The sequence below is a fragment of the Pteropus medius genome, unplaced genomic scaffold, assembly GCF_902729225.1.
Source record: "Pteropus medius unplaced genomic scaffold, Ma_sr-lr_union100, whole genome shotgun sequence".
NCBI classification, from domain to species: Eukaryota; Metazoa; Chordata; class Mammalia; order Chiroptera; family Pteropodidae; genus Pteropus; species Pteropus medius.
In genome coordinates, this window is record NW_024352784.1 from 2,199,996 (window position 1) to 2,272,084 (window position 72,089).

The 72,089-nt window shown below is 39.1% G+C and overlaps 6 protein-coding genes and 2 pseudogenes across 6 annotated transcripts; 3 read left to right on the forward strand and 5 right to left on the reverse strand.

Moving 5' to 3' along the window:
* The first annotated feature begins 472 nt into the window (after window positions 1-472).
* LOC120590200 (putative olfactory receptor 52P1) lies at window positions 473-1,420 on the forward strand. Its single transcript, XM_039847827.1, has one exon. The coding sequence runs from the start codon at window positions 473-475 to the stop codon at window positions 1,418-1,420; it is 948 nt and encodes a 315-aa protein (XP_039703761.1).
* Window positions 1,421-13,928: 12,508 nt separating this feature from the next.
* LOC120590515 (olfactory receptor 51G2) lies at window positions 13,929-14,882 on the reverse strand. Its single transcript, XM_039848316.1, has one exon. The coding sequence runs from the start codon at window positions 14,880-14,882 to the stop codon at window positions 13,929-13,931; it is 954 nt and encodes a 317-aa protein (XP_039704250.1).
* A 10,258-nt stretch (window positions 14,883-25,140) lies between these two features.
* Window positions 25,141-33,240, forward strand: TRIM21 (tripartite motif containing 21). Its single transcript, XM_039847908.1, has 7 exons — window positions 25,141-25,263; window positions 26,241-26,696; window positions 27,184-27,279; window positions 28,654-28,884; window positions 30,673-30,695; window positions 31,301-31,401; window positions 31,688-33,240. The coding sequence occupies exons 2-7, from the start codon at window positions 26,289-26,291 to the stop codon at window positions 32,236-32,238; spliced, it is 1,410 nt and encodes a 469-aa protein (XP_039703842.1). The 5' UTR covers window positions 25,141-25,263; window positions 26,241-26,288; the 3' UTR covers window positions 32,239-33,240.
* A 6,383-nt stretch (window positions 33,241-39,623) lies between these two features.
* Window positions 39,624-40,704, reverse strand: LOC120590180 (olfactory receptor 52B4-like). The gene has a single exon (XM_039847809.1). The coding sequence runs from the start codon at window positions 40,566-40,568 to the stop codon at window positions 39,624-39,626; it is 945 nt and encodes a 314-aa protein (XP_039703743.1). The 5' UTR covers window positions 40,569-40,704.
* A 12,610-nt stretch (window positions 40,705-53,314) lies between these two features.
* On the reverse strand, window positions 53,315-54,233 carry LOC120590516 (olfactory receptor 52B4-like; annotated as a pseudogene).
* A 1,520-nt stretch (window positions 54,234-55,753) lies between these two features.
* Window positions 55,754-56,691, forward strand: LOC120590207 (olfactory receptor 52B4-like; annotated as a pseudogene).
* Window positions 56,692-59,742: 3,051 nt separating this feature from the next.
* On the reverse strand, window positions 59,743-60,327 carry LOC120590196 (RNA polymerase II subunit A C-terminal domain phosphatase SSU72-like). Its single transcript, XM_039847823.1, has one exon. The coding sequence runs from the start codon at window positions 60,325-60,327 to the stop codon at window positions 59,743-59,745; it is 585 nt and encodes a 194-aa protein (XP_039703757.1).
* A 5,555-nt stretch (window positions 60,328-65,882) lies between these two features.
* LOC120590181 (olfactory receptor 52B4-like) lies at window positions 65,883-66,970 on the reverse strand. The gene has a single exon (XM_039847810.1). The coding sequence runs from the start codon at window positions 66,867-66,869 to the stop codon at window positions 65,901-65,903; it is 969 nt and encodes a 322-aa protein (XP_039703744.1). The 5' UTR covers window positions 66,870-66,970; the 3' UTR covers window positions 65,883-65,900.
* Window positions 66,971-72,089: the final 5,119 nt, after the last annotated feature.

Consider the following 72,089-nt stretch of genomic DNA (forward strand, 5'->3'; position numbering starts at 1 on the left):
TCTCATCTTGAAAAGCAACTACTTTTGAGTCTTCCCTCCAATCTACCTGAGCTTCAATCACTATGTTACCCTTATAATGTTACATAAACAGATAATTCAGAAGAAAATAAGAGCAGAGTATAAGCAAAAGAGGATTCACAGGCGGAGAGAAGATAGCCATTAAGAGTCTATAGTCACTCACCTGCACCATAGAGAAGATTCTACAGCCGTGACATCATTGAATCAGACACAAATGAAAAAAACTTCCTTGAAACCTGGTTCTGTAACTTCACCTCCTGCCTTGCATCATTTCCCAGTGTTCTTCAATAGTCTCATCCTGGATGTTTTTCATGAGGTCTAACTCATTTCCTTCAGCCATTTCAGTTTCGGCCACAGCATGAGAATGAATCCCAATGGCTTCACCTCTCATGGCTTCCTAGAGCTCAGGGCAAGGCAGTGAGGTCTTTTCTACCCACCTGACCTTGACCTAGCCATGCAATTCACAAACCACAGCCATCAGAACCCAAACTCCTTTCTGCTCATGGGAATTCCTGGCCTGGAGGCATCTCATTTTTGGATTGCATTTCCCTTCTGCTCCATGTATGCCCTGGCAGTTCTTGGCAACATGGTGGTGCTGCTGGTAGTGCATTCAGAGCCTGCACTGCACCAGCCTATGTACCTGTTCCTGTGCATGCTGTCCATCATTGACCTGGTGCTCTGTACTTCTACTGTGCCCAAGCTCCTTGCACTCTTTTGGGCAAATGCTGCTGAGATTGCCTTTGAAGCCTGTGCTGCCCAGATGTTCTTTATCCATGGCTTCTCAGCTGTAGAATCCGGTATCCTGTTAGCAATGGCCTTTGACCGCTACTTGGCTATCTGCCGGCCACTGCACTATGGGTCATTGCTTCCCCCAGAGGCTGTGGGCAAGCTGGGGGCTGCTGCTGTGCTTCGTGGCTTAGGGCTCATGACTCCACTCACCTGCCTACTGGCAAGGCTGAGCTACTGTAGCCGAGTCGTGGCCCACTCCTACTGTGAGCACATGGCTGTGGTGAAGCTAGCTTGTGGGAGCACGCGGCCAAACAATATCTATGGCATCACTGCTGCCACACTGGTGGTGGGAACTGATTCTATCTGCATTGCTGTCTCCTATGCACTCATCCTCCGGGCTGTATTAGGCCTCTCCTCTAAGGAAGCAAGGGCTAAAACCTTTGGCACTTGTGGTTCCCACCTCGGTGTCATCCTTCTCTTCTACACACCAGGACTTTTCTCATTCTATACACAGCGTTTTGGCCAGCATGTGCCCCGGCACATCCACATCCTCCTGGCTGACCTCTACCTCATTGTGCCACCCATGCTAAACCCCATCATCTATGGCATGAAAACCAAGCAGATCCGGGATGGGGCCCTCCAATTGCTGAAGCGGGGAACTGCTCAGTCATGAAGTTTTCAACCCCAATCTAGAACCCAATCTTGTCCCTTATGCTTAAGAGGTCAGTGGCACTCAGCATGGTGGGGAGAAAGAAACCCACACTCAATGGTATCCTTACTTTGCTAAGGAGATGTAGCACAAATCTGATGGGGGAAGAACTATCAGGTATTTCCCATTTGTGATGTAGATATTGTTACAAAGCTCAGAGAGCTCCGGTCTAATGGGAAACATGGTCACCAAGATGATGATGACCTCCTAGGGAATGCCACTCTGCTGTTCTGACATGACAATTGGAGGTTCCTCACTTCCTCCCCTGTCCTTAGAACACTCTGCCTACTGTTCCCATATTGGGAGCTATTCCAAGGACATACTCTCTCAAAACTAAGGCATTGAGACCATTTGGATGGAATATGTGACTGAACCCAGTTAAAGTCTCTATAAGAACTTTTAAGATTCTGATGGATAAGTATGGAGATCTACTCAGCTTGCAGCTGCCCAAGAAAAGCCCCATATGTGAGTTTTCTTATTAAAACTGCCACCTACCAATCTGGAGTGGTCTACCTCTTACTTAAGTCTCTACCCATCCTTCATATACAGGGGCCAGTTTGTAAACTAACAGAGGTGGAGTCAGAGCATTTAGCAATGGGCCATAGGGACAACAACAAATAAAGAATGATGGGCAAACTGTGTCTGTTGTATAGAGGTATAATCCATCAAGGAAAGTTCTCTGGAAGATGAGAGTTTTCAACTTTTCACTGAATATGGACTATGGGCCAAATATATTGCTAAAATTTAAGGGTATTGAGTTGATTAGGTTAAAAGTCCTCCTCATTGTGACTGCTCACTGTTATTCAGAGGAGACCTACATATAAGGAGACAGCAGACAAATCACATTAAACTAATATGATTGGGTAAGCACAGGGACCATGAGTACTGAATAAGGACACCTAACTTGCACAGGGAAAATGAGGTTCCAAAGCCTACCTCATCTCACTCCACCTATATATAGGTAGGAAAGGCCACTGTCTCAGAAGCCTTTAACCATGCATGAGTGTAAGATGTGGGAACAAAGTCTCAGGCTAGATAGTATCAAGTCTGACATACTTAGTCTTTTCTTCTATTTCCTGGGAGTGGCCACATGGAGCTGCCAGCAAGCCTCAAATATCCAGAAAAGAGACCAGGCCCCTCCTTTGGAGACAAAAGAGAAATTTGACCTCCTGAGCAGGTTTATAAAAATGAAAGTGGTGGCTGTGACTAGAAAGCCCGTTAGATTCCGGAGTTCTCAGGGATCTCTTGTTCTGACATCCCTGCTCAGAATCTGCAGGCAGATTGATAGGTATTTGATAGATATTTGGCTCCTGGATAAAGCATTTTAATAAGCTAAAAAAGAGCTTACATCGGAGAAGGCTTCTAGCAGGCTCAGGATGACCTAAGTCACCAGAATTTTATCCAATGGCAGCAAAGGGTTGATTAGCTTTTAACACTGCAGTGCACCAAGAGGTGCATTGTCTTACTGTACTCTCAGAACCATCTGATGAAGAGCATATAAACTACCCCCAATTTACAAAGTTAGAGACAGAAGATTAGGAAGGTAATAACTTGTCTAAGAAAGCAAATAAATGTCAGAGCCATTCAAACTCAGATCTTTCTCATTCTAAATTCTATGCTTTTCACTCTTTACCAGCTGAGTTTCTATAAATCTAGGCCCAAAAATCTAATTGGTTTTAACCTTGGTATAAGGGAATAATTCTTTTCCTAACATCACTGACATTTCTGAGAACATGCAACATGAAAACACTATTCTAGGGGCTGGAAATATAATGGCGATTCAGGAAGATAAATGCCTGGTCATAACTCAAATGAGACTTCAGCAAAATCCCCCCATATACCCTCAGAGACTCTCCGTGTTCCCGTAATACTTCCTTCACTCCAGAGCTCAGCACACATGAAATTAGTAGCCTTAATTTGCCTACAGACAAACCAGGTTGCCAAGCAATCAGACACCTCAGATTGGCCGATAAATACTAATCCCCAGAATATTTAAATTCAAATTATAAGGGAAGTCAAGAGAAAAAGCTACATCCTATTTAGGACTACATTGGTTATGGCTGGATTTATTTTTCCCAAACCATTTTTTAATGGTGTGTAATTTACCTAAAATAAAATTCATATATTAAGCATACAGTTTGATCACTGACTAATGTAAACATCAGTATAACCACCACCTTAATGAAGATACAGATTTTCATAATCCCAGAAAGTTCCTTTTAGCTCCTTCCAGGCAATATCCTTGCTCCCCACTTTTTTCTTTCCTATATATCCAAACCTCTATGTAGTATTTCTCTTTAGTATTTTTATAGTACGGGCTTGTTAATAAGAAATTATCTCAGCTTTTTCATAAAAGTCTTTCCTTAAATATGACTTTTGATAAAAATTTTTTGCTAGCTATAGAACTTTAGATTGACAGGTTTATTTTTCCTTTAAGCATTTAAAATAGGTTGTTCCTGTTTTTTAACCTCGGTTTTTCTTATGAAAGTCAATCATTCTTATCCTTTTTCCCATATATGTTTTTTTTTTTTTTACTGACTTGTTACATTTTTTCTCTTTATCTTTGGTTTTCATCAGTTTGACTTTGTGTCAATGTAATTTTACTTGTATTCATTTGTTTGGGGCTTACTGAATTTCCTGGGTCAATGAATTAATTTTGTAATCAAATTTGGAGAATGTTTTCAATTAGTTCACAAGGTATTTTTATGTTCTATTCTCTTTCCTCTCCTTCAGGAACTTCAATCACATATGTCAGATTACCTGATAAAGACCCACATGTTACTCTATCCATTTACGTTACCTCTTTTCTCTCTTCTATTAACTTGGTCTTCAGATTCACCGATTCTTTTGTATTATCCAATCTGGTATTATTCTCAACTCTAATTGTTTTTACTTCAGATGTATTTGCAGATTTGGAATTTTTATTTGATTCTTTTATGCAGTTTATAAATTTCTGTTTAAATCCACAAATCATTGCCCATTTATTCTTTTCCCGTAGAATCTTTAAACTGTTTTTATAGTTATGTTAACATGTTTGTCACTATTTCTATAATGTGGGTTATCAAAAGTCTCTTTCTGTTGACCTTTTTGTCTTGATGATGCTTTTTTAATATGTATAGTAATTTTTCAGTGTATACTGGACACTGTAAATGATACATTGAAAAAATCTATGGATTTTGTTATCTTTTTTGAGGTGTTTTTAGTTTTTGTCTAGCAGATCCTATGAGATTTAACTTCGGGTTTTATTATTTCATTTTTATTCTTCTTCCAAGATCATATCCCTTAGAACTTGGATGTATATATACTATTAAGGCACAGCCTTTCTGAAGTTTTAATCAAAGGCTGAGATATTACCTATTCCTCCCAAGTTAGTGAAACTTAAACGTCAAACTCTGTCTTCCTAACACAAGGAAATTGCTGATATCAGGGATACTACTCTAAGTAAAGCTATTATTCAGTGAATGTCTTAGTTGCAGTCTCAATGACTTTGTAATACAGGAAGAATTACACCTAGTGACCAAGATTGCACTCTCTCCTCCTTTCATTCTGGTCAGCTGATCCATTGTAATATGTAATGCTCTATTGGCTCATCTTCTCCTGTTCTTCTCACTTAAGGGTTAGTTTTAGGTCCCTTCGATTTTTTGGTCCTTTCTAATACCTACTGTTTATTCTCCCAGACAAATTAGAGGTCTAAGCCTTTCTCAGGATACCACTTTTCTCTATTTTGTAACTCAAATAGGCCTGGGGTCAATCCTGTATCCTATTCAGATGAGTGATTAGATGAGCTTAAAGTTACTGCTACTAATAATGCTTTGAAGCAATAAGTAGCATGAGTAGCAATGAATAAGTTGACTGCACTGGCCATCTCAAAAGTCAGAAAACAGATATTAGATGTCTTGGTGGCTAGAATCAGAAGAATGTCCTTATGAAGTAGATTAAGACAACCTCCATTCAGTTTTTCCAAGAAAAGGAAACAGTTGCCAAAATCATAAGATTAATATAAAGAGCCTGAGCCACCTCAGGATACAAGGTCAGAAGAGGAAAAGACAACAAAGAAGGGAAGAGAGTGGTGAAGTAAGAATCTTATAGGAATCTTACTATGTTGATATGTTTCTCAAAAGGGGTTCACAGACTTCTGGGTTTCTTTAGCGGTGGCGGGGAGGGGATAAGAAGTACACCATGGTTATACATTCTGCAATTGCTTTTGCAGGTAAGTTATTTTCTCTAGAAGCAGGTACTGTATTTCTCCAGTTAATCTGTTCTTATATGTAACCTGGCTTGGAAGCAATGAAGAGTGATGAAGAATGATGAAGTGGATCTTGAAGAGAATGAGAAAGTCCCTGCAAAGCATCTACTTTACATGAAGTCATATGATTTCCAGGCAAAGAGACACTGTATCTTCTGGCAAGGGAAGGAAGGTGCTTCTGCCAGCCTGGAAAGTTCAGAAAATATTGAAGATCCAGTAGTTTTAGGCTTATTCACTGAAACACCTCATTTTTAGCCCTGAAGGTCCCACACTTTTTCTATCAGGGAATTTACTTTGATGTAGATGACCTATTGAGACTATACATTTAGTCATCTTTCTATTTCTTCCATCCTTAAAATCATATCCTGGGCTTATTTTCAGTAGCCTCTCCTCTTGCTAGAGGAAATTAGAGTCTCCTTTAAAGCTACCATGGAGGACTTCTGACTTTTATATCACTTTTTAAGTTAAAGTTAGTTGGATGGCACAAACCTATTTTCTTTTTGCAAGGTTCCCAGTGCCATCAAAAATCAGTCAACCCACAACACAATCCTTAACATTACCATGTCCTCATGCCAATCAAGCATTCCAGCCTCTCTCTATTCAAGCATTTTCTTTCATCTTTACCTCATTCCAACTAACAATGGGAAATCTTTAGTAATCATATATCACAATTACTGTGTGACGTGTGTTATCACCACCCTATTTGTCATCAGCAATGTGGTTTCTGTCGTTTTCAGACTGGTATGCAATCAAAAGACAAAATATCACCCTGAGAATTTACTTCCAAGGGCCATTTCTTATATCAACTGTCTTAGCTCAGAAGCAAAACTACACTGCAAACACTATATTGGAGAGTGTAATATCTTGCCAGGAGTGAAGGTGGGGAACGGAGAGTGAGGCAGAGGAGTGCATTACTGAGCTGCCACCAACCTCGCCACAAGCTGATTGCTCAGTATCCCAAATATCTTTCAAAGGACTCTATTGAGCTAATTCATCTCAATACAGATCACAATTGGGGGGTTGTGAGGGAGAAAGATAATTTATCTGATGACTCTTTATCTTCCATTGGTTAAAGTCACACCTCTGGTGAATTAATTTCCTTATACTTCCAGGTTGCAAATGTGTAATTATCTAAGCAGGTGCCATATATTTCATTCCTCAGAAGTAACAGAGAAGCCTCAGAGCCAGAGCTGAATGGTGTGCAACAACACCAGTGAAGGCATGAGGTGCAGTGATGTCAGGATGTGTCAGGAACAATATAAAAGACTAAGAACAGTCTCTGCAGCAGGCCCTGCAACCTGGGGCAAACAGGGTAGCAGCAACAGAAGCAACTTGGTTCTGCAATCTCAAGAATATCACAAGCAACTCCTAGGGATCTCTGGCTGGCTGGTCAGATAGCCATTAAGGCAAATGCATGAATCCAGGTTGACACAAACTAAATTTGACACAGTGAGGAAATATCTATGGAGTCTGAGAAGAAAAGACCAAGGGAGATAATGAAGAAAAGCAAGAGAGTATGATATCTTGGAGGAAAAATGAAGAAAATATTACTAGGTGAAGAGAGTGACCATCTGTGACAAATGTTGCCAATAAGGCAATGGATAGAATATCAACAGATGGAGTTGGTAATGTAGAGTCAGTTCTTTGGAACTTTGATAAAAGCCATATCATTGGAGTTATGGAGGACAAAACCTAATTGGTATAAACATTCAGGAAAAGAATTAGTGGTAAATATAGGAAAAAACTTTTTTGAGATTTTTTGAAGGTGAGCAGAAAAATTGGATAGCAGCAGGAGAAGGATGAAGTCTGAAAGACCAGTTGGAGGTTCTGACTCTGAGGGGTTGTGTGCACCATACTTTCTCCCTTACGGGCCGAAGATGAAGCTGGTGCCAACCATAGACTACAGTCATGTCTGAATGCAAGGAAGTGGACTGGTTGTTGTCATTTGTTTCCTATTACATTTGACCTTTTAAGATGTTAGTATCTTCATTCTTATGTGGCTGGTTGTATAATCCAACCAGTAATGTATATGAATCTGCTATTTCCTAATCTTAACCACAATAAATCAAGCCATTTAGAGGTACGATTGTGTGTTACAGTACACAGAGGGGCAAAGACGACTAAAGCCCTCCATCTGTGTAAAGGCCAAAGGCTAAAGTGGGCATTGCTGCAAATCTACTTATTTTCCTGTGATAAAAGTGCTATAGAAGTGATAGCAGTGCTATAACCATAATTTCAAATATTTGATTGCAGTTGGATTGATAGGGTGCACATCCTCCCAAAAATATCAAGTAAATAATACCAACAAAATAAGGGATCTGAGAAACCCACCACCACAATTTCTGCCAATAAATATATTCATCATCTCCAAAAGTTTCCTCCTGCCTTTTTTTTTTATTCTGTGTGTAATAAGGACACTGAACATAAGAGCTACCCTCTTAGAAAAAATTCAAGTATATAAAAGTATATAAAATTTAAGTATATAAAAGTATATAATTGTAAATTTAAGTATAAAATTTAAGTATAGTATTGTTAACTACAGGCACCATGCTGTAAGGTAGATCTCTAAACTCGTCAAGTTGTGTACATTAAATATGTATAGCTTTCTGTTTGTCAACCATACCTCAATAAAGTAGTTTCTTCTAAAAATCAATAAAAAAAAAACCTACCCTGAGGAAGGAAGGAGAAAAAAGCAATGAAGACCTGAAAGACAGAAGCTGTTAATGCTACAGAACTTCTTTTCATTGTCTCATTGCAATGAAAATGGCTCACCAGCCATGCAGGTATTAAGTACTGACATCAGAATAAATACATGACTACTAATATTTATCTTTACAAATCATACCTGACAGGGCTGGCAGTTTTAGAGAGATGAAAACTTAACCTAGCCTGGGTGAGATACTTTATTAAAAGACAAACTCATGGAATCTAGCACTAAATGTGGACTTTTCCCTTAAGTAGCCCCAAATGCAGACTCGACGTGATATAACCATAATTTCAAATATTCGATTGCAAGAAAATATAAATTGCTAGTGCTCTATCCATAACAGAAACATTATTAATTAATTCATTTAACAACTTTTTAAGTCTTTATACATTGAAAGTATTTAAAATAAAGTTAAAAAACTAAGATGTCTCTCAACTAAAAATTCTAGTCTATGAAGAAACAGTATATTGTAATAAATGCTTTATAAATGCCTACATGAGGACATATAGACATATGAATGAGGGAATATGAACACTGCTTTTCATGGGAAGTCCCATACAAAGCTTGAAAAATAAATAGAAGCCTATTATAGATAGAAGCCTTTCAGGAAGAGTGTGTATAGCAGCATGAGAGGCAAGCCTACCTAAATCTGGGACACAATCATTAGAGTTTCTTCCTCTGTAATGACACAATAGCTATAGCAGCCCTTTAAGGCATGCAATGATTAAATGTCAGTTTTGTAAAGCACTTAGGAATGTAGATAGGTAGTCAAATTGTGAAGTTGTGTTTGTTTAGAGCTGGGATGCTAGGGAATAAGATAACTCTCAAACCGGTACTTGAAGCTAGAGAGAGGTCTCCTGGGGTTCTTAGACCTTTAATGAGGGGTTATTAAATTAGTGTCTGGTCTAGGAGTATTGGCAGAGAACTATACAAGGTGACTGTCCCGGATGTTTGGGGCCTAAGGGACACCTAACTGTTTATATTAATAATTGAACCTACTTTGCATTTTGCTTATAGTAATAGTTAGACGGTCTATACATTATTACATTTTCTTGTATTTCTTGATGTTGTATATATATTGTCCCATTTAATCCTCACAACAATTTTATGCAACAAGGCCCGTTATCTCAATGATAGAGATATGGAAACTGAGCTTAAAGAGAAATGAAGTAATTGCCCAAGGTGAGAGAAGTAGTTGGAGTCAAAACTGGAGTTTGAAAATCAGACTATATTTCATATGCCTGAAAATTGCTGGTATCTGTTTCTTGGCATAGTTCTAAAAACAAAACAGAAATTAGCAGCTTTTCTTAATATCAGGATAAGAGCAAGACTTCCAGCAGGGCCCATCATATGGTAATGAGATCAAGAATGCAGTCAACACTCTTCTCTGTGTGTCCTTTCTCCCTTCCATGCTCTTTCTTTTGCATGTTTTTTATGCAGTTGACCTCAATTTCTCTCTTATCTCCCTCAAATTATCTTCTTACACTGGTCCATGGGAGGAGGTAGAAGGAATTCAGAAGGATATCACTCCAAGGGCCGTTTTCCTTTTATTGTTCTAATTCACAAAGCATTACAATATAGATAATTTTGCTTTAATCATAATTTCACTCCACTCTGAATGAATTTATAGCAATTTTTCATTAGGTCAATCTCTGTAGATGTTCTTTTTGTCCTCTGTAAAAGGCAAAAGCAACTCTTTGCCTTAAAGAAGGCTATTAGGAAATCACTTTCCCATGACCAAGCCATGAACAATGTAGATTAATTTGAGTGGAAAGACTTGGCTTTGCAGAACTTGAGACATGCATTTTGGTTTCAATAAGCCTTCTCCTCCACCTCTTGTCTGGGACCATCCCAATTCTTTGAATGCTAGAAGTCAGGCCTAGCATAAGTGTGTATAAACTTTTTACTTGACCTAAAACTGTATAAGATTCATCAACCATTCATTGGACAGTTGCTAAAGACCCCATCCAGCTCTAGAGTGTCACATATTTAGAGCATATTCTCCAGTTAATTCAGAACAAGCCTTGGAGCCTGGCATTATATGTCAGATATTTTAAACCAGATTTAGATCACTCCTTTGGAACCTAGAGTCCTATAGAGGCTTAGTTCCAAATTAATAAACCCAGGGATTCTATGGAGCAGTGTGACCTTGCACAAAAATTCTATATTTACAACAAACTATCATTTGCCATTTCCTTCCCAAAATCAAGGCTACTTGATATTAATATCTGATGCAAAGCTACCTAATACATAATGATAATAATAAATACTCTCATCTATCGAGCTCAATAAAAATTACGTAATTAATTGCATTTACTATTTGCCAGAAATTTAGTCTTTCATTTATTCATTCATTTATTTTGTATATAAAAGGGCTTACAATATTCTGGGCCATGTGCAAAGTGCTAGGGTTAAACAAGTCAGGAAGAACAATGCCTTTATGGTGCCTGCAGTGAATAAGAAAGACAGGCATTGATCAAATAATCATACAAAGACACCTAAAACTGGTTCTGTGCTGCTGGATTTAGTGTTATGTACATTATATACTTGAATCTTTACAACATCTCTGTGAAGTAGGTATCACACTCACTTTATAATGAGGAAATAGAGGTTCAGAGGGGTGAAATAACTAATTTAAGGTCACACAGCTGGTATAGGCCAGAGGTGAGATTTTACTTAATTTTCCGCATAGGTGGATGGCAGTCGGATCAGCCTAAAGGTTAAGAGCAGGCACTTTAAATTTATGTACACAGACTTTGTTAAAACTATCAGGAAATGACATACAGAGGCTTTTAGATTTTTTTGTATTATTTTTTTTTAATTATCTAAGTGACATTGGTTAATAAAATCAAATAGGTTTTAAGTGTACAATTCAATAATACATCATATATATATTGCATTGCGTGTTCACCACCCATAGTTAAATTTCCTTCCATCACCAAATATTTGACCTCCTTTACCTCTGCCTACCTCCCCACTCTCCCATTTCCCTTTGGTAACCATTAATCTAAGCATTATAAGTCAGACAGAAAAAGTTGTGACCCATATAATTTCACTCATATGTGGGATATAAAACTGAAAGCAACAAACAAAGATGACAAACAGAGATTCGTGGACATGGGCAGTGGATTGCTGATAACCTTTTAATTGGCAGCAAAGCTTTTTAGAGACCATCTCAGGACTCTCCCTTATGTCAGCCTCAGGTACTAGTTATTGGGTCTATGGAGCAGGGGAAGGCATTATGGGACATGCTGAGGTGTCTGTACCCCAAAGGTAAAATTGTAGAGGCAGAGACCCCAGATCTCTTCCATTGGATGACTAGCAATTAGGTGACAGGGATTATGGGAGGGAGAAAGCTCCAAGCTCAGAGCAGCTGTTGAGAAAAGGCAAAAACGACAAAGCCAAAGGATGCCCACAATCCTAGATTTAAGTCCAAGTTTAATTCTATTAACCCTCTGAAGAGAGATTTCCAGCTCCAAGGCCTGTATACAATGTTTTTTGTTTTGCTTTAACTGCTCAAGGCTGTTCGTGGTCCTGAGTACCATCACATCAACTCAGGGTTTCTGATAGAGACAGGTGGGAACCTCTGCAAGAGAGATGTGCTGACTTCTTGATCAGAACCTTCTTGTTGTTGGGGTGAAGGGTGAGGTGGACGGAGTGGTCTGGATAACACAGTTTCTTGTTCAGTCCATGATTAGTGGTCCTGATGAAGAACTTTGTCATGGAGCACATGCTGTACATTCAAATGACCTCCTCTTTCAAAGCAGCCAGTCAAACTGGATTTACTAAAAACTTCAGTTGACTACTATTAGACATGATATTCTAAAATGGTAACTCTGAACTCGTGATTTGTTATCTTTACTTTTTGGACTCAATGGACAGGATCTGTAACTTTCAGGCACACAGTTTTGGCAATGACCCCCTTCTTACTGATAGACACAGGGTTCTGATAGACACAGGGTTCTGAGATCCTCAGAATTTATGCTAAGTGGCCAATGTAAATACATCTAATAGGGGAAACAAGCTTTCCAACTAGAGCTGCATGTACAGGATTCCCAGCTCCCTACCCTGCCTTCTTACCTCTGAGTCCTTCATTCTCTCTTGTCTCAGTTTATGGAAATGACAGACAGCAATGACTACGACCATTAAATTCCCAATTGTCTTGATGGCCATAGATATAGGCAAGACACTTTCTAAAAGTTCTATCTTGGCTTTTTCTATTAAATCTGAGTGTTTCCCACCAAGAATACCCTATTTCAATTCTTCAAGGATTGTATAGATGTTTTAAGACTGAGCAGGCCAAGGGCAAGGCTAGTGATAGAGTGACACATCCTTCAATTTCTGGGTAAAATTCCTCCTAGAAGTTTGGAAGTAGCTTTAGAAAAAGCTCTACAAAAAAACTTAGCTCCCCTCTGAGCTGCACCCTGAGAAACAGCCTTCTTGTCCACATAGGATGGAGAGAATCACACCTTATTCCCAAGGTCTCTGACATCCACCCTCACCTCATTCCATTGCAGCTTATCAACTACTTGTTATCCCACAGGCCTCAGACATTCAGATACCCCAGTCCTCTCCCTTCCTAGGAGTCAGCTGTAAGAATCTTTTGCCTCTTTGTCTTCTTGACTCATTTATTTAACAATATATGTTGAGTACCTACTATATGGTAGATGCTATATGTTCTTGGAGCTGGAGATACATCAGTGAACAGAACAGTCCCTGAATCTCAGGCCTCATGGAGCTTATATCCTAGCAGATCACCTGCATTGGAAGTGAGCGGCAGGCTATTCCACCTTTACAATTGATGCTTGAGAAACCAGCACTAGAAATTATACTGAACAGCTCTCCTGGGTTTGGCAATGCCAAATTTTCTCTCTAGCTCAAAGCAAAGACACACATGAAGAGAACCAAGAGAAAATTATCACTCCGTGAGCTGCAAATAAGTGCTAGATAAATTCAGCACACAGTGTCGTCCTATGAGTTTCCCACCACCCATTCCCCTTTCTACTTCTTGGTATATGAGCTGGTTAATATTAAATTTGAGAGAGGAGGGCCAGTGTTAAGGTGAATATAGTTTATTTATACATAATATTTTTACTTATAATAAGAATATAGTTTTTCTTTAGGTTTAGAAATGAAATGGGGGCAGGGGGGGGCGGGGGGAGAGAATCCAGTGGAGAAAAAAAGAGAGGTAACTGATAAATGGATATATACATGCATCCTCTCAGTTAGTGTGGTTAAGTCCCTAGGTAAGGAGATGTCACAGTATATATGAGTATGAAATAGTTTGACTCTAATCAGGTAGAGTAATTGAGGGGATTATCAAGGTGATACTTTGATATGCTTTCCAATATTCTCAGTCCCAAAAACTTTAATTATAGAAGCTGATAGTGCCCCTCAAAGGGGTCATCAGTTAGAGCTGAATCATTTTTAAAAAATTAATTCTTCACCACTAATCCTTTTCAACCCTAAGCTCCAAGCTGACTCACAGGGGTCATGTGCCTCTGGGTCCTTCTGCTGGTCTAGGGAACATCAATCCTTTTCTGCTGGAAGCGCTTTAGGAGGCCCTGACGGATCTGCTTAGACTTGATGCAGTAAACGATGGGGTTCATGAAGGGCGGGACCAAGAAGTGCAAGTTGGCCATGAGCACTGCCAGAGCAGGGTAGCTGTGCTTCTCTACTCGGTGCAACACAGACAGCCCCAGTTTGGGCAAATAAAAAATGAGAACAATGCAGAGGTGTGAAACACAGGTGTTGAGTGCTTTGAGCCGTTCCGCAGGTGATGCAATGCCCAGCACAGTCCGTAAGATCAGGGCATATGAGAGCATGATGAGAGAGGAGTCAAGGCCCAGTGAGAGGAGGATGGAGATCAGGCCAACCAAGCTGTTGATCTGGGTGTCTGAGCAGGCCAGTCCCACAAGGTCACAGTGCAGGCAGTAGCAGTGAGAAAGTACACTTATCGGGGGAAAAAGCAGACGCCTCAGGAGGATGGGTCCTGGGAGGTTGAGCAGGACAGCCCTCACCAGGATGGCGACCCCTACTTTGGCCATGGTTGAGTGGGTGAGAATTGTGGCATAGTGTAGAGGGTCCCGGATGGCAATAAAGCGATCAAAGGCCATGGCCAGCAGCACACCAGATTCCACATAGGTGAAGGCATGAATGAAGAACATCTGTGCTGCACAGAGATCAAAGGGTAGCTCACGAGCACCCAGCCAGAAGAGCCGCACCATAGTTGGGAAGGTGGAGGCACAGAGTCCCAGATCAGAGGCTGCCAACATGGACAGGAAGAGGTACATGGGTTCATGTAAGGCTGTATCTGTGCGGATCAAGAAGAGTATGATACTGTTTCCCAGGATGGAAACCACACAGATGAGGTTGACGGGGATGGAAACCCAATGATGAGCAGCTTCCAGGCCTGGAAAGCCAGTGAGAAGGAAAACAGAATGACCAGAAGTGCTGGTGTTGCAGGAGAACATGATTCCAGGATGTAGCTGTCTACCCTGAGAGTAAGAGTTATTTGTTCATTTGATCATCACCTATGAAGTCCCCACTAAGTGTGGGCTGAAAAGGAAGAACTGCCCCATAACCCTTTCTTGGGCCATAAAAGAAATCTCATTCTTCTTAGGAGTTCCATTCCCCTCTACATCCTGGCTAATTTAAACTTCTCTTTTAATAAGTAGTATTAAATAAATTTTATAAGTTGATCTCTGCTTATTGCTTTAGCCACTCAGTATCTATCTTCTCTTTAGCCTAAACAACCTCCTTTTTTCACTTAACCTATATCCAAAAGCCTATCTTCAGAATGTCTTTTCAGATGAAATAATGAAAAAAGGAGAATAATTTTCTGTCAAACTCAGGATGATGTTAAGAACAAGCAGTATAGACTCCATTTCTATTTATTCTTAGAGGCAGATTTTCCACAGTCTGACATACCTGTTGACAAATAAAACAGAAAGGACATGTTAAAACAAATGTATTTTCAAAACTATCCTCTGACAAGGCTGGTTGGTTTTTCCTCTGCTATTATTGTGCAGCCAACATTTTCTTTACTTTCTGGAAATGCCTTTGAGGCCCAAAACAGGTTCTTTTGAACATGTTCAATGGTACCAATTTCTCTCCTGGGAATATTAATTGGCTTAGAAGAAGTATTCAAGAGTTTTTCAAAGCCAAGTCTGGTAAACAAGATGGGAACTCAGATGCATTCATTTTTGTTAAACTCCACTTCCACTTCACTGTCTGCTTGAAATTTGCACATTTTCTTCTGACTTGGCCTTGGAGAGAGTCTTGTGGACATAGACTCAGTTTGAAGGCACTTTCCTCTTAATTATCTCTTTTTTGTCCCTCTTACTGTAAAAGCTATTACGACAGCCCTGGGTACTTTGAGGTTCTCCTCAGTTATGGGCGGAGGGTAAGGGTGACAGGTCTTGAGGGACACCACCAGAAGAGAAGCATAAGCTTCCAGAACCCCAGGGTTAATAATGCTAAGCAAGGAGCCCAGAGTGTAGTATGTAAGCTCTTCTATTCATACAACTTTACATACATATTTATGGTCATACATAGTCTCCTAACTTCTCTCTTCAGCAACAGGATTGCATCTTCATTTGTCTACTAAGTATCTTCACACTGGTTTGCATTATAAATTGAACATCCTGGAGAATCACAAATTATAATTTCTCTACTTTCCCCCTTAAGCTAACCCTGCATTTCCTGCCAGGCCTTTCTCCCTTTCCTAGTATCCACGAAATCTCTGGGGTGTGGTGGGAGGGCGGGTACCATGAAAACCTAGTATCTCTTTTCACTCTGTAACATATTCCTCAAATAAAATCATCTATATTTGAAATATCCTCTCCTCTCAGAGCCCAGTGAAACTAATCCAGACAAAATCACCATCATTTGCCGAGATATTGTAACAGTCTCCTAACTATCCAGCTTCCTCACTCTTTCTGTATTCTGATTTATCGTCCAAATTTCCATTAGACTCATGATCAGAATACTTAAGAAAAGGCAAGCATGCACATTTAAGTGAGTACTTGCATAGGGAGTAAACACAGTGATCAGATTTATTTTAGGATGATGTCTCCTATCATAACTTTGTTTAGTGATGCTCACTAGTTCCTGGTGCTGCAAAATCAGGTCTAAGCAAGGTCTTCACACTGTGTCCAGAAGGGAAGGACCTTGTCCATTCACCATCTGTAGCCAATTCAGTCATCTCTCCCATAAACATCACAAACACTACTCATTAGATATCTTTCTACTCACCAAATTTACCATATTTAATAATTCTTAAAATATCTTTATTGTTGAAATTTAAAATACACAGAGAAAAGCCTACGTATTCTAGTTGTAAAGCTCGATGAATTTCCTCAAAGTGAACACATTCATGTAACAAGCACCTAGATCAAGAAACAGAATAGTGTCAGCCTCCTAGGAACCCTCGTGACCCCTTCTAGTCACCCTCTCAATAACCGTCCTGTCTCAATAAACTACCATCCTGTCTTCTAATACCACAGATTAATTTTGCCTGTTAGAATCAGGCAGTATATATTCTTTTCTATCTGCCTTCCTTTTTTTTTTCTATCTACCTTTCTTGATTCAACTTTGTGTCTGTTTGTTGAAGGAATGAATGAATGGTTTGATTTGTCCACAAGCATTAGCTTACTAAACTGACTTTCTGTTATGTGTTAAGCGCTGTGCTAGGAAATTACATATAGCAAAAAAAAAACCTCACAAAAGGCAGGAATGCCCTAAAGGAATGTGCTTATTTGTTCCAATATGAATGTATACAATTCCACCAATCAGCTTCTGATAATTATTATTAATGATAAGAATAGTTGCTATCATTTATTGACCATGTGCCAGACACTGAGAAAGAATGTTTCCTAAACTCCTCACAATAAGGAGCCGAGTCTCAGGTTGAATAATTTGCTACGAGCCAAACATCTGGTAGGTAAAGGATCCCAATCTCAGCTCAGCCCTGATTCTCAAGGCCACGTGCTAGCAGACAGTTTGTGAAACCTTTCCAAACTGTTAGGCAAGACGTGTATTATCTGATAGACCAGGGCCCAAATGAAAAGGGTTTTTCTCTAGATATGACTTAGTCCAAACACAAAATAGCAGCTTGGTCCCCACCTCTGAGCAATGTTTTCACTAACTGTCATTCCACATAGCGTCATATTGTTTTGTACAAAGCTTCTCTGAAATGACAGCAAAGTGAAACGACAACCACGTGCCACAATCCCACCTTTCTCTGTGGTTCCTGGAGATCCCTTCATCACTGTGCTGGGGTTAAATCTGCCTTGACATACTCCATTTTTTCCCATTTTTTGCCATGTCCCTTGTTTTTTGACACTTCAGAGTCTTGAGTTTATTTTCTTATAAAATAATAATGAAAGTCGGAAATTAACATGTTTGTCTTTTATAAATGCTCTCTACACATATTGCTTATTCAATCTTCTAACCCTGTGGGATACTTTTTCATTTTCTGATGAGGAAGTTGGGGCTCAGGGAGGCCAAGTAACTTTCATAAGGTCATGAAGCTAGATGGTAGATCTGGGATTGACATCCGAGGTGGCCTAAAGACATTGCTTCATGTAAGAACAAGCGATTCTGGCACTTCGTGCCTATTAGATACTTGGTCATCAAGATAATTTGAAGCCCAGTTTTTCTGTCCCCTCCCTCTAACCTCATCTCCCTCTAAAGAAGATGCAGTGAGGTCACCCACTAAAAGTAGTAGTCTTCAAATCAATCCAGCCAGGCCTCTGCTTCCATCACTCCCAGTTTTTCCAACATTTCCACACAGGTTGTGGCTCATCCTCCAGATGTGCAATGGACAAGTTACCTGTATCCCTGCACCCAAGACTCAAGAATGCTGCAGTGTCTGATACAAGAGAGGCTGCATCCTCTTCCTCCTGTTCTAATGCTGCAGGGTGACAGGAAGTTCACCAAAATGTTGTGTCCTTGTCTTGTAAAAAAAAATAAACAAATACTATAATACTAACCTCACAGAGTGGTGTGAACGTGGGAAAGACTGTAAACCATTGAGCATATAGTAGGCATTTATGAAAATGTAATAGTAAGCAGACATACCCTAGGATTTCCATCCATTATCTCATGAATTCTCCCTCCTTACAAAGCCTGTGAGTGGCATCATTCTCTTTCTATAGATGAGGAAATAGAGCCTGAGAGGTGAGGAAAACTGTCAATGACCACAATAAGAGTAAGCAGAAGATGCTGACTTCAAGCACAGTTCATTTGACTCCAAAGCTCATGCATCTGTTCATTTCTCATTCTCATCTCTAAACTATTAAGATAATATTTGTCTCTTGTGATCATTATAAAGATTAAATGAGAATACATGCAAAGCACTTAGGACAGTGCCTGGCACATAATAAGTACTTAACAAATATCAGCTATTTTTTGAGTATTTACAGCTTTATGAGGAGGGTATCATTATCATTTCCATTGCATATAGGAAAACTGAGGTACCAAGTTGTTGGATATCTTCCCTAAGATCATGAAGTGAGAAAGTGGATGAGCCAGTGTTCAATCTAAGCAGTCTGACTCCAGAGCCCAGATTCTTCAGCACTGTGTTATGTTGCTTCTTTCTGCTAGCTATGATAATTATTAATATTATTAATGCTGCAAATTTTCATCCCCAAGGAAGGTGAAATAGAATTATAGATTTTATGTGATCTGTTCATTTCCCACCCTGCATCCTCCCTGACCACTTCTATATACATCAATCTTTGAACTTCCCCATAGAAATGTTCTAAGATTATATGGGGTCCATGTGCTTATTGATCATCCCTATGTTGCATACTGTGAGTTTAATTATAGGCTCATGGTTTAAGAAGAACTTACTCCTAAAGAAGTAATTTCCTGAAAGTACCAAGAAGAAATGTGATAAAACTATATCTGGAAAGAAAAACAATGAGAGAAAGAGAGAAACAGAGGAACGGAGGGAGAGACAGAGGGACAGAGAGAATCACTGCAGAGCAGAGCCTTCCAAGGACGTAGGAAAAATTAAACCACACTCTCTGCCCCTGTACCATCTTACTCATCCAGGTTCCAGAAGATTGTGAATAATGTACAGACTGTGTCTTTCTCTAATCAGGGAATTCAGTCCCAAAATCATTAGTGGCCAAACTATGAGTCACCAAAAAAGAAATGACCTAACTTAGTGAAGTTTGGAGACCCTTTTCTCACAAGATTTCTATTGTAACCAGGCATCAGTCTCTAGCACTCAAGGGGACATAAGGCTTTAAGCCTCTAGGTTTGCCAGCTGAGTCCTGAGACTGAAGCCCGAGGCCTGGGGATAAGAGAGAGGTTACTGAAAAATAGACCCCAGCACTGCAGCTTTAGCCTAGCAAAGACTGGAGCTGAGGACCCATGTTTCCTCCAAGCCCATGATGCTGTTATGCTTTAGCCAGAATTAGCTCTAATTCTGCACTGCTCAGAAATAAGCTTAGCATAGCATAGGTATCCTGTCTAGGCTGGATACCTATGACTTAGCATAGGTATCCTGTCTAGGCTGGATACCTATGACTGGGCCATCACAAACTGTCTGCAGTGTCTCCAGCTCCCCAAAAACAACTCAGACGCCTTCTACTTCCAGCTGCTTTCTAGCTGTTTAAAGCTTTAATTATGTTCTAGGGATGAATGGGGCATGTATGGAGAAGTTAGGTGCTGCCCAGAGGTAGAAACGCTGATGTAGGCCAGTGGTGCATGGCCTCAGTGTGCAGTCTCTTCACTGTGGGCCCTGGCTTTGACACTCTAGTTCCAGCACTCACCATAACTCCAGAGCTTGTATCTCCTCTCATCTATCCCTCTGTTTGTGAAAAGCATTTCTTGCTGTTTCAATAAAGACCAGTACTTTATAATCCTCCTGATAGAGGTAGGGAAATAACAGGTCTGCTGGGATCTGGGTGCAAATCCAAGAGATTTTCATAGTTAAACTTCCTGAACCTCCTGAGTGCTGAGCCAGGGAGCTCTGGGACTTGAAAGGAAGCATCGGGCAGTACATCCTGATAATTTTTCATAGAGGACATTGGAAGAATACTGAGGTGCCCTGTACTGAGCACCTGCTCTTCTCAAAGAGCCAGCCCCACAAATTGCCTGATGACAGATGGAGGCAGATGGGGACCAAGAGGATGGTTAGAGAGTGGGACATACTCTGTCCTTCTAGAACAACAAAGGCAGTGCGGAATTTCCATTTCTAGAGAGAATGAGCCTAAGCTCTTTCTAAATTCAGCCAAAGAGAAATCAGTAGCCAAAGAAGTGTGCGTGCGTGCTTTTACTATGGGGATTATGTCAGAGAGGAGAAAAGAAGTTCTCAACCTAACTTATGCCTGTGCCTAGGGGATGAAGATGGTTGAAAATAAACATATAACCATGAAGCAATCTCTCTCTCTCTCTCTCCCCCGCCCCTCTCTTTCTCTCTCTGAGTTCAGCATCTCTGAGCTAAAATCTATTTTAACCTTTTAATCTTTCTCATTCCATCAAAATTGTTCTATGTAGAGATATTGCTTTAAGTGTGTATACTTATGTTTAAGAGACCAGGCGTGAAGGGAAGTAATAAATCAAACCCCTAGTGTACATGTGTGAAGTATTTAAGGACTATAAACTAAAATAGTTCCAACAAGAAAGACAGTTATCCCTCAGTATCTGTGGGGAATTGGTTCCAGGATCCCACCAGATACTAAAATTCATTCAAGTACCTTATATTAAATATTGCAGTATTTGCATGTATAATCTACACACATCCTTCTAGATACTTTAAATCATCTCTAGATTACTTATAATACTAATACAATGTAAATCCTTAAAAAAAAATGAAAAGAACACATGCACCCACCCCATATCAGTCCCATCCATCAAGCATGATATAGAAGAGCTGTGATCTATTTCTAGATTTATCATATATCAACTGTGATAATGAGCAAATTATTTTAACTCCTTAAGCTTTTTATGTTTCACTTATAAAATGGAAATAATGGTTATTTCATGGAATCACTGTTATAATTATATTAGAATATGAAGGCTCTCAGAAAAGGACTTGGCACATCACAGAAGCTCCACACATACTCCCTTTCCTTTCCAATAGGAAATTGAGGCTTCGGTAATGTCTGGACTCCTCTACATTGCCATCCACATGTCATACTTTCCCCACCTTTCATAGTCAGAGTTTTGGGGTTTTTTAAATAAACTTTTTATTTGGGGATGTATTTAGATTTACAGAAAAGCTATGAAGATAGTATAAAGAGTTTCTGTATATATTTCACCTAGTGTCCTTAATGTAAACATCTTACATAAACATGGTACATTTGTCAAAACTAAGGGATCACTAATGGTACAATTACTATTAACTGAAGTCCAGATTTTATTTGTATTTCACCAGTTTTTCCACTAGTGTTTGTTTGCCATTCCAGGATCTAATGCAGGGTAACGTACTGCAATTAGTTATCATGTCTCCTTAGTCTCTTCTGGTCTCTATATATTCCTTCTCCACCTTCATTGCCAGAGGTTAATCCCTGAATGCTAGGTTTCCCAGGCTCCCTTATGATCTGGTTTCTAACTGGGTTTAGGCATTGTAAATATTGGAGGAAGATTAACCAGGTCCTCTAGATGAGCCTAGGGTAAAATTAAATTAGTGACTTTTATTCAATAGGCAATGAGAGTAAGAAAAAACGAAAAGAATGGCACTCAGAGTTGGGGAAAAGGGAAGTGAGACAAGAAAAAATGTAAAACAATGCAATGCATTATTACACTGGATAATGATTTACAATGACTTTCAGAATGACATAGCAGATCCCTCAGCCAGTGCATTTGCTCATCAGAACTACAAGGAGGAATTTCACCTTGAGTTGTCCAGGGGAGAGAGAGGAGATTTTATTTGTCTCATTCTCTCTTATCTCCCATTTCTCATTAGTCAATGTTCACCTCACGGAGAACTAACTCCCTGCACTTTTTGCTTATGTCATTTGCTTGTGATGGCTGCTCAGAAATCTAGATCGCACATCCTACAGTGTGGTGTTTTCTGAGTGTCTGCAAATTCACATACAGGTCTGGCCTTCCTTTGATTTTTTTCACTCAGTTTTCAATTTGCTTTCTGGGACTAGGTTCCTGAAATCAAATCCGAGTACAGTGGCACAATCTGGACACTAGATGTCGCCTGACAGTCTTTCACTAAGCAAATTATCTTAAAAATGGGATTGGAAATTTCAAAAAAGATGAAGTGGTTTTGTTCCTGGAGAATGGGGAATCTCTCCTGGCTCCAGGTTCTAAATGTCTCGAACAAAGAATTGAGCAAGACACCGAAATATAGCAGAAAAGAAAAGCTTTATTAGAAGGGAAAGTACACTTCCAAACATGGAAGCGGAGCTGAGCAAAAGAAGCATGGCTCTAAAGGCCTGGTAACAAAGCCTTTGGGGTTTTTATCCTTATTTGCTGTGGGTGGTTACTTTTCTTAGAGGGGTGGGCTTCCTTGATTGACAATTAAGATTGACAGAACTCAGTGATTCATCATTTGCTTTCTGCGCATGTTTGTTCCCAGAATTCAGTCTGTTATAATGATATTAATGAACTTCCGAGCATATGCATCAAATTATAATGATGGTATAATGAGGCTCAGGTGAGTTGAAAGTTGTTGGGCTCTTCATTGTGCAGGTGCCTAGTGACTGGCTTAAACTGGTATCTAATTCTCTGCTTACTTATTTCTTTGTATGAGTTACTTTTAGCCTAAAAATACCTTGTGGCTTGCTTAACTGTGGGCAGATTAGGACGGACCCTTTCTAGGATAGGATGACCTCAGTGTCTTTGCAGGCAGACCCAAAACCCCCTAACTTTCCTGCCTAACTCTTTTCTAAGAGCCATGAACCCCCTTATTATTACTATGGATGTTGAAGGATGGGAGGTCTCTTTCTGTATCTGCTTCCTGCTGAGAAGGGTTGTTGTCCCTGCCTATTGGAGTTTCATGGAGCTCTTTCACTTTCTGCCTCAGTCAGGGCGGGGTCTTGGGTCTCTGGCTGAAGTGCCTAGACAAGGAAAAGAAGATATAAACTTGTTATTTAAATCATATATCTATTAATTTCTATTATTGATTTGCAAATTAAGCAAGTAAAGGGAACAGGCTTGGTCAATATATTTCTTAACGAGTAAAAAAGACCTTTAGCCTAAAGTCCCCTCCCCTCTTAGATTCTAAGGGCCTCTCTGGCCTAACACCATTTCTGCTAACAATGGGCTGATGACCCTTATCAATAGCCAGAAGATCTGAGTTGCCAGTTTTCAAGGCAATTATCAGGATTTGAGGAAGAAGGCCTTTTTGCTAAAGAAAGGAGGGAAGAAAACTAGGTTTACTAAAAAGATTAAGACCTCTGCAAGAGATATCCTATGTCATTTCCTACTAAAAGATTAAGAATTTTACAAGTGATGTCCCATATCAGTTTTAGGTTTCTTAAATCTATATAAAACACCAAGCAAAGTTTAACTGACATTTTACTTTAAGTTATACAGAGACAATAAAGAAAAAGAAAATCTGAGTTGGAAAGAACTGAGAATCCTTCTAGCCTTCCTCCTTTTCTCTTTCCTTCTCTGCAGCCATGACCATATCCCTATCAGCTGCCCCTAAAGCCTCTGCTTGAACTGACAGGGCAGCCTCTTATGTTCTGGCTGCCATTAAAATGAGGGTTTTCCCTGGCCCTTTAATTATCAGGCAGCTATGCTTACTATATCACATCAAGCAAGTCACGTTACTCCATTCTGCCTTGTATGGCTTCAATAATAAACCTAACATAGCATCATTATTCACAATAGCCAAAAGGTGGAAGCCACCCAAGTGTACATTGACAGATGAATGTATAAACACAATGTATATACATAATGGAAATTATCCAGCCTCAAAAAGGAAGGAAATTCTGTCACATGCTACAACATGGATGAACCTTGAGGACATTATGCTTAGTGAAATAAGTCATACAAAAGGACAAATACTGTGCAATTCCACTTACATAAGGCACCTAGAACAGTCAAATTCATAGAGACAGAAAATAGAATGGTGATTGCCAGAGCCTGAGGGAGGTGGGAATGGGGAATCATTGTTTAATGGGTACCGTTTCAGTTTGACAAGATGAAACAAGTTCTATGGATGGATGGTAGATAGTTGCACAATATGAATGCATTTAACACCACTGATATACACACTTAAAAATGGTTAGGATGGTAAATTTTACGTCATGTGTATTACACCACAATTTTTAAAATAAAAATAATAATAAATAACCCGAGAAAATCTCGTTTGGTGACAAGAGCACAATTGGTACTCAGTAATTGTCAATTCTCTTCTTATCACACAACTGGTGTGACAACAGCCTTGGGGGCATGTAGAATAAATCTCTTACATCCTACTCCAGTCTTCGGAAAGGAACTTTTGTTGGAAGTAGGAAGCAGATGGTGGCATCATCCAAACCTCCTGAAGAGCAGCTCCCACAAGTGGGCACAGCATGTTGGTGTGGAGTGATGACCTGTGCATCTAGTAGATACGATATTTTACTATGTTAGATAATGATGACATGGGAAGGAGCACAAAGCAAAGACTACAGGCGGTGGAACTTCCACTCAGTCCCAAGCAGCACTAGCCTGGGGCAACATCAGCTTCAGAAACTTGCGGACCCCTCAACTCCGCCTTCTCTCCTCCCACTTTCTGTTCCGGAGTCCTGTCCCGCCCCGCCGCTTCAGTTTCCTCTCCTCCTCTTGCTCCTCCTACTCCCTCCTCTTTGCCCGCCCCCCTTTCAGACTTGCCTCTTATAGGAAATCGAAAGTGAAATAGAAAACTGGCGGCCATCTGCTGAGGCCCCCGGAAAGGTGAGTGAACCTGGCTGGACCGAGGTACCCCTGCCCTCGCTGACAAGCCTCTTCTAACAGTATCCACGCCTAGAGCCTTCAGTCTGTTCTCCTTTCTCCGCAGCCGGGCTCATTCAGCCTAAGCCCAGCAGTTCTCCCCGAGCTGGCCGGTCTGCCTAGGAGGAGGCTGGGCTGTGAATGTGACTTCCAAGTCACCTGGAAGGAGCTAGGGCTTCCCTACTGCTGGCGCCTACCTGAGCTGGGATGAGGGGCCAAGTGAAGCTGGTTGAACCAGAACAGAAACCTAGCTGGGAGGGTGGTTCAGAGGAGCCCGGTGTGGGGTAGATCTGCAGTCTTTGAGACTCCCATCACCAGAAGTCCCATTCTGGAGGAGAGAGGGAGCAGAGTTGTTTAGGATGTTAGAGATTTATGGGTCTATGCCCTGGTGGAAATGAAGATAACAGGTTCAGGGGTAGCTGAGAGAAGAGCCCAGGGAGTGCTGACTACTTGGTTACAGTGTGTGTGTGTTGTGTGTGAGAACATATACATACATAGACAGATATGTATACGTATATGCACCTACAAATATATGCATACAGGTATACATATATGTTTATAAGGATATAAATATTCTTATGTATATATTCGTATTATAGTGAACCGATGGCCTGAGATGGGAGACGGTGGACGGGAAAAGCCTGGGCACTGAGGGTTTAAGCAGAAATGGACATGATGAAAGTGGAATTCTAAACAGCTTTCTCTCTGAGGTTCCCAGCAATTTTCACTATCTCTTTTGGGGATTCAGTTCCCCTTCTGTGCGACTGAATCGAGGGTCCACGTTGTGGAGGAGAAACTCTGGTTGTTTAGGTTAATGTTCTTGTCCTGTCATGTTTTAGCTCCCTCCAATTCACTCTCCCTCATGTTTCCCTTTGAATTATTCTGTTTTTCTCATACGACCTTTCTGTCTCCCTTCCTTTTCTCCTCTCTTCACTTACTAGGTCACCACAAGGTCTCCACAGTGCTGCCGAATAGGAACATTCCCCCTAATGGCCTCAGCAACGCCCTTGGCAATGATGTGGGAGGAGGTCACATGTCCTATCTGCCTAGATCCCACAGTGGAGCCTGTGAGCATCGAATGTGGCCACAGCTTCTGCCACGAGTGCATCTCTCAGGTTGGGAAAGATGGAGGCAACTACTGTCCTGTGTGCCGGAAAAAATTCCTGTGCAGGAACTTCCGGCCCAATCGCCAGCTAGCCAACCTGGTGAACAACCTAAAACAAATCAGCCAGAATGCCAAGGAAGGCACACAGAGGGAGCAATGTGAGGTGCATGGAGAGAAACTTCACTTATTCTGTGAGAAAGATGGGAAGACCCTTTGTTGGGTATGTTCCCAGTCTCGGAAACACCGTGACCACCCCATGGTCCCTATTGAGGAGGCAGCTCGGGAGTACCAGGTGAGGCCTTGGCACGTAGGCATGAACAGGTAGAAAGGAGATGAGGCCCTGATGAGTACTTTGTTCCCTGTAGCTGGAGATGGGAGAGAGTCACCTTTGGAGGTGAGGGATTGGAGAAAGGAAGGGTGTTCCCCACCTTTTATCTCTAATTTAAGATTCAACATAACCTTCTCATTCCCCAGGAGCAGAGGAGATGCTATGGGAAAACGGTGCAAGGATCATGTTTCCTTGTGGCTTCCTGGTTGATTAGGAATGAGTAGTGCCCCTACTCCTGCCACCCCAGCAGAGCGGCTCTATTTCATAAGAAACATGAGGCTTTTTCCAAAGTCTTCCCATCCACAGAATTCCTACCCCAATCAGACTCTAGTCCTCCCTCCTCCTCTGCACTCAGGCTTTTCTAAAAACCAGTATGATCTTCTCCCACCTCACCCCACCCCACCCTACTTCCTGGTCTGGTTGGGCATTAACCTGCTATCTTTCTCTGCAGGAGAAGCTCCAGATGACATTACAGAAACTGAGAAAAGAGCAAGAGTTAGCTGAGAAGTTGGAAGTGGATGTTGCCACGAAGAGAACAGCCTGGAAGGCAAGAGTCACATCCCAAAGAGAATTTTAGATCAGAAGCCTAGGCAGGGTACCGGTCCTGGCCTCAAGAAAGCCCTAACACAGCTATGCCTGTCTGAGGAGTGATAGTGTCAGCCTATCTCACTCTTCAAAAATCAGCAGTCCTCTAGGTCTCCTTATAAAGGGGCATAAAAAGTATGGAGCTCAAAGAGTGCTCCCAATCAGACAGAAGATTGAGAAACTTGTGAGATATAAACCTAAAAGCAGCAAATGAACAGGACAAACAAGCAAAGACTCATGGACATGGACAATAGACCAGAGGGGAGGGGGGAGCTAGATTGGGTAAAAGGGGTCAAATATGTGGTGACAGAAAGAAATTAACTAGGCGGTGAACACACAATGCAATATATATATATATATATATATATATATATATATATATATATACACCTTACTGTTGATTTGTACACCTGAAACTTACTGGATTTCGTTAAGCAATGCCACCATAATAAATTGAAAAGAAGACAGAGAGAAGGTGCTGAGGGACATGCCATACCCTCAAGTTCATGTTTCTTGAGCAGAGTCTTAGGAGATGCCCACACCATGGTGTCTGGGACAGAGGTATCCCAGGAGAGGTGGCCAGTGGCTAGGCCTGTCAGGAAGTGACAAAAGCTCTGAGGAACAGACATAAGAGAGCCACCAAAGCCTGAGGTAGGAAAACTAGTCTGACTAGGTGGTTGCTTGACCATGTCCAGATCACTGGTTCAAAGTAGAATGGAGAATTAAAGCTTGTTCTGCACTGGTGAATTGGAAGTGGGGCAGGTCTAGGATGGAGAGGAGTGGCAGGTACTCATGACCTATAGGTCCCAGAAGAGGAAGATTTGGAACCAGAAAAGGGCGAACCAGTCTGTGGCAGCAAAAGGGGTCATCTGTGTCATCATGTGACCCTCCAAACACTAACATGAGAGGGCAAGCAAAGAGTTATCACAAAGACCTTCTTTCCCCAGGACTTAAGAATGATGACGTGAGCCTGTCTTTGTGAGGTTGTTCAGGGGGGATGGGTGTTACCACCATCTCAGTAATTCACTGAAATATGAAGACAAAAGGATACATTTGGTGACTAGGTTTTGAAAGGGGTTGAAAGTCTCTGATAACATGTGCTGATGCATCTGTGGTTGTAGGGCAGTTACAAAGCACACCCCTACCAATCCCATTCTCCTCTTAGTTCTAGAAGCCTTCCCCACCAACTTCCCTAGCAAAATTGTGTGTGTGTGTATTCCCAGAAAGAGCCAGAGTGTTGAGTCTACAGAGAATAGAAGTAGGTGTGGATACTTCCATTCCCAAAGCTTGGGAGATTTTGATAAAAACCATCTCTCTCTTTTCATTGACACCAAAGAGGAAGGTGGAGACACAGAAATTGAGGATTCACACAGAGTTTGAGCAGCAGAAAAACTTCCTGGCTGAAGAGGAACAGAGGCAACTGCAGAAGCTGGAGGAAGATGAGAGAGAACAACTGAGAATCCTGGGGGAGACAGAGGTGGATCTGGGCCAGCGCAACCAGGTCTTGCAGGAGCTGATCTCAGAGTTGGAGAGGAGGAGTCGGGGCTCAGCGCTGGAACTGCTGCAGGTGAGACAGGGAAGAGGCTCACACTCTGAATTCAGGGAGGAATTTTAAAAAGCTAGAGCACTCTAGGGCTACCAATCAGATCAAGTGGAAACCCAGTCCCTTGAATTTTCTTAAATAAACTAGAATTTGGACACATGAGTGGTTTGCATTCAAGGCATGGAAAGGTACAGATTTAAGAGACAATATTCCATGCAGCAGTTTTTTTAAATGAACACCCCCCATAAGTGCCTACTCTAACATGTACCAGGTTCAGGACCTTGAGAAAGATCCGTAATCTTTCTGAGCATCAAGTTTCTCATATGGTAAATGGATATTGTAATATTACATATCTCAAAGAATTTTCATTTGGATTCAATGAGAGAATCCACTAAGGCTCTTCGATGATTGTCTAGCCATGGGAAGATTTTCATAAATAACTGAAAATTAAGAGACAGTAGCTCAGCCCAGCCCTGTAACCAAGTCTTTCATAACTCTAGGTTAAGTCATTTTTCCTGTCATAGATATAATTTCTCCATTTGTAAAACAAGGGGGAGGGAGTGGAGTAAGTGACAAGGATTTCCCCAAACTTTAGTCATAAATGTATCATCTTTATACTCTTTGCTACTTCTGTGAACTACTTAAGTGATGTAACATGTCATTTTTCTTTAAAATTCCCTCTTTTACCAGAATAAATTTAGCTTAAAAGGAAATTGGTCCTAACCAAGGTAGCCAAGAAATCATGTGTTGATGTGTTACTGATATTTTTTCCTAATTTATTTCATAACAGTGATAATAATAACTACATATTCAGTAGCACATATTACATGCCAAGCATTTAATCCCTTGTGTCAGTGTGATGAAGTGGGTGCTACTATTATCCCCATTTCAAAGATGAGAAAACTAAGGTACAGAGTTGTTAAGAGACTTAGTGAGAAACTAAAGATAAATAACTTGACAAAGTTCATCCAAATAGTAAGAGAAGTAAGATTAAAATAAGTACATAACTTTTTTTTAATTCACCAATGTGTATTCTACTTTAAATGATCTCACATCCACCAATGATATGTTTGTCTCACTTTTAGACACTAGGGAATAGATGGTCTCAAAAGTCCCTTCTACTGTAACATTCTACAGTTCTAGTACCACACCTTTTCACTGTCTCTCGTTCAGATGTGGTCATGTAGCCATTTCTTTCTGGTTTGTGAAAAAATTTAAAAAAAAAAAGCTGACTTGATTGGCTTCACTTGGCAAGCTCTCATCTTCCCGTTATCTTGCTTCAGCCCAACATTGAGCCAGGCATCTAATGCACTTTTGACTGGGCCTAGAAGCCTGCCAGTCCCCAGATAAGGGCTCCCAACCCCTGCAACAGAATATTCTTGGGTGATTTTATTTCACCTACATTAACTACAGCACAGGACAGAACTTTAATCAGCCTTTTCTCTCCAAACAAATGAGACAGAACAGTTTCTTTGCATCCTGATTTGTTTATTTCCCTATGACTGTCTCTTGCCCCTTTCCACTCTTCCCAAGAATCTGGTCTTTCTAATTTGTTTTCTGAATCAGAGTATTTAAACTGATCATCCTTCTCTTAGCTATAGGTCAAACATAGGCTTCTGGTTATTCTAAAAGCGTCCATATATCACTTCTGCTCCAGGTTGGTCAGAAGTGTCTTTTGAGCCATAGCCCAGAGGAATGGCACAGAGCAGTGTGGACCTCAGGGTCCTGTGGACATTTCATCACCCACAGGACTGAAGTCTCAGTGGTAAACCAGTGATTCTAGAAATTACTCTCTGTCTCTTTTCTCCTCAGGAGGTGAAAAGTGTCCTGGAAAGGTAAGGAGAGGTTTTCTTTGTTAGGGGAGAGGGTGGAAGGAAGCATATATACCTGTGAAAAAAAGTTATTGAGTTAGAAAAACATGCACTTTCCCCATCCTCCTCTCTATTCTCAAAGATCCAGTCCTCCATAAAATATTTTCTGGTCTCAGAAGTCTAATCAATGGACATCTCAGTTGGTGAGTTGCCCAAGGTAACTAAACTGTAGCATCACCAAATGAAGCCCTGACAAACAAGGAAATTCTGAGAAGTTCTGAATCTACAGCCTGCTGGGGCTCCTTTTTTTAAAAAAAAAAAAAAAATGCAAGACTCCTGAGGAAATGATTCAGTGTATATCAGTACCCTGCCTGTAAAATGAAATAGAATGTACTTGTGTGATGACCTCAGGCTCAGAGTGGAGATACAGGTTATCCACATGCTGTAGAGGCCCATGTAACCAGGATGGCCTGGATAGGAACTAAATCCTGCCTTCTTTTGCCTCCCACCCCCAGGGATCCTAACACAAGATGTTTGTAAATTATCAGCCATCCACAAGGGAGGTTATAGCATGGGGGTGGGTAGGGGGACAGGAGTTGGAGATGGAGTTCTAATTCTGTTTCTCCCAGGAGTGAGTCCTGGAATATGAAAGAGCTGAACATCACCTCCCCAGACCTGAGGAGTGTGTGCCATGTGCCAGGGCTGAAGAGGATGCTGAGGACATGTGGAGGTGAGGAGAGTGCCAGGAGTGTGGGACTGGGCTGCTGAGCAGCAGAATAGGATAACAAGAGTGCAGAGTATGTCCCAGGGTCCAGGAGAGATGTCAGGTTGGATGGAATAGATGAACAGGGATGGAGCTAGGGAAGGTGGTTCCCTCAAAAGTCAGGGCAAGGGCTAGAGGGTCGCTTCCTCACACAGTGAGACTGAGGGTCACCGCCTGGTCCTCACCCCACCCCCTCCAGACACAGGGTTAGTGACTCCCCACATCTCCCAGCCTGACTGTCCTCTCTCTGCAGTACACATTACTCTGGATCCACACACAGCCAATCCATTGCTCATCCTTTCAGAGGATCGGAAACAAGCGAAGCTTGGAGACACCCAGCAAGAGATGCCTGAAAATGAGGAGAGATTTGATACTTATCCCATAGTCCTGGGTGCCCAGTGCTTCGAATCTGGAAAATTTTACTGGGAGGTAGATGTGACAGGAAAGGAAGCCTGGGACCTGGGAGTTTGTGAAGACTCTGTGAAGAGAAAGGGGCATTTTTTGCTCAGCCCCCAAAATGGCTTCTGGACAATTTGGCTGTGGAACAAACAAAAATATGAGGCTGGCACCTGCCCCCAGACTCCCCTCTACCTTCCTGTGCCTCCATCCCAAATTGGGATCTTCCTGGACTATGACGCCCACACTGTCTCCTTCTATAATATCACTGACCATGGCTCCCTCATCTACACCTTCTCTGAATGTGCCTTCACTGGACCCCTCCGGCCCTTCTTCAATCTTGGATTCAATGATGGAGGAAGAAATTCCGCCCCTCTGACCCTCTGCCCACTGAGGATGGGGTGGTAGGGGTCCACTGACTATTGATGTCTCTCTCTGGATACTGTTAACTCCCCCACCCTCATTGGTACCTCTTCTCAGCCACTAACCCTGCTTTATTTTCCCATGAACTAAACCACCTCTGCCTCTGTAGAGGTGTCAGGATACCAACGAGCAGACTGGCAAGGAGGTCACTGAAAGTCTGTGTCAAATGACCTTCAATATCAATATTTCTGCCCCAGATTGCTTTATGATTTCCTCCATGAAAGAAACTATATTTGGTCCAGACTCATCTGGATCAACCAAAACATGTTTCTGCCTTCTTTATGTGAATCAAGTTTTGTTTTTTTCTCTCCACACATAGGACTGGTCAGATCTCTATTATATATCTTACATGGTTTATGAAAAATCTTCCTACATAAATTAGGCCTCGATCTATCTTATTCATTCAAGCCTTGTTCTCATACACATCTGGGATAATCTTCTCAACATACACAGATCTTAGCGTTAAGTGGCTCCACCCTGCTGGTAGAAAAGAGCCACACTCATTAAAGGAAGGCTGAATTATGCATGCTTTAGATTGCCAAGTTAAATATCCAGCCTGCTGTGATTCCCCATTCCTACCTTTATCTCCCAACCACATCTTGTTGATAATAGAGTTGGTTAAAGGGCATATCAACCTAAATAGAATGTATGATGGTTTTTTGATATATCAATTTAACTAGGCTATAAGTCCATAGTTTTTTAATCAAACACTAGAGGTTGCTGTGAAGGTATTTTGTAGATGTCATTAAAGGCCATAATCATTTGACTTTAAGGGAGATTATCTTCAGTAAACTGGGTGGGCCTAATTCAATCAGGTGAAAGACCTTAAGGGTAGAATTAAGGCTTCCCTAAAGAAGATATTCCATCTATGAATGGAGTTCCAGCTTGCGATTCCTGAGAACCTGCCCTGTGCATTAAAGACTTGCCTTACCAGCACCCATAAATGCCTAAGTGAATTCCTTGCAATAAATCTCAAAATTCATCTCTCACTAGCCCTGTTTCTCCAATTGAACCTTGACTGGTATGAAAGTCAGGAGCGAGATAACAGCACGCCTGTTGACAACAAACACTTTCTTGAGTTTAAGCTTTTAAGGTTGGAACAAATGAAGCTCTACACCTGAGCGATAGTAGGCTATGAGGAAAAGTTAAATGGAGCTATGGAAACATGGAGAGCTTCCTAGAAATTCAGAAAAGATGTTCTAAAGGTGCCTGCCCGAGTTGACCATGAAGAATAAGTAAGAGTTTGCCGAGTCAAGTCATCTGAGGAGGGAAAAACAAGAGTAAAATCACAGAGATCTTAAAATAGTTTGGAGGAAAATTGTAATGATTCAGGGTTACCATAGCAAAGAGGACATGGTACAAAATGCTAGGAAATAATGTCAGGCAGTGAGATAACAGCTAAACCATTAAGGGCTTTGAGTACTAGTCTAAGGAGTTTAGAATTTATGCTGAAGCAGTAAAAGCAACTGAAGGATTTGTAGTGAGAGAATGACATGGTAAAGTTAGCATTTTAGTTACCTCTCTCTTGCTCTGTCATGTAAGATGAATAGGCAAGGGAGGAAGCAGGTTGGAGAATGGAGACAGGTCAGTTAGGAGGTTTTCTGTGCCAGGGGCTGTGTGTGCATTATCTCAGTCACCATGGTGTGAGATAACTATTTTTCTCTTTTTCCTGATAGGAGAGCAAACAGCTTAGAAGTTTAACTAGGTCTCCTGCTAAGGTCACCTGGCTGGTAAATGGTGGTGCTAGAATTGAGATACAACATTCTTCAAATCACCATGTTTCCCTACTCCTCCTTGCCCCCTTCATCAGGTGATGTAATGTGGTCTGTGTGGTGATTCCTAACTCCTGACTCAAAGACTAAAATAAAAAATCTGTTGTTTATTCCCTTAACCTCCCCACCCTCATTCTGCCACCTACAATTTTATTTATATTTTAATCATCTTTTCCTTCTTCCTCCTATTCAAGGCTTAGCCCTCCATAAGTGCACTGGACCTCAATCTTCTCTTTAACTACCTCTTCCCATTAATCTGTCACTCTAGAATTTCAGACTCTCCCTCTCTATTGGCTCCTTCTTCTTAGTGTGTATATATGTTCAGGTGTCTCTTGCCCCTTCATCTCTCCTTTTGCCACCCTCTTAATCTTTGCCCAAAGCTATTGTACACTAAAACTTTCTTCTCTAAAATAGTCTATTATATCATGATTGCCAAATCCGTTACTTTTCATTTCTTATTATTAGTAATCTCCAATTTTTATTATTATACTCCTTTGTCTTGATAATTGCATTAAATACTGTTATTAATTATTTCTAATCATTGCACCAAACCTATGAAACTGAAAGTGTCACTAGTTCATGCATGAAGAAACTGACTAAGATAAATAATTGCCCAAAGTCAAATAACCTGTTAGTAGCTAAGCTGATACTTGAATCCAAGATTATTAGTGTCAAAGCTTTAAAAACTTCATCTTGTTATATCGATTACCTAAACCACCTTGCTTTGGCTTCCTCCCCATTCCACTCTAATTCTCCTATTAATTCTACAACATCTAAGACATGTAAGACAATATAATATAGGGGAAATGATATAGGCTTTAGAATCAGACCTACCTGGATTCAATTCCAGCTCTGCCTGCTACAAATCCTTATATACGCAGACACACACAAACTTCCATTCAGATGTATATTTTCACACACATTTATTTATAAAGATACCAAACATATATTCATTCAGACAAATTTTGATGACAATTTATACACTAACACACATTTTCACAATTCACACAAACAGTGCTTCACTGTGAGCATGCACACACATATTTTAAACTTTCTCTCAGTTATATACCCACCCAACTCCACACACAGCCATTCCCTTAACCTCCCCACCCCGGTCAAACTCACTCTCACGGAGATAGGACTTATCTAAGTCATAAATTTACCTATCTTCATTCAGGGTACTGATACTCCTCTCATTAAATCGGTTTCCTCGGGGAGGTAGAGTTTCCCAAGGTTATTCCACTCATCTCTGCCTCCAGCTTTACAGTCCCCTTACCTATGCCAGAAAAGGGGACTCTCATAGAAATATTATTCATGGGACAATACCCCTGCTTCACCAGTTCCACTCTTGATTTGTCGAAACATAAGTCAGAGATATAAAATGTCAATGCTGGTTGGCACTTCATACTGGGGGTCAACAAACTGAAGCCTGCAGGCCAAATCCTGATTTCCACCTACTTTTGTAAATAAAATTTTATTGGAACACAGCCATTCCTAGTTATTTACATAATGTCTATAACAATTGCTTTCACGGGACAGAGATGAGTAGTTGCAACAGAGACTGTGTTCAAAGCTTTAAATATTTACTTTTGCCCTATACAAAAAAGTTTGCCAACTACTGCTTTAGAATAATCTTGTCATATAACTTATTATGTACAAAGGCCACAGAAGGAAAAGCAATTTTCCTAATGTCACAGAGGAAGTGAGTTAAAAAATTTCTTGCCTCTCATTCCTCTAATATTTCCACTATGCCACAAAGCTTCTGCAGAAACATTTGGCCTGTCCTCTCTGACTCCTCAAGAAATGGAGGATTCCAAATATAGCCTTTATTGGGTGACCAAATGATTAAGGCACTCCGTCATTGTTCCCTATATCTCTCATCAATAAACTTAGTGTTTCCTGTCTCCTTTATCCCCACACTCAATCATACCCCACCCCTCATGCCCAAGGGCCCACCAAGGCACCAAGCTAATCCTAGTCAGTAACAACCTACATCTCTCCTCACCTCAAACTGTCCATCACAGCCATCAGGAACCACAGACTGTAGCCATGCCCCTTCCTGGATGGTAGGGTGTTCCCACAACCAGACTTTGTATAATGGCCGGAGTACCATGTTGGAGGAAAAAATGCAAGGAAAATTATTCTATCTCTGAGTATCTTCGGGGACAATGGGCTTATGAGCCAACCTCATCACATTCTGGAAAAGGCAAAACTGGAGACAGTAAATAAATCAATGGTTTCTAGGAGTTAGGGGAAGAGCAAGGGAGACATAAACAGGGGGTACACAGGGGATTTTTAGGGCATTGACAATACTCTGTATTATAATGATGGATACATGTCATTATACATTTTTAAAAACCCATAGAACTTTACAACACAAAGAGTGTACCCTAATGTAAGCTATAGATTTTCATTAATAATAATGTATCAGTATCAGTTCTTTAATTGTAACAAATGTACCACACTAATTCAAGATGCAAATAATAGGGGAACTCTAAGTGAGGAAGGAGGGACGGGGGAAGGATGTATATGGGATCTCTCTGTACTTTCCACTCAATTTTTCTATAAACCTAAAACTGCTCTAAAAATATCTAATTTTTTCTATTTATTGGGGTAACATTGGTAAATACAATTATGTAATTTTCAGGTATACATTATAACTTGACATCTGTATATTCTGTTGTGTGTTTACCACTCAAAGTCTAGTTTCCTTCAGCTACCATATATTTGATCCCCTTTACCCACTTCACCCTGCCCCTACCCCCTATTTTGACCCTCTGTATCCCTTCTACATTTCCCCTCCTCCCCCACCCCCTACCCTCTGGTAACCACTAGTCTATAGTCCATGTCCGTGAGTCTCTGTTTATTTGTCCTGTTCATGAAAATATCTAATTTTTAAATGCAATCTTTGAAATAAAAAAAAATTAAAACTCAGTGGATTGGTTAAATAGCTTATTAGATAGAGCTAAAGAGATCATTAGACTTGAAGATAGATTAGAATAATGTATCCCAATGTGATACAAAGAAACAAAGACAGAAAGTATTAAAGAGAGATTAAATGACTTGTATGATAAAGATAGACTATAGAACTTTTAAAAAGAATATCTTAAATTTATAAGATGCACAACTGGACTACACTTATCAGTTAGAATTCAAACATTATCAGATATAAAAGCAAAAAATTCAGTTTTCTGTGGTTTAAGGGACATCGACCCAAACCATATGGGCACAAAATACTTGGGAGTAAAGAATATAAAATGATTTACTAAGAAAACACTCACCAATGAAAAACACAGGAAAATATACTTAGGTAGCTATATTCATAATCAACTAAACAGTATATGGACAATATCAAAATTGTCAATTGTCATGTTTAGGAGATTACCTGTTCTAGAGCAAAAATACAAGAGTTATAAGAAACTGGTACATAATAATTATTTTGAGGAATTTAATACTTTTCCCAATAATTACTGAATCATTTTTTAATTGGCATATATATAGAAGGTTTGAACAGTACAACTAATAAGCTGTTGTATCTAGTATTTAATTAATACTACATATTAGAAAATTTGCACCATTTTTATTGCATAACAAGCATCTTATTTAATCTTACAGAAAGTTAATTTATCACATGTGTAGAAAGATGTAGTCATAAAAGACTGAAAAACATACTAAAATTTCACAATTATGCCTGTTTTCTGATATTGTCATTGAAGTTTGTTTTCTTTATTTTGTCTATTTCTGTTTATTAACATTAGTTCTTAGACAATTAAATATTTAAAAGTATACATAAAAAAAACTAAAAGAAAATCTAAGAATAATAATCAAATCTGAGGTTGAAGAAAACAGTCTTAAGATTAAAACAATAAAACCTACAAAGGAAAGAAAAAGATGAATTTGAACATACTTTGTATAGCTCTTTAAGTAAAACAAAAGATAACCAAACCAATCAAAGAAAATTACGAAAATTATAACCTGAGAAAATATTTTCAATAAATATTAACACCTTAGGGAAGCTATATATCCTCTCTGTGCCTCAAATTACATGTCTAGGAAATGGAAATAATAGACACAATAATGAGTCTGATGTAGAAATAAGGTACAAAATAAGCTTTGCACAAGTTCAATAAATGGTCTTTACTATTAATCCACAAAGAAATACAATGCCCAATAAGCACAATAAAAATTGTTCAATGTGTCTATTAACTAAATTAACTCAAGTTAAAGGACAATAAGTTAATTTTACCCTATCATATAGCAAGTTTTTCTAAATAGACTACTTACTAAATATTAGTAAGGATGCATATGTTTTGGCACTTTTATGTATTTATGACAAGTGTGAAAATTAATAATAACTTTTCTAGATGCAATTTTCCAGTGTGCCAGAGTAGCCTAAAATTTTCATTCCCCTGCCTTAGTAATTCTTCTTTAAAGCTAAAATCACACAAAGCTTAATACAGACACACACATGACAAATTCTACATATGAAAGTGTCCCTAGAAGAACACTTACATTATTAATGATTAGAAAAACATAAGTATTAAAAAATAAAAGTATTAACACTATCTCTACTAGTATTAAAAAGGAATTTTAAGAATGCCTTCTTAGTAACTAATTTAAAAATATAAAATATACTATTAAAATTATTATAGATTTCTAGATGTACTGTCATGTAAAATGGAACAGTAAATTTCTCTGAGTGGTGGGATTGTGTATAATTTTAATTTTAATTTTAATTTTCTTCTTATTTTTCTATGGGTTACTTATATAAAAAGGAGTAAATGTTTTCCAAAGAAGTGTCAACAATATAGTATTACCTCACAGAGGAAGTAGTACTTAATCTTGAAATGAAGTGGTTAATAATGACTTCACTGAGTAGGTGACACCAAGGTAGGCACTGAAAGATGAATGATGGGAGCTCATCAAAAGGTCAAGGAGAGGAGAGGTTATTCCAGGCAAATGGATCACTTAGAGAAAATGCAGCAATACACCTAAAATCATGACTGAATATGGAGAAATTAGAGATATACAGTTCTTCAAGACTGAAGCAAAGTGATACAGAAATTGTTGCTGGAAGAAGTCTGAATTTTTTTCTGTACCACGTTAAGGGGAATGATCTTTGAGAAACTCCCAAAAAGTCAATAGTTAGGAGCACAGCTCCCTTAACATCCTCTTAACACCCATCATATTTTGAGAAAGCATATGAAGGGATGAAGGTTTTACATGGGTGCCCAGGGATGTGGTGAGGTGGATCAGGACTTGCCTTAGCTAAAGACGGAAAATTTACTATTTATCTAAACTAGACTTTTCCCAAAGTTGATTTTAATATTACAGAGTTAGCCATAACTACAAGAGAGCAACCTGTCTATTCTCCAAATAATAAATAAGCTGTAAGTTTCTCAGTCAACCCACATGTACTGCTTTCAGATTGATCAGAGAAGCCAGTCTCACAGTCTCAGGTGGGTTGCTCCAGAGACCCATAACTCAATGAGCCATTTTTCCTAGTGACTTAGTTCTAGTTCTCTTGTTCACTGCTGCCAAAGGGCATATAATGGAGGACCAAAATTTTTGAGAAATCAATCTCTGCTATCCCCAAAGTCATTTCTGCTTTAGAGACAACACATAAACCACTTGGTCTCGTATCTGTTTTGTCTTAACCCCATAAATGATGGGATTCAGCATAGGTGGAGCAAGCATGCTGATATTAGCCAGCAGGATATGGATATGTAGAGGGATGTGACGTCCAAAGCGTTGAGTAAGGACTGAGAAGATCCCAGGCCCATAAAATAAGATGATGACACAGACATGGGAGCCACATGTGTTGAGAGCTTTGTGACGAGCATCTTGGGAAGGGATATGGAAGACAGCACGGAGAATCAGAACATAGGAAACAAAAATGAGGACAATATCTAGGATCACCGTTGACACTAAAACAAAAAATCCATACCAAATGTTTATTCGGATGTCATCACAGGCATATTTGGCTAAGCCAATGTGTTCACAGAATGTATGTGGTAGGATGTTATTTCTGCAAAAAGTCAGCCTCTTCAGAAGAAATATCATGGGAAAAATTGTACAGTGTGCTCTCAAAAAAGCAGCCACACCAATTTTCCCTATCAGAGAGTGGGAGAGTATCATGGTGTACCTCAGTGGGTAACATATTGCAATGTAGCGGTCAAATGCCATAATCAGCAAGATGCCTGACTCAGAAATGAAGGAGGAATGCTGGAAGTAAAGCTGGGCAATGCAGCTATTAAGAGAAATTTCTCTACTATTGTACCAGAAAATGGCCAATGCCTTGGGTTCTGTTGTTGTGGCAAAGACAATGTCAACTCCAGCCAGCATACAGAGGAAAAGATACATAGGTTCATGGAGGGTGCTCTTGTTGAGGATAATGACAATGAGAAGACCATTTCCAAGGAGGGCAAAGACATAGGAGATGAAGAAGGGGATGGAAATCCACACGTGTAGGTCTTCTCGGCCTGGAATGCCCAGCAGATAGAAGACTATGTGGTTAACACTAGTGTGATTGAAGCTAGCCATTCCTGAAGCAGGCCGATATGGACTCTAACTTTACCTAAAGAGACAAAGATTAAAAGATAATATATAAATGTTTTCCTTGAGTTTTCTGATTAAAGATATTAAATTAATATGTTAATTTACCACTGTTTCCTCCTGATACCCTCTAAAATGTTGGCAAAATAACAAAAACATCATAAACATAAAAAACAGAAAAGATAATAACAGAAGTGATAACACATTTTGAAAGCAGATGGATGACTATTGACTAAATAGATAGGATAAAACTAATAGCTTCAAGTTGAAAACAAGAATCAAGATAATTTTCACTGTAAAACCCAGACAGTCTCAAGAATCAGAGGTATCAGATACTTCTCTAAATAGAGATAAAGATGGGGTTTTTTAAAAAAAATTATTGGTTTAGAGTTTGTATAAAGAGCAATTAGACTATGGGATCCTCTTTCCCAACCTGTTCATCCAGGCACCACTTTTGTTACCAGCAGAATACTGGAGGTTTATCCTCTGGTGAGGGTAAACCTGGAAAATTCTTGAGAATCAAAGCATAGCTGAGGTAGAAGTACTATGCTACAAGCGGAGGATTAAATGAATGGCTGGCTACATCCTAAACAAAGTGAAACCTCAGTGAACTTCTATGTGTGCCTGGTAATGCTAGCTTACATAACCCTATATCCAGATCTTACAATTCATTTTAATTTAAGAATGAGGCACTGAAAAGTGATTAGAGGTTCTCTATGTAGGCATAGAATTTGTTTAGGGAGAGAGAGAGACTTCATGTCAAATTACTTCAATCCAGAATTTTACACCAAAATAAGTCAAAAATTTTAAGAGTAGGAAAAGTTATTTAGCATCTTCAAAGACCTCAATAGATTTACCCTCCATTAACCCTTTCACAGGAAGCTACTAGAAGATAAGCACCACCAATATGAGGAAATGAACCAAAAATAGGGAAACAGAGGCTCCAACAAGAGATAAAACAAAGTGATAACAATACAGGAGAGAGTATAGGCTATGAGGAAACGAGGGAATTCCTTGGGTAATGGTGAGGGCTGACAACTGTGAAGTCTTGGAGGGTTGTGAATCTAGACTGCATCAAGGAGATAGAGGACACCTAAAGGAAGTCTTGGGGGGAAAAAAGCTTATTTTGAAATAATCGATATTTCTAGTGGAAAATAAGGCACATAAAAACTAAGCACAAAAAAGTAGACAATTATTTACTCCAGGGAAGAAAAAACTTTTGTATAAGAAAAGAAATGTGATGATATGTTACTTATCTCTGTTATTATAATCATAATAATGTAAACATAAACATGTATCTTAAAAATTATGATATAACTCTATTAATAAAATCAGGAAAAGAGAAGTCTGCAAGTGTCTAAATGTTGGGGGGCCAGAAGGGTTACATGTAAGAAAGCTAAATACCTGTTTTCCATATAAGAAAGTCAGGGGATGACATATAAAAAATGATTAAAAATATATATAAATCAAGAAATAATGATATAAACATGCTGTTTATCTACATGGAGATAAATACTAAAGAAACAACTATAAGTGTTAAAGTGTTTTTTCTGAGGAGCAGGAATCAGGTAGGATGAGGCAGGGAACCTTTGTTTTTTATTGTAAGCCTTATAGGAGAGTTTCTAAACTATGTATATGTATAATATTTACAATAATAAATTAAAAACAAATTATCTCAATAAACTGCCTAGCTCTTCACCAAAAACAAAATTTTAACAGCTCATAACTGAAGTGTCTCCTTTTCCCTCTCCCTCACCCTCTCTCTCTCTCTCTCTCTCTGTCCATTTTAATTTCTGGAGCCAAAATTCCTATTCTCTTTGGGCACCAGATTACCCCTTAGAGAATACAGAGTGGCTTAACTAAATTGACTCTTCTCTCTTAAGAGGAAATGGAAAAGTGGCACCAAAAAGAATGCGGCACAGTGATAACCCATAGACCTAATAACAAAAGAACAGGTGAAAGCAGGAAGAACAGAGCCAGAGATCAAGCATGATCAGAAGTTAGATGGAGAACAGCCTTCAGAAGCTGATGAAGGCTTTGAGAAAAGGAACAGCCGAGGGAATTTGTTTTGGAACTATAGGAAAAAGTTGAAGAGCTGGGGGATAGTCTTTGGAAACAGTTGCCTAGAACAATTGCTGCTCCAATTCTAATTTCCCCTAAAAGACTCTTCCCCACGCCTCTTTCCAAGAGTGTTCCTGAACCTGCCCCGGATATCCCTCTGCTTTGTGCTTCTGAGCACTTTCCCTATCCACCTCACCTGGAACTTCTTAGAGTATGCCAGGGGTAGCAGTACCTTGCCTACGTAATCCATCCTCCCTAAGTCACAATTTCTAAACATTAGAAACGTACCTTATTTATTAGAACTATGTTTTATCTATGAATCATCTCTAACAAACTTTGAATTTTTTGATGGATTGGGCACGTCCTTTCATCAGTGTGTACCTAGAACATAGCACAGAAGGAAAGGTGAACAGGAGGTAGAAGGGAAGGAAGGCCAGGTGAGAGAGATTTAAGATCAGTGGCCAAAGCAAGGTTTTCCTTTGAGAACTCAGGTGCCTGAATCCAAATAAAACTTAAAAAGTCCTCTGAGAACTACCTATTTCTTCCCTATGAGCCCAAATGTTGGCCACCGATCTCTATGATCTGTTCACAATCTGTTCACAAGACTCCAAACAAAGAGCTTGCTATTCCAACACCACAAATCAATTTCATTAACTTGGGCCAGTGAGGAGATCTAATTTCTAGCTCTACTCTCTTCTACTCCTAGAATCTCACCTTGCATAAGACAAAATCGGTCATCAGCCTTGGACCAAGTCTTTTGAAGCAGAAATGGAACCAGTGACTGAAGAAAACCTAGAAAGTTACAGATTGGACTACAGAAGCGATGATCTTCATAAGTTCTCAGAAGGTTACTTTTATTCCACAGCCCCACTTCCCTTGGGTCCTAACCTGGCCACAGTCCCACATGAGACACCTCATTATGCCTGCTTCCTGCTACCTTTTTCTCTTGACACCTGGTCTTCGGGCAACTCGTTATTAGATCTCTATCCTTAAATTTTACCTGTGCATTTTTGTGGCTTTCCATACTCAAGAGTCTTTGACTCCTAATCTAATATTTTCTCTGGAAAAATTAGGAGGATGGTGGAGTATGAATCATCAGGAATCTGTCTCTATATGGAGACAAAAATTGCACTGGTAGAATCTGTATGATATAGCAGTTTTGCAACTCTGGAGTCTGTTGAGGCTTCAACTTCCACAGGAAGACATGGACAGTAAATTATAGTTAATTTTGGTCACGTTCATCTCGTATCACAGTAGCAGCTACTCATCCCCTACCCTCAGCCCTATGGCAGGCAGCTGTGCATGTTTTCCTGGGGCAGCTTGTATGCAGCTGGCGGGAGCCAGGGTGGACAAAAAGAATCCTGTCCTCCAAATATTGGAATCTATATTCTGATTACTAACTGCTGCTTCTGATCTCCAAGGTGCAAAGAGGCAGGCAGCCATTGTTGTTGCACTTCCCACCAAACAAAGTGAATACCAGGAAATTTAAAGAGCTGGCACCCATTTTCTTCCCTTCATTTTTTATTTTTTCCCCTTTTGGGAGCCAGATATTAAAGATTAAAACATGCAAAAAGCAACTGCATAATAGGGGCATTTGAAAAGTGACCAAGCATACCCAGGAAAAGGTGCAGGCTCAAAAAAGACCTTAAGATTACACATCTAGCTGATCTTTGGCACAGAAACAGTCTACAACAATCAAATAAACAAAAACAGTATCCAAAAACAGCACTTCTTTTGCTGTATCCTACAGATTTTGATACCTTGTTTTTTCATTTTAATATAGTTTAAAATATTTCTAACTTCTCTGTGACTTCTTGACCAACAGGTTATTTTGAAGTATATTTTTACACAGTTGCGGATTTTTAAATAATCTTTGTGCAATTGATCTTCGTTTTAATTCTGCTATAGCCAAACAACATGCTTTGAATGATTTCATTTCTTTGAAATTTGATAAAGATTGCTTTATAACCTAGCACATGGTCAATTTTTGATAACTGCTCTATGTGCATATGAAAAGATTGTGTAGTCTCTTGTTATTGAATGTAGTGTTCTATAAATATCAAATATTTTTTTAATTATGTTGATTGCCCTCTGTACCCTTATTAGTCTTTTTAATCTTTTGTCTCTTTGTCTTTCATCTATTGAGAGATGTGTCAAAGTCTTCCACTGTTATACTGGATTTGATTATTTTTCCTTTTAGTACTATCAATTTTTACTTTATGTATTTTTTAGATATGCTATTTGGTACATATAGATTTAGAATATTTATGTCTTTGTCATGAATTTATGCCTTAATTATTATGAAATATCCCTCTATATCTCTAGTTATAATTCTTATCCTAAGGTCCACTTTCTTTTTTATTAATATAGCAATTTTGGCTTTCATCTAGTCAGTGTTTACATGGTAAATGTTTTTCTATCTTTTTATTTCTAACTTTTCTATGTTTCTATACTTAAGAAATTTCTTTGTAGGCAGCATATATTTTCTTTTGTCTGTTACCTAATCTAAATAAATAAAGTTCAGTTTGTTTACTATTTTTTAACACTTTGAGTTTTATGTCATCTTTTAAAAACCATTTGCCAAACCCAAGATTATGAAGAGCTTCTTCTATGATTTACTCTAGAAGTTTTATATTTTAACTCTAACAGTAGCTCTATGATTCTTTGGAGTTAAATTTTATGTATGGTGTGAGATAGCAATTGAGGTATGGGGGTGGGGGACATAGGGTGATCCAAAAGTTCACCATCTGTGGAAAAGATTATGCTTAGTTGGCAAAAAGGACAGAGTAGGGAACTCTAAAGACCTGTTCTTTTGCAGAAACACCAAAAAATGAGTAAAATCTGTGAGAATCAACTTTCTCAAAACTCTAGAAAAAAAGTTAAATCTTACAACATCCAAGCAAATGTTGAATCAAGAAAAAGATGGCTTAAACTTGGTAGGAGAGCTTTGTGGCATTTTAGCTTACCCTTGATCAACCCCTCTCCCCAGCTCAGTAGCAGGCTTGAAGAAGGCAACCAGCATTCCTTGTGTGGGTCTCTGCTTCTGGAGGGAGCAGAGTAGACCTTGTTCTCAAGGAATTTTGTTTGTCTGCTTTAACTGTTTAACTTGTTTAACCTGATGAACTAACACAACGTGCTCACATTTGTTTTGCCTAACACCGAACTCTCTCAGGACATAAAAGTAGCTATGTGGAGGATGTTTCTCAAAACATTGAAAGGTAATGAACTGAGCATTTGCTGCCATTGTACCACCAGGTACAAAAGATTACAGTCGGGGCAAACAATAGAAACACCAATAGATTGAGGGGGTAGGGGAATCTGGAAAGAGACTTATGTGAGGGAGTATGTGCTTTGAAAGACTTCTACATATAACTGGAAGTCACTCAAGCCTAGGGCAGGATGCATGCTCAAAGAACATACAACACTCAAAAATCTATTGTTTTTTTTTTAATACACTAGCAATAAACAATCAAAATTAAGAAAATAATTTTATTTACAATAGACTCAATATGACTTAATAATGATTCAGGGAGAGAAAAAGAAAAAGAGTTTTTGTTTTTCCTGACACTAATAAATGAAAATGGCTAAAACAATGACACTGAAATAGTAATGAGCACACCTAGTACTCATACTTGTTTTTCAATACTATTCACCATTAAAAGTAAGGGATCTTGGAGAAATATTTTCTATCAAGGCTGAGGTGGAAAATTACAAGATGTTTCTGGAACATCTTGTATTAAAACATAAGGCAGTGCTCAAAAAATGACAGAGAAATAGCAAAGGTTACAAGAGACAGTTTGATGTGGCTCTCACTAGTCAAACCTGGAAGAATTTGAGTACCAAAATGAATAATCATAGCACTGGATTATACAAGTTATTGAATAAAAAAGAATCCATGAGTCCATACTAATCCAAAAAACAAACAAACAGTAAACAGGAAGCCTCTTATTTATAATAAAATACCAACTAATAAATGTAATGGGAAATACTGAGTTTAAAAGCCACCATTTGCAACTGTCAGTACACAAACTGATTTAGTCAAGAATTGCCAATGAATGTTTAAACCACTTGATGTAGGTTTGTTAAGGAACGATATATTTCACAGTATCAAAGAATCTCCTCAAGATTATATCATTGATTTCAAGGTGAAGAAGATACTGTTATAGTGGAGAAATCTAGTAGACCCACTTTATTTAGTTGATCAATGATAACATCCCCAATAATAGGATAAAATTTTATATCAGTTACCTGCTGATGTTATACAATGAGAAGGACATAACATCACTTATGTAGTATTCTGGCCAAAAACATATACATAATCTGAATTTAACATAATTAAGCATCATTATACATAACATGGGCACGTATTCTTCTTTTAAAATGCCATTTTTAGTGGACGAAGGCGGCAGGGTAGGTAAACACAACGCTTGCCTTCTCCCATGACCGTATTAAAATTACAACTAAATTATAGAACAATCAACTTGGAGAACCACCTGAAGTATAGCTGAACATATCAAGACCAGTAGGAGGGGTAGAGACAGGAAACAGACTGGCCTCACACCTGGGAGATATTTCAGAAGAAATATCTCAGCTACAGATGTTCCCTTAAAGAAGCAAGAGGCCCCAGACCCATACCAGGGTTCCTCAGCCCAGGATTCCAGTGCCTGGAAAAGGAGTTCCCACAAAATCTGACTGTAAAAATCAATGGGGATTTTGACCATCCCAGTTAAACAGAAGGAACCTGAAAATCCAGACATCCTCTTAAACGGCCTGTGCACAGACTTACTCTCTCGCAGATTCTCACCCTGGGCTCTGGCAGAGGGTTAGCAACTCGGAAGCTTCGAGAGACAAGTGGGGAAAGACTGAATTGTGTGGCTTCAGGGCAAGGGCTGGAGGGACAGTGCCACTGTCCCTTTGTAAAACCCTCCTCCTGTGCAGCCTACAGGCAGGTGCCAATCTACCTGTGTCAAACCCTCCCCCAACATGGCCAATTCTGAATCTGCATTAGCCTGATGAGATCGATTGGTTCCATCCTGTGACTCAGTAAAGACTCTCAAGCAACTTTTAAATTTCTGGGAGCAAATTTGTTCCCCAACAACCAGCCCCACCCTGCGCTCTCCGCAGGGAGTGCATTGGACAGCAATCAACAGTCCCCCGGCTCTCACACCTGGGGAAAAACTTTCAGTGGAGGGCAACTAGCACCGACCCAAGTTGTAGTGTCTCTTGAACAAATCATGGGGGTCTGCGGGCCCCACACGGGAAGTAGCTGGCCTCGATGTAATCTGAGACTTTTGCAAGTGGGTACAGGCTCAGCACGGGCACCAAATCTGAATTTGCATTGACCTCATGAAACCTGCTCACTTTACCTAGGTGACTCCTGAGACCTCACCCCACCCAACAGGCTAATTGCTGGAGGCATATTAGTGGCTGAGTAACCAGCTCCACACAGCCCTTTTGGAAGAAGGCTCTTTTAGCAACAATCAACAGAAGAAATATCTTCTGTTGTGTAAGCAGAGGCTTACACAACTCTGGAGACAATCCCAGTGGTGGGCAACTAACCCTGGCCCGAGCTGCAGTATTTCTTAAATAAATCTTGGGTGTCTGCAAGCCCAAGGCAAGTGGTAGCCAGTCTTGCTGTGATCTGAGACTTTTATAAGGGGCCACAGACTCAGCACTGGGACAAAATCTGAATCTGCATTGGCTGGATGAATTCCACTTGCTTTATCCCAGTGACTCCCTGGATCCCTACCCCAACCAACTCTTGTACCACTCAAAGACTCTTTTAGCTACTGAGCCTTATGGCCAGCCACAAGGACATGTTGCTAAGCAGCCACAGGCCCAGTACTGGTGGCAGCCAGCCTCAGTTCACAGCTTGGTCTCTCCCACTTGCCTCCAGGTCCAGCACAGGCAGCTCCATGGACCACCCATGGATCACTTTATAGCTCCTACCAGGTGGTCAGAAGCAGTGGCTAACCTTGGCCTGCATAGGAGTCCCTCTCAAAGAGCCACAGAACCAACACACCCAGAGGCTGGCATCAGGCCACAATAGAGCACCACCTGATTAGCCCCACAAGTGGCACACTCAAAGGGTGTTTTCAACAAATATATGAGGCTTGCAGGGGCAAATCCCACTCCATGGGGTCAGCCCCCACACAGCAGCTCACAACCTGGAGGCATGGCCAGTCCTCGCAGCTGGTGAACCCGAGAGTTTATCCCACACTGACATCCCAGCAGCAATCAAGGCTTAACTACAACAGAAGAGCACACACAACTCACACAAGGGATACTCCTGGGCTCCTAGCACAGGTGATCAGGGAGACTGTGTCACTGGACCACACAGGGCACCTACTGCATAAGGCCACCTTGACGAGACTGGGTTACATAACAAATCTAACCTAATACATAGAAATGAATAAATATAAAGAGGCAACTAAAATGAGAAAGCAAAGAAACATGTCACAAATGAAACAATAGGAGAAAACTCTAGAAAAAAAATTAAATAGAGGCAAGCAACCATTCAGAAACAGAGTTTCAAACACTGGTTATAAGAATAATTAATGAACTTAAGGAAAGAGCAGACATGCTCAGTAAAGACTTAAACAGAGAGATAATCATAAAAAAAGGTATAGGAAACCATAAAAAAAAACAATCAGAAATGAAGAATACAGTAACTGAAATGAAGAATACACTAAAAGAAATTAACAGTAGAATAGATGAAGCAGAGAACTGAATCAGCAATTTGAAAGACAAGGTAACAGAAAACTGAATCAAAAAAGCAAAAAGAAAAAAAATTATTTTAAATGAGAAGAGTTTAAGAGATCTCTGGGACAACGTCAAGCATCCCAAAATTTGCATCATAGGGGTACCAGAAGAAGAAAGACCAAAGAATTGAGAACCTATTTGAAGAAATAATGACAGAAAACTTCCCTAACCTGGCAAAGAAAATAGACGTGCAAGTCTGAGAAGTGCAAAGAGTCCCAAACAAGAGAAACCCAAACAGGCCCACACCAAGGTATATTATAATTAAAATGCCGAAAGTTAAAGACAAAAAGAACCCTGAAAGCGACAAGAGAAAGTCAGCTAGTTAATCAGCTAGTACTCACATAAGAATGTCAGCTGACTTTTCAACAGAAACTTTGCAGGCCAGAAGGGACTGGCACAAAATATTCAGAGTGATGAAAAGCAAGGACCTACAACCAACTCTACACAGCAAGGCTATCAATTAAAACTGAAGGCGAGATAAAGAGCTTCCCAGACAGGAAAAAGCTTAAGGAATTTATCACCAACAAGCCAGTATTATAAGAAATGTTAAAGAAGCTTCTTTAGGAAGAAGAAGCGGGGGGGACATAAATATGAATAAAAAACTGGCAATAACTATGTACCTATCAATAATCACTTAAAATATAAATGGATTAAATACTACAAGCAAAAGACACAGGGTAGGGTAGCTCCATAGTGTAGTGGTTAGCACATCTGCACCACGAGCGCTCCCTGCCTAGCCCAAGAACCAGGCGCCCCCTAGTGTGGGATGAGCTGGCCCTTGGGTTTCTCTTAGCTGCTTCAGTCGTCTTGTGTCCCATAGGGCGATGGGAAGATCTGCCGCGGAGTCTGCTGGAAAAGCGAGTATATGAGGGGAGAGGTGCCCGGAGAGGTTGTCCTGAGAGGTGGCAAGTCGGCGTGCCTGACACCTTGAGTGCATCGTTTTTGACAAAATTATTTAAGTAATGGTGAAATGAAATGAATAACAATGATGTTCAGAAAAGAAACGCAGATAGTGAAAAATTTATTTTGTTAAGTAAGTACATATAATCATCATTCGAAGGAAGAAATTGAAGAAGATACAAATAAATGGAAGCATATACCACACTCATGGAGAGGAAGAAACATCATGGAAGACAATAAAAGTTTGAAGAATTGTTCCAGATTAAAGGAGAGTAAATATATGGCAACTTAATACAATATGTGGTCCTGAATTTGGAGACAATGGGTGAATTTTGAATATGTGTTGTATATTGGATTATTTAACATTGTATCAACGTTAAATATCACAAATTTGATCATTTCGCTGCTATATGTAAGAAATTGTCCTTAGAAATTACATGCTAAATATTTAAGAATGAAGGCTCGTGATCTCTATATATTTCACTGATGTGGTACAGCAAAAATTAGACTAAGAATAAAGAGAAAGAGAGAGGCCAATTGTTAAAATGACTGAATCTACATGAAAGTTTCAATGGAACTTATGATAATATTTATGTATAATTTCTGTGTTTTAATGTTCTCAAAATAAACATTTAATGGAAAAATAATATTTTATCAAACATATCTGTAAGTTAAGAGGGAGCCTTTCTGAGTACGTTCTAATTTAAATAGAAATCTAAGAATGTATCACCATTCACACACACGAACACACAGCAGTCTCCTCTTTACAAATATACACATATCACTTATTTGGACTAACTTAATGAATACAAAACACAAAAAAAGTTGAAGAGTGAAGATATGTTTTCAACAAAAAGTTATAGTGAAATGTACCTAAGCATTATTTGATTTGCTGGTAGCCATAGGAGAGGAGCATGGAGATTATTTCTTCATTATACCCTGACTCATAAATACATTAAAGACCATTAAAATTTTAATAAAGACATTAAAATTTTCTCACATTAACAATTAAAATTTATTACTTCAGTTTCTAGAATATGAAATAATGTGAAAATAAAATATAAATTTCATTTGAAATTTGTCAAAATTACAAAGAAAAACTTAGGGAGATAAATGTTTTTAAAATAATCTACATATTTGGTCATCAATTTATTTGTGCTGATTTAAAATAGGGTTAATATTTACTAATTCGCTTTAAGACAGAAATAGAAAAATTTGCTATAATGACACTAACAATTTATTCATTGAAAAAAATATATGTGCACACCCAATCCAGAGATGGAGTTGTGTAGGAGGGATGGTGTTGGCAAACATGGAGAGCCATAATAACTTGATCCATGTGTATGTGATGGAAGGGTGCTGTTAAAAATAAATCTGAGTTCCCTGGGGAAGTAGCTTCTCCTGGAGTCTTCAGGCAAATGCATAAAAATCTCTGCTCCCTGGTGCTCAACACTTCATTTATCATATTCTAGACTATAAAGACTACACTTGAAGCAGGTGAATAAGTTATTTATTGATGCAAGCAACCTTTTAGGGGGTAAAACAGGAGTATTGCATTCAGACTAGAGGGCTATGGGGCTTAAGGTAATGTTTGAAGATATTAGGACCTTTGTCTGGCGTGAAGTAAGAAGAGTAATATCTAATGCTCTCCAATTTAAAAACTCGTGGTTGTTGACTACCTCCTTCCAGGATAGCATCCAAGCTCCTTAATTTGTAATCAGAGCCAATGTACTTTTGTTTCTATCTTTTTATCATTGCAAAATAGATACAATCACACAACTGCCTGGGATTGCAAACTCTTTTAAATCTATTAAATATTTGTATGACAACAGTCTGTCCTTAAACTCCCAAACGACATCATCTCATTCTCTGCCTAATCCACCTTCATCCAGTGACATTCTACAGCCAAAGAGACTAAATTATCCATTCCATTGAGTTCCCATAGTAGTTTTTATTTCTACCACTAATATGTTTACTTGCCATATTATTTTAGTTGGCTATATAAACGTCTATTCTTTTAGATGTTACAATGGACACTAGGAAAGTAATATATACAGAATGCATAGCCTGCACTCAACTGGGAAATGAACAGTAAATAAATAAGCACAATGACCTATGAGAAATGCTTTTTCAAAAGAGTATACCTGGCTAAATTACATATGGCATGTCCTTGTGTGAATATAATAGAGAGGTGATAAAAATTCCTGCAGAGATGTATAGTTTTGGCATGAGATTATGTCCACATTCTTTTGCTAAGTGAGAAAGATGCATTCTCGAAGATTAGATGGAGTATAGTCAGTCAATGTAAAAAAATGTGTTTACCTGCATACACATATACATTAGAAAACATAGAAATATTTTCTAAAATATTAGCAGTAAATATCTCTATTTTGAAAAAATGGGGATTTTGTACAGATTTTACTTCTAATACACTGTCTAAAGTGGGATGAGTGAGGAGTTTCAAGAATGAGAGAATGCTTGACTGTATCACATGTTGCTGATGTGTCATGTATGATGTAGACTCAGTATTGACTAATTCGGCAGTGTGGAGGCTACTGTGACATGCAGTTCAATGGCATAGGAAAAATGTCTGACTGAAGTGATCAAGAAAATAGAAAGATATTGAATCCCGAATGTATAGACCACTTTTTCAAGGTGTTTTACTATAATGGAGAGAGAGAAGGAAGGAGAAGGAGAGAGATGAAGACCAGGAGGAAGAAGAGCAGGGAGGTAGAAGAAAAGTTATAGATAAATGTGGGTACCAGAGGATCTTGGCTGCTTCCCTCTCTCCCTTCCTCCCAATCTTCAGACTCTGAGAAAGCTCACTGGGCCATAGAGAAATTGATCTCTTATTATATAGATCAGAGACTTTGAAAAGTATGTCCCCAAGTTCCCCTGTGGACTTGCCCCAGAAACATATACTAGTGAGATCGTGATCTAGTCTCAACTGTCCCTCACCTACTAGGGCTTCTAAAGCTCACCTTATGTATGTTTGGTTCCCATTTCCAAAGTCATATCTCTTTTGGAAATAAGACATGAATCACCTGTTCCCTGATCTGTTTGGTCTTGATCTCATAAATGATGAGATTTAGCATAGGAGGAGCCACAATGCAGACACTAGCCAGCAGGATGTGGACATGGGGTGAGATGTGGCATTCAAACTGCTGAGTGAGGGCTGAGAAGATCCCAGGCCCATAAAAGAAGATGAAGACACAGACATGGGAGCCACATGTGTTGAGAGTTTTGTGGCGAGCGTCTTGGGAAGGGATGCAGAAGACAGCACAAAGAATAAGCATATATGACACAATAATTAGAAAAACATCTAAAATCACTGTTGACAGTAGGACAAAAATTCCATAACAGATATTTTCTTGTATGTCATCACAGGAAAATTTGGCCAATCCAATGTGCTCACATATAGTGAGTGGAAGAATATTACTTTTGCAAAAGGTCAGTCTTTTCAGAAGAACTATCATGGGGACTACTATACAACAACTCCTCAGAACAATGGTCACACCAATTTTCCCAATCGACATGTGTGTAAGAATAGTGATGTAGCATATGGCAATGTAGTGCTCAAACGCCATTGCCAGCAGGATCCCTGACTCAGACATGAACATGGAAGTGAGGAAGAATACCTGAGTGGTGCAGCGATCCAGGGATATCTCCCTAGAATGGAACCAGAAGATGGTCAAGGCCTGAGGTACTGTGCAACATCTGTTCCGGCCAGCATGCAGAAGAAAAAGTCCATGGGTTCATGGAGGCTGCTCCTTGTAAGGATAATGAAGATGAACAGGCTGTTCCCAAGCAGGGCCATGACGTAGGAAATGAAGAAGGAGATGGAAACCCACAGTGCTTTTCCTCTAGGCTGGGGATGCCCAGCAAGTGGAAAACTGTGTAGCTAATAGCAGTGTGGTTCAAGGTACTCATGCCTGGAGCATATGACCTGGGACCTCACTTTCTGTTTACCGACACAGCCAACATTTCAAACTGTACTCAAAATTTATGGCACCTATCTGATTCTTTTCCATAGTCAGTGTGCCAGGAACAACTAGGATAAAAAAAAAGAATAGGATAGTATCTGATTTTTTCAGTGAGGTAACAATCTTTGTAAACTGTAAAACTTTGAAATTATCACTTTAAAATAATTGAAGATAATGAAATGCATAAAGAAGTTACACTTGTTATTTCTGTAATGTGATTTGCCTTCCTTTTTCTTTGATTTTTAATATATATTTTTACATAATTGAAACTTTTTCACATAGATTACATATATAGTCTATGTGAAATATATTTATGTTTTTAACAGATATGAAACTAGTTTTTCACATAGATTTATAATATAAGTATTTTAACATAATTTCAGCTGGCCGGAAAATATACAAGTTTATGGAAGAACCATAATTTACCTAACCATTTCGTTATTATTAACATGTAGGAAATTTCAAATATTTTAGTTGTTCAAGAAAATAATGTTTATTAAACATTTCCTCATTTTGCCTGTCCACTAATTTTAGTTATACATGAGACTTTGAATACTATGGAGTCAAATTATGAATCTTTTGTTTCCTTGGTGTTCCTCAGAAGTGTTTCAAAATCAAACTCTAATTACATTGTTTTAAAGTTTGTTTTTATTTAATTTAACATTTGAATAATTATAGTCAATATTTCAAAAATGTCTATTGATTTAAATATATAAAATAACAAAAAAGCATTTTAATGAGCACTAATCATACCCATTAATCTAAACAGTTCATAATTACAAAATGTTTGGTCACTTAAGCATATTTTCACATATTCTGAACAGTGCAGGTATTATATGCCTAACTTTTTATACTTAATGTTATATAACAAGTATTTTCATTTGGCATCAAGAACATTATGTAAATGTTAAGTTTAATAAGTATATAATATACTATTATGTGGTATACTCTATTTTAGTATAGTAGTGGATTCTTGTTGAATATTTACATCCAAGTAATTGGCAATATAAATAAAATTGTTAAGGGAACACTCCAGATTGGCACCAGATCCTGATTACTATAAACATTTTAGACATTGGAAGGGACTCATGCATTCTACTCTATTCTCAAGGTTAAGTTCAGACATGAAGTCATTCTTAAGGCCGTTACAAATATGAACGATGAGCATTCTTCCTTCTCTTGTTTTTCCATATTATAATTTTTATATGGTATAACTATACGTTGACTTAATCATTTAATGTTAGTTACTTATATAAATGTCAACCTTATTTCTGAGCTTAAGAACTCACTCAGAGAGCAAATCATATCTTATTTATCTTTAATGTCATAGGTCCCGGCATCCTCAGAAAGGAATAGAATCAGATAGATGTGAAAAGAACTGTTTTGGTAAAAAGACTTTGAGTATAATTTGAATTTTCCTCTCTGTCTTTGAATAGGAAGTGAGGTGCCAGGTCATCTGATCCAGGCATGACTACGTTAAACCACACTGGTGTTAGCCACACAGTCTTCCACTTGCTGGGCATCCCCAGCCTTGAGGACCAACACATATGGATTTCCAATCCCTTCTTCATTTCCTACATCATGGCCCTGCTTGTGAACAGCCTGTTCTTCATTATCCTCACAAGGAGCAGCCTCCATGAACCCATGTACCTTTTTCTCTGCATGCTGGCTGGAGCCGACATTGTCCTCTCTACGTGCATAGTACCTAAGGCCTTGGCCATCTTCTGGTTCCATGCTGGGGAGATCTCCCTGAATCGATACATCACTCAGCTCTTTTTCATCCATTCCACATTCATCTGTGAGTCAGGGATCCTGCTGGCGATGACCTTTGACCTCTACATCACTATATGCTACCCACTGAGATACACCACTATTCTTCTTACACATGCACTGATTGGGAAAATTGGTATGACTGTGTTTCTGAGAAATTTTGGTATGTAGTTCCCCACAATATTTCTCCTGAAAAGATTGACTTTCTGCAAAAGTAACATCCTCCCAAATACTGCTTGTAAGCACATTGTCTTGGCCCATGTTTCCTGTGATGACATACGAGTAAACATCTGGTATGGGTTTTTGTCCTAATGTCAAACTTGGTCCTAGATGCTGTGCTAATTTTTGTTTCATATATGCTTATTCTGTGTGCTGTCTTCCACATTGCATCCTGAGATGCTCGCCACAGAGCTCTCAATACGTGTGGCTTCCGTGTCTGTGTCATCATTCTCTTTTATGGGCCTGAGATCTTCTCAGTTCTTACTCAAAGATTTGGTCGCCACATCCCACTCCATATTCATGTTCTGCTGGCCGATGTCTATAGTCTCATTCCACCTATGTTAAATCCAATCATTTATGGGATCAAGACCAAACAGATCAGAGTCCAGGTATTTCATATGTTGTTCACAAAGTAGAAATAACTTTAATGTTGCAAGCAGACATTCTTTTTTATAGCAATTCTATCCATGTATGAGTGTAGATTGGACTTGGAAAGTGAGGATGAAAATATTTTTAATTAGAAATAGATCTATTGATATATTTATAAAGTTAGGTGTTATCTCTTGGACTACAAAGCTTTCTTTCATTTGAGGTTTTTTTAATCTGTTGTGGGTCCCAGGCCTGGCTGGGACTCCAGACGTAGAATGTTGTATTAGTGTAGTAGGACATCTGCACCTAAAATATGTAAACATAATTCACATATGTATAGCGGAATGCCACTATTGTACTCTGATATATGTGGAGCCATGTAGTTCTCAAGAAGGGGAGCAGAAGAAGAGCAACAGCAGAAGCACGCTCCCTGCAATAAAGTTGGTGCCTGCTGTTTCATTCTCATGTCAGCCCCTCGTGCATTCTTTGAACTGGGCATCTCACCACTGAAACATTCCCTTCTTGATCAGCTTGGTGCTGACATCTGTTATTGTCAAAAAAGAAAGAAAGAGAGAAAGAAGCACATGAATATAGAAAACAAAACAGAACTTATGAATCGCTTAATAACTATTATAAGGTAAACATTCACATCAAAAAATAAGTTTCTCGGACACACATATAGAGATGTCCATGTGCCTGGTCCATCACAACATCCTCCTTCCTGGCATAGTAACTTTCTTTTTTGAGGGGAAAATGATTTGGGAGGGAGGGGCATGAGTAACTTTTGCAGTTATAATTATATGCAAGCATTTTAGCAATTTGCATCCAAATGCTATTGTTTCATCTCCAACAACATTGTGAACATTTCTCTTGCCTGTTTGCCTTAAGTGAAACCTGGATATTTATTAAAGAAACCGCTATAACTAAAATACAGTAAATCTAAATCTTTATATACCACTCTTTATAGTAGAGATATAAAAACTAACAGTCATCACTACAACTGCCAATCATAACTTTCTCTCCCCTTTAGCAAAAATACCAACACTAGGCATGTTCTTAAAACCTGGTGTTCTCTCGCCATATTTACCTAAAACCTGATCCATCCCCATTCTCCCATTCTCCCCACTCCATGATTTTTAATGATTTTAGCTCCAGGCTCACAGGCTTCTTTACACCCAACTACCTCCATCATTCTTAGTAACTCCAGCAACCACCCAACACCTATAATGTCAGTGTTTTGATATTTCCTCCAATTCCCTTTGTCTACACCCTACCAGAGACACCAACTTCTATTGTTACCTCTAGAACTCTTCCACTAGAACAAAATCTGAAACAGCACATTCACTATCTTTAGAGTTCCAACTTAAAAATCCATTTTTTTAATATGATGGCTCTTATACTATGAGGGCTCTTAACCCATTGAATCCAGTCCCATTTCTTCTTTTCATCTTTTCTAATAAAGCGTAGATTTTGTACTCCATCACCATAATTACTCTCTTTTGGCACCTGCAGCATTTTGCATCTCTCTCTCTCTCTCTCTTCTCCTCTCTCTCTCTCTCTATCTCTCTCTCTTTTTGCCTGTCCTTGTGCAGACAGGAATTTAATTAACAACATTTATAACTTTGATCCAAATAAATTTCCTTGCAAAAATATTACCAATTAGGCAAACCAATTCTGTCTTAAGAAGACTTTTCAACATTACCTAAAAAGTATACTCCAAGTTTGTGTTCCTCTATTTGGAAATTATAATCTCAATGATTATCCTCACGACTCTCCAATCATGACCCTGAACATGTACTGAGGAATTTATCTGACAGGACATTATCGACAGAAAAAAAAAATACTAGAAAAGAAGACACTCACCACCTGACCATCGGCATTGCCACATACATATATACATACTTGGACATATAGTGAAAGGCAGGACACTGAGAGTGATTCTAAATTCTTCTTTCTCTCCTACAAGACCAGTCATTTCGACTCCAGCATCTCCCTCTGATCTGTCCTCTACGCCACCTTTCCACAGCCATCACCCTTCTCCAAGCTCCAGTCTTCTCAGAAAATACTGTACTACATGGCCCCTGCAGATCCATACTTGCTCCATCCTGCCTACAATCCATGGAGAAAGAGCATTGTTTGAACTGAAATCTTATTTAATAGATGGCATGTAAATTAATTCACCTATATCCAACTACCCCCACTCTATTTTTATCCTGTAAATCACACATGCTTTGGTGTCAGTGCTAATTTTGTTATCATGTTTCCAACAGGAAACATCCTTGGAATGATTCTCAGAGGATCCCATGTTGGAAAGAATGAATGCAATGAGATTTGTAATGAAATTCTCAGTATGAAAGAATGCTATTCTCCATGTAATTCATAAGGTTTGAACAATAAGAAATCAAGTTTAGAATATAAAATCCATCCCACATCAGAATAAAAAAAGAATACACTTGTGTCATTGTATTTTTTATTTCATTTTATTTCATTTCATTTCATTTGGTAAGCTATTAACTGAACAGATAAGTCCTTGATTTGAGGAATGACATAGAGCCCATTATCTAATCTGGGTTTCTACAAAATCTGTCATTATCAAAAGGGATACATCTAAAAGTAAAAACTTTTATAAGTTCAACATACAACGTAAGACTTTCTAATTAAAAAAATCTTTCTAATTAATATACCATACAAAATGAACAAAAAGAATTTGTTTTAAAGGGACACATTAGATAATGTCATTTTTTCTGCTGAAAATCCTTAAATCACTTATCCAGCACATTCCATTATGAACTTTGATTTGCTCACTGGAAGATGAGTCCATGGTGCTAACTTCCTTACAGACCAATGTAAGCACTGAATTACTTCTTCCCTGCAAAGTACCTAGACCAATATCCCCGACACTTGCAGTGTTTTGATGACTGTGGTGATCCTTCTTCTTATTTCCCACCAGATGCTTTTCTTGTTTGGACCTCTTCCCATGGCACACCTAAATAGTGTAAAAACAGCAGTGAGTGGATGCTTCTCACAGAAATCGGGACTACTCAAAAGCTCCACATACGAATTCTCACCGAGCAAGGGGCCCGAACCAGCCAAGTTCTTCAGTAGAAGCAGACAGTGTGAAGAAAGCTCTTTCCTGTTTTCTTCTCCACTGCCAGGAGCAGCTTGTCCAGGTCGCCTTCCAAGTCTTCCACGTCCTGCAGACCCTGACAGAGCTCACAGATGATGACAGCTCCAAGGGCGGCGCCCCTCAGGGTGTCTTTCACGTCCACGTTGATCACGTGCACGGGCTGCAAGGTCTCTTGTTCTCTGGCATACAGATCTGCCACCACTCTGTCATAGACGCTCTCCTCGCACGTAAAGATGACATCGAAGCGATCGCTGCACTCTTGAAATCTCTCTGGCCGAGGCTTGATTCTCTCGTTTCTTCCCAAGATGTGCAAGAGTCCATTCCTGCCATAGTAGTCTCTGTCTTTCCTGAGAAGGTCGTCGTACATCTGTTTATGTGTCGTTGAGAAATCATAAACCACGTGAAGAGTGGGTGTCGGGCCTGGGAGCTTCACGCAAGACCCAGCTCCGAAAGACCGGACACTGAACCCTTTCTTCCTGAGGATGCTGTGGGCTTCCATGCTCCTGTTCATGTTACTCATACACACCACAGCCAGCCTGAGCGGGAATGAGGGCATGATGACGGCCACCCGAAACTTAGTGACACAAGTGGGCGTCAGCGGCTGCCGGGACTCTGAAGCCAAGGGGATGACCACCCAGCTACAGCAATTCCAACCAGCTAAGTGTCAAAGAACAGGATCCGGGCTTATATTGAGTCACCTTGTCCGAAGTGAGAGGAGACTTCCAGGACTTCTGGATTGATTGGATTATGATAATGAACCCTCACCAGAGAACCTAATCTAATCATGAGAACTAAGTGATGAAGACAACTGAAAAAAATAATAATAATCCAAACTCAACAGAGATGGTGCCACCCAGTGAGGAGGGTTTTAAATTTAAGTTAGCTCTATGGTTTCTCTGAGTAATGAAGCTGCGAAGCTACTGACAGTGCCTAACCTTCTGTGTAACTGGCACACCCTGCGCAGTCCTGAAAACATTTCAGGACATCTAGGCACACACCTTCAGATGCTTCCCGTTCTTCCTGAGGGCTAAGGTGATCCACGACAAGTGCATGGTCAAGACCAAGGACTATTGCTCCTTAGCTTTGAGGATCTGGCGACTATATACATACCGTGCGTCAGAAAAACGAGAACTATGTGGGCTCGCGCCCCATCCAGTTGCGCAAGAGCATGTGGAAGGGTCGGAACCCGGACGTGGTGCGCTAGAAGCAGAAGAATTTTGGCCTGAGATGGGGTCTGTGGCCTGGCACCCGCTCCCACCGGTCCGGGGGCTGGCTCCTCCACACGGTTCTCTTTGGAAAACCCTCAACTATCCACCCATCCACCCATCCTCCCCAAAACCAGTTTCAATAAATTTGGTTCATGTCCAAAAAGAAAAAAGAAAAAAACAGACAGCTCAATATTTATTGACAGAAATTCGTAGAATATGGTTAAATCCCAGTACTTGAGATCTGTCTCCTCATAGGAGTTTACATTATAGTGACTAAGAAGTTAAACCTCTTACTCTACGAATATGAGAATTGTTACTGCTGGTTTGCTTCAAGTTGGCGGCACTGAGAGTGTTTCAACAAAGAGAATTATTAAACTCTAGCACATGATATTTCATCAAATTGCCTCATTAGAGTATCTCAATTGAAAATAGAAAAGCTAATAAGAAATGATTGGATTATTCAATATTAAAAAACTCATTTAAGCAAATATGGGCAAATATCTCCTAGAGATCTTGATTTCAATACTTTTGCAAATATACCCAGAAGTGGGGCTCACTGCATCCTATGGTACTTCTATTATTAATTTTATGAGGATTATTAATTCCAGTATCAATCAAAATCTATAAATTGAAAATCAATAAAAATTATATTTGAAAACTGTTCTAAAAACTTTTAAGAACAGTTTTATATTTAAAGAAAAACTGCATAGTACACAGTTGCCACCAACGCCACATCCTCTATTATTAACATTTTACCTTAAGCAGAAACATTGCTATAATTAATGAACTAATACTAACACATGATATTAACTATCATTCCTGCTGTATTCAGATTCCTTAGATATTTTACCAGATGTCCTTCTTCTATTTTAGGACCCCATTCAAGAAACCACATTGCATTTAGTAGTCATTTCTCTGTAGGATGCTCTTGGCTATGACCGTTTCTCAGACTTTTCTTTGTTGTTGAGATTCTTGACAGTTTTGATCAAGTATTTTGTAGGATGTCCCTCAATTGGGATTTGTCTGATGTTCTTTTCATTATTATACTGAAATTATGAGACTTGGGGAGAAAGACCATAGAGGTAAGTTGTCTTTTTTTTTTACCTTTTCCTTGTATTAGTTTCAGATATACAATATAATGACTCCATATTTGTACATATTTTAAAATGATAGCCACAATAAGTCTAGTAAATGTCCAACACCATTCATAGTTATAAAATTTCTTTTTTTGTGTGATAAGAAGTTTTAAGATTTACTCTCTTCACAACTTTCAAATATGCAATGTGGTATTATTAACAATAGTCTCCTTGCTGTAATTATACCACATAACTTATTTATTTTACAACTAGAAGTTTGTACCTTTTGACACCCTTCACCCATGTCATCCACCCCCAACCTGTGGCAACCACCAAACAGTTCTCTGTATCTATGAGCTCTTTTTTTGATTGTTTTCTTTCTCTTTTTAGATTCGACATATACATGAGATCATATTGTCTGTCTCACTTATTTTACTTAGTATAATGTTCTCAAAGTCCACCCGTGTTTTCTCAAATGACAAGATTTATTTTCAATTATGGATGAAACATATTCATATATACATATGTAATTTAATCCATTCATTCACTAATGGATGCTTAGTTTATTTTCATAGCCTGGGTATTGTAAATAATGCTACGATGAATATAGGGTACATATATCTATTCAAATTAGTGTTTTCTTCCTCTTCAGATAAGTAATCAGAAGTGGAAATACAGGATCATATGGTAGCTCTATTTAAACCTCTATACTGCTTTCGATAGTGGCTGTACCAATTCCCACCAAAAATGCACAAGGGTTTTCTTTTTTCTATATCCTCACCAGCCCTTTTATTTCCTGGCTTTTTAATAATAGCCATTCTAACAGAGGTGAGATGACATCTTATTGTGCTCTGATTTGCATTTCTTTGATGAGTACTACTGTTAAGCACCTTTCCATGTACCCGTTGTTCATCTCTACGTTTTCTTTGGAAATATGTCTATTCCGATCTTCTGCTCATTTTTAATGGGGTATTTTGATGTGAAGGGGTTACTATTGAGTCGTATGAGTTTTTTGTATATTTTGAATATAACCCCTTATCAGATATATGATTTGCAAATATTGTCTCCTTTTCAGTAGGTTACTTTTTCACTTTTTTTTGTTTTTGACGATTTCCTTTCCTGTGCAGAAGCTTTTTAGTTTGATGTAATCTGACTTGTTTATTTTTGCTTTTCTTACCTTTGCTTTTGGAGTCAGAGTCACAAAATCATTGCCAAGACCTATATCAAGGATCTTACAGCATAAGTTTTTTTCTAGAAGTTTTATTTGTTTCAGGTCTTACATTCAAGTCTTTAATCTATTTTCAGTCGATATTTGTGTATGGCGTAAGATAGTGGTCTACTTTGAGTCTTTTCCATGTGGCTGTAGTTTTCCTACCACCACTTATTGAACAGACTGTGCTTTCCCTGTTGCATATTCTTTGCTCTTTGTTGTTAATAAATTGACCATATATTCATGGATTTTCTATTCTGTTCCATTGGTCTGTGTGTCTGTTTTTATGCCAGGACCACACTGTTTAGATTACTATAGCTTTGTAATATAGTTGGAAATCAGGGAGCCTAATGCTTTGAATTATGCATTATTTTTCCTTCTCAAGACTGCTTTGGCTTCAGGGTTTTTTGTGGTTCTACGCAGATTTTAGGATTATTTTTTCTATTTTTGTGGGAAAAGCCATTGGAATTTGATAGGAATTGCATTGAATCTGTAGATCCTTTTGGGAAGTATGGACATTTGAACAATATTAATTTTTCTAATCTATGAACACATTATATCTTTTCATTTGTTTTAGTTTTCCTCAATTACTTTCATCAGTGTCTTATAGTTCAGAATTCAGATCTTTCTCCTGCTTTGTTAAATGTATTCCTAGGTATTTTATTCTTCTTGATGCAATTGTAAATGAGATTGTTTACATAATTTCTCTTTCTCGTAGTTTATTATTACTTTACAGAAACACAACAGATTTTTATAAATTAATATTGTAACCTGCAACATTACTGAATTCATTTATTAGTTCCCAGTTTTTTGGTGGAATTTAGAGTTTTTTTATATATAATGTTATGTTATTGGATTGCATTCCATTTTTGGAAAATACAAAGTATCCTAGAATTTGTAAGAGGTTCATTTGAAAACCTTTTTGTACACAAAAAAGCACATACTCCATCTAGCCAAGACCGGTTACACATATATGCATTAAAATTATTCAAGAATCTTTCCTATAGTGTACCACAAACATGCAAAATATAGAAAATGTGTATTGATGCTTATGTTTATAACAATTTTATTTATACTTTTCAGTTACTTAGATGTAAATATTTAACAAGAATTGACTAGTTTACTAAAATACAGTGTACCACACAATAGTATGTTATATACATCTTTAACTCATTATTTATGTAATGTTCTTGATGCCAAAAAAATGCTCATTATGTAACATTTAGTTTTTTTAAAAGTAAAGCATAAGATACTTGCACAGCTCATATTCTCTGAAAATATGTTTAAATGGCAAAAACCTTTTGTAATTACAAAGTATTTTTTAATGATATAGTTAGTAGTCAATAAAACACTTTCTGTTATTTTATATTTCTGTTGAAAAAATTAAAATAGTTTTGCAATATTGACTATAATTATTCAAGTGCTAAATTAAGTAGAAGCAAGATTTTATATTAACATAATGTAATTCTTGTTTAATTTTGAAATACTTCAGAGAAACACTAGGAAATCAAAAGAGTATGCCTGGCTAAACTATATATGGCATACTTATCTACAAATACAATGAACAGGAGATAAAAATGCCTGCAGACTTGTATAGTTTTGGCATGGAATTGGGTCAACATTACTTTGCTAAGTGAGAAAGCTGCATTCTAAAAGAGTAAGTATAATATAGTTTGATTAAAATTTATATTATCTATACACATATAAACAGTAGAAAATATGTAGCTGTACTCCATAAAATATGAACAGTGAATACTCTATGTTGATAAAATGGGCAATTTTATACAGATTTTGTTTCTAATAAGGTGAGTTCTAAGAACGAGAATATTCTTGACTGTATCAGATGCTGCTGATGTGCCATGTACGATGTAGACTGAATATTGACAGTTGGATTCTACAGTGTGGAAATTACGGTGATATTCAGTTCAATAGCATAGGAAAAAGTCTGACTAGAGTTAGATCAAGAAAACTAGGGAAAAGGTATTAAATCCTGAATGTATAGACAACTCTTTTGAGGTGTTTTACCGTAATGGGGAGAAAGAAGAAGAAAACCAGGAAGAGGAAGAAGTAGAAGAAAGGGAGAGGCAGAGGAAAGACTATAGGAGGATGTGGATGCCAGAGGCCATTGCCTGCTTTCCTCCCTCTCTCCCTCCTTCCTTTAGGTGGACAGTAACAAACTGTGTACAGATCAAGCTGAGCCTATGAAGAATAAAATTATGTGATCGAGAGGACAGAGGGAATAATATGTAGAACAACATCCCAATGTAGAGGAGAGGTATGGGAACTGTTTCACCACAGCAAAGACTCAAACAAACCAGGAAAGAATAGTCCAGCAATTGCCCATGTTCATCTCTTTCCAAATACCTATCTAGGGTTCAAGAATAGGGTGGTTTATTTTTCAGACTCTGGATGAGAAAGCCTACTGGGTAACAACAACAAAAAATCGATCTTTTATTATTGATCAGAGACACTGAAAAGCATGTCTTTAGCTCCCCTGTGGACTTGCTCCAAAACATATTCTCAGTAAAATATTTGTCTGGTCTCAGCTGTCCCTCACTTACAAGTGCTTCTAAATCTCGCCTCATATATTGGCAGAAATGTTGAGAAAACAGTAGTTTGTTTCTCATTCCTGAAGTCATATCTCTTTTGGAAACAACACATGAGTCACCTGTTCCCTGATCTGTTTGGTCTTGATCCCATAAATGATGGGATTCAGCATAGGAGGAGCCACAATGCAGACATTGGCCAGCAGGATGTGGACATGGGGTGAGATGTGGCGTCCAAACCGCTGAGCGAGGGTCGTAAAGATCCCAGGGACATAAAAGAGAATGAAGACACAGACATGGGAACCACATGTGTTGAGCGCTTTGTGGCGAGCATCTTGGGAAGGGATGCGGAAGACGGCACGAAGAATAAGCATATATGAAACAATAATTAAGAAAACATCTAAAGAAATTGTTGATATTAGGACAAAAAGTCCATACCAGATGTTTACTCGTATGTCATTACAGGAATATTTAGCCAACCCAATGTGTTCGCAAAGAGTGTGTGGTAGAATGTTACTTTTACAAAACGTCAGTCTTTTCAGAAGAAATGTCATGGGGAATACTGTACCAAAACTTCTCAGTAAGATGGTCACACCAATTTTCCCAATCAGCATGTGTGTAAGAATAGTGGTGTATCTCAGTGGGTAGCATATGGCAATGTAGCGGTCAAACGCCATCGCCAGCAGGATTCCTGAGTCGGACATGAACGTGGAAGTGACGAAGAATACCTGAGTGATGCAGCGATCCAGGGAGATCTTCCCAGCATGGAACCAGAAGATAGCCAAGGCCTGAGGTACTGTGCACGTAGAGAGGACAACGTCTGTTCCGGCCAGCATGCAGAGGAAGAGGTACATGGGTTCATGGAGGCTGCTTCTTGTGAGGATAATAAAGATGAGCAGGCTGTTCCCAAGCAGGGCCATGACGTAGGAAATGAAGAAGGGGATGGAAATCCACATGTGCTTTTCCTCTAAGCCGGGGATGCCCAGCAAGTAGAAGACTGTGTGGCTAACACCAGTGCAGTTTAAGATAGTCATGTATGGGGAGACCACAAGAGACATCACCTCTTATTCACAGAGACAGAGGAAACTGCTGATTTTCCTGGAATAGCTTTTGTGAAGGAAGGCACCAGCAGCTTTTGTCATATTCCACATTTCCATCTTCTTTGAACATACAAATAATAAGAAACATAAAAGGTCTAGTGTCAGTGTTAATTCAAAGACATGCATAATTCCAGCTAATCAAATAAAACACAGTAGCGTATGTATATCTCCTACAAAAAGAGAATTGTGTCTATACAAAATAATCTTTCTATGTATCTGGGAAGACTATAACAAGTGTATCTTGCTCTTGAAGAACTGGAATTTGGCCTTGCGGTAGATACTTTATCGTAAGGAGAGGAACAGAAAAAGAGAGAAGCCACTAAAGAAAACGTGAGTATTCAAATCAAAGTATAGCATGTTCATGAAACACTGTTCAGTTCCATGTGGCTGCGCATAGAGAATATGGATAAAGCAGGGTAGATGGTTGTTCATTAGGTCTAAGTGATGGAAATGTGATTTGAAATCTCTCGGGTTTCACCACATACAATCACTCACTTCTGAAGAGAGTCAGGAGACCTTTAAGTGGTAATTTGGCTGGGCATGCATGCCTGAGGTGAAGCACTCACTGCTTATGCTCACCCCTTAAGGAACCGAGTTTAGAAATAACTAAAATTGGAAGTAAGGCATTATTTCTGGGAGGAGATGTGCATGATATTTGGAAGCTTTCTGCACTTGGAAATTTTATCATTTATTTCAGTGTGTACATTCATTCATTTATTCATTCACTCAGTCATTCAAGAAGCAGTAACTATTTTTCAGGCCCCATGTAACAAACCAGGGATCTAAAAAAATGGGGTCTAACCAATGGAATGTATACCTAAAACTAATAATGGAAAAAAAAAAAAAGGGAATTTGACAGCATATGGATGATTGTGAGAAAGTTCTCTCGGCGAGGGCCGCCGACATCCTGCAGGAAAACTATTGGGATAGCACCAGAAGACTGCAAGAGCTCGTGCATGCCCCCACAGACTCGATTGAGAATTGAAAGGAGAAAAATGGCAAGAAAGAAGAGGCCACAGAGGACACGTATCAGCAAATGAAGAGCTGGAGAGGGAGAAAAGATTGTGGAAGCTGGTAATGACCAGGTGTTTTGGGAAAGGGAGCAACAGAGGAAATTTTATTAATTAAAGCCAGAAAAGAAGCCAAGGAGCTCAAAGTCTGAGGACTTGCCATTTTGATTGATCTCCTGACCAAGGTAGAGTGACTTTGGTCTCACACAAGTTCTTCTAATCGTTCCTCCTCCGTGGTTCTGTTCTCACACCTGCCCAAGACGTCCAGGTCCACTTCTCAAGCCCTGCTTTGCAGAGCCCAGCACAGATCCTTGTCATTCTTAGGGCTCTTCTCATATTTGCCAAGAGGGGTCTGCCATCAAGTCAATATCTTTTCAGTTTTCTCGTGCTTAGTCTAATTATTAGACACTAGTCATATATCGGATTATTTCTCTTTATTTACCAAACTTCATTAACCTCAGCTACCCATAAACTCTGAACTTCCCTTTTCACACCTCACCCTCCACTTCTGCTTTAACCAACAATACTAGTGCCTCTTATCTTTGACATTCTTCAGATACATGTATCAATAGCCTCCAAGAGTCCTGACACCTCTGGCCTGTTGGGGACATAACACCAGCCCCGTACTTACCTTGATCGTGGAACCACCCCACCCACAGATGTCTAGTTCACTCACCAGCTTTTGCTGAGTCTTCAGGAACAGACATGAGGTTCGAAATGAAATTCAGTTTGTTGGGGGCCAGGCAGTTGGGCTATTTATTCTCTTGCGTTAGAGCCCTTGAGAGATGCACCTACATTAGGGCCGCAAGGACACAGTTGTCTTCACCAACCTCCCCCTTTTCCCAGATGACTTTATCCCAGGTCTACGTCCTGCTCCCCTAGGACTTCTCCTGATTATTTTATCTCTTGCTTCTCCTCAGATGCTCTGAAATCCATCTGACACCAAGTGTTCACATGTATGATGTTTCACTAAAAGAAAAAAAAATCTCTCCCAGCTAAACCATCTTTGCTACAAGCCTGTCTTAATACTTACACTGGCATTAAATATTGAATTACATTAATTAATATTAAAGTTATTTTCAATCGGCAATATCAATGCATGCAATTAATATGTAAAGATAATTTTCAAATTTTTGTTCTTCATGTAAACGGTGATGTTGCAGTTATAGTCATCTCCAGAGTGGTCGAGGGATTCTTCGTCTTTTGGAGTTATAAATAATTGAGTTTCCATTCATTCCTCAGGGTACATACATGTGTGTGCACAATTTGTAGCATACATGTTATTCTTGACATTTGTGACACATTTTTATTTTAATTGCTTGCCTAGTGTATCATTCTGTTTAGTACTTAGTAACCAAAAGTTCCCATTTGTGGTCGTTGGGGAAAAAGATTGGAGATTGGAGAAGCCTCATGGTCAGAATAGGGATTTTAAAGCGTCAGGTTAGAGACCACCAACCTGAAGACTAGAATGGACAAGGTATGTTTCATGGAAAACCACAAGCATCGGTGCCAATTGTCAGAAGCCACTCTGAACTCCACCATCAAGCAGATGTCTGTATAATTAATGAATTCCTTGGCTAGAGTTAGAATTGGCCTTGAAAAGAAAGGAGCAGGGGAGGTATCTTGAACTGACTGAGAAAATCTTATATTGACAAGGTTACCTTATTCAAAAATGACTGGTTTAAGCTTTCAACATTAGGTAAGAAAAGGCCTAAATAAAAACATTACAGTTAATATGAATTATGTTTAGCCTAGTGTCTAAGCATGCAATTTCGAGGTCAACTGCCCAAGTTCACATCCAGCCTCCACATAACTAGCTGTAAAGGTACATTATGTAATCCGTCTATGCTTCAGTTTCCCAGTCTGGAAACTGGGATAATAGAACCAGCTCCAGAGGACTGTTGTTAAGATTAAAAATTAATACATACAGCGTAGTCAATCATATTAATTGCTTGATAAATATGAGGGGTGTGTGTGTGTGTGTGTGTGTGTGCGCACATGTGTATATATATATGTATAATGTTCTGGGATATAAAAACATACTTTTTACTCCAAGATTTTGTTGTCTGAAAATATCATATGTGTTAGAGATGAGAATCTAGTCCACCATTTTAAAAAAACATCCTGCAGTGCATCCTGCACCATAAACATTTTTGGACCATAATTTTATCATGTTTCCACAATAAAAGTATCTGCAAAGATGAAGTACATTCACCAAGAAGGCCTGCCCTTTACCCTGTTATCAATGCATTGATCTGGGCACAGGTAGAAAGACTCTAGCTTGCAAGGGGATGCCAAGCTGCTTAGCCCCCAACAAGTGGTAGAAACTGGAGAATATGATCCTCTGATTTGAGGCTTGCAAGAAAACCCAACTGCCTGTGGTAGACATTTAGTGGAAGCTAAGACAGGCTTGGGGGTTATGGGGATACTTGTGGTTGGCAACTGGTCCTTCAAGAACATAAATTTGGTCACACCCATATCACTTGAGCCAAATGGCTGCCATGCAATTTCCATGAGGGCAGGGATTAGACTACACTATTCACTGCTGCATCTCCAGTGCAGAGAACAGTGCCTAACACATGATGAGAGCTCAATAAACATTTGCTGAATGAAAGTATGCAGCTTGTGGATTTGAGGATCAATCCATTGGAGGGAAGGAACAGGTTGTGATGAGTATTAAGTACCTCTGAGAAGAATTTTTGGAATTTATCCTAAAGGCAAAGAGCAGGAATGGAGGATTTTAAAGCAATACATAATATGATCACATATTTATTTCAAAACATTATTTTGACAGCCATGCGAAAAAAGTATATTGAAGGAGGGGAGAAGGGACATAGAGAAAAAATAAGAAAGTCACTGATATGAGGTCATTTCATACATTGCATTTATCACTTCTTGTTTTAAAAAATGATTCTGAGTTATGACAGGCTTCCTTAAAGGTCATATGTGATAGAATCTATAAAGTTTAAAGTAGCTGTGAAGAGATATCCCCAGATCTCTCCCCTTGAAACAACAATAAGCTGAACATCTAAAACTCAACAAAAAACACCCAAACTGCACACTAGCACGTCTGAGCGTGAGACCTGCGCATAAGAGCTACCATAGATCAGAACCCCGGGTGTCAGGCAGTGGACTAGAAGAAATAAAGAAGCTACCTCTTGCAGCCACCAGAGCTCCCTGTAGGAGGAGGGAGAGGGAAGAAGATAAGGTAAGTTTCCTGAACAGCTTTGCCTGGGATTGCTGGCAGCAATGCCCAGTCATCAAAGCAAAAAGCAGGGAAGCTGGATGGCAGAGAAACAACAGTGAGTTCTCAAACAAGTCATATCAACAATTTCAGGAATTAAAAAACAACTAGGTGAATAGAGCAAGAGGATTAAAACCCTCAAAAAAACAGACTAGATCTTCTGGAAGTAAAAAACACATTGTGAGAGTTGAGAAATGAAATAGCAAGCTTGGGAAATAGAGTCGACCAAATGGAGGACAGGATCAATGATATCGAAGACAGAAATCTAGAAATAAATGCTAAGGTAAAAGAGAGAAACCGAAGAATGAAAACTAATGAAAGAGAAATTCAAAAACTAGCTGATACCATCAGGAAAGGAAACATAAGAATAATGAGCATTATCAAAGGCGAGGAAAAGGAGCAAGTACTAGAAAGCATTTTCAGACAGATAGTTGACGAGAATTTCCCAAATCTAAAGAATGAGCTGGAGTTTGGAATTCAAGGAGTCAACAGAACACCCAATTATCTCAAGCCAAAAAGGCCTTCACATTTTATTAAAATTATCAAAAATCAGGGCAGCCAGGGAGAAGAAAACGATAACTTATAAAGGAAAACCCATTAGATTATCCTCTGACTTCTCAGCGCAAACATTACAAGCCAGAAAGGAATGGAAACAAATATTTAAACTATTAAGTGAAAGGAACTATCACCCTAGAATAATGTATCCAGCTAAGCTCTCCTAAATATGAAGGAGAAATAGACACCTTTCCAGACATACAAATATTGAGAGAATTCTCCACTATGAGGCCTGAAGTACAAGAAATACTGAAAGGGGTCAGCTCACCTAAAACAAAAGCACAAAAAAAAATACATAATTAGGAGTAAGGTGACTTTCAGGCAAATAGAAGCAGAGAAGTACAACCTTATTAAGAACAGGGCATTTAT

What these genes read in the sequence shown, in the direction of transcription:
- LOC120590200 (XM_039847827.1), top strand. Translation starts at nt 473, where the DNA reads ATGCAATTCACAAACCACAGCCATCAGAACCCAAACTCCTTTCTGCTC.
- LOC120590515 (XM_039848316.1), bottom strand. Translation starts at nt 14,882, where the DNA reads ATGTTCTCCTGCAACACCAGCACTTCTGGTCATTCTGTTTTCCTTCTC.
- TRIM21 (XM_039847908.1), top strand. Translation starts at nt 26,289, where the DNA reads ATGGCCTCAGCAACGCCCTTGGCAATGATGTGGGAGGAGGTCACATGT. An exon ending in CGAAGAGAACAGCCTGGAAG is followed by an intron (nt 27,280 to 28,653) that starts GCAAGAGTCACA and finishes TTGACACCAAAG; the next exon opens with AGGAAGGTGGAGACACAGAA. An exon ending in GTGAAAAGTGTCCTGGAAAG is followed by an intron (nt 30,696 to 31,300) that starts GTAAGGAGAGGT and finishes TGTTTCTCCCAG; the next exon opens with GAGTGAGTCCTGGAATATGA.
- LOC120590180 (XM_039847809.1), bottom strand. Translation starts at nt 40,568, where the DNA reads ATGGCTAGCTTCAATCACACTAGTGTTAACCACATAGTCTTCTATCTG.
- LOC120590196 (XM_039847823.1), bottom strand. Translation starts at nt 60,327, where the DNA reads ATGCCCTCATTCCCGCTCAGGCTGGCTGTGGTGTGTATGAGTAACATG.
- LOC120590181 (XM_039847810.1), bottom strand. Translation starts at nt 66,869, where the DNA reads ATGTCTCTTGTGGTCTCCCCATACATGACTATCTTAAACTGCACTGGT.